This window comes from Nannobrachium achirus, assembly GCF_963921795.1.
Source record: "Nannobrachium achirus genome assembly, chromosome: 19".
Classification (NCBI taxonomy): Eukaryota; Metazoa; Chordata; class Actinopteri; order Myctophiformes; family Myctophidae; genus Nannobrachium; species Nannobrachium achirus.
In genome coordinates, this window is record NC_137826.1 from 44,831,543 (window position 1) to 44,893,302 (window position 61,760).

At 42.3% G+C, this 61,760-nt stretch overlaps 1 protein-coding gene across 1 annotated transcript; it reads left to right on the top strand.

The window, feature by feature from the left end:
* Positions 1-6,172: 6,172 nt before the first annotated feature.
* On the top strand, positions 6,173-50,933 carry LOC308305159 (calpain-5-like). The gene is made up of 13 exons (XM_080749864.1): positions 6,173-6,294; positions 9,743-9,931; positions 18,778-18,909; positions 22,758-22,966; positions 23,693-23,885; positions 26,775-26,965; positions 28,711-28,788; positions 29,495-29,690; positions 33,996-34,118; positions 41,193-41,395; positions 47,754-47,872; positions 49,472-49,608; positions 50,738-50,933. The coding sequence occupies exons 2-13, from the start codon at positions 9,767-9,769 to the stop codon at positions 50,918-50,920; spliced, it is 1,929 nt and encodes a 642-aa protein (XP_080605990.1). The 5' UTR covers positions 6,173-6,294; positions 9,743-9,766; the 3' UTR covers positions 50,921-50,933.
* The last annotated feature ends 10,827 nt before the right edge of the window (positions 50,934-61,760 follow it).

Below are 61,760 nucleotides of genomic sequence, written 5' to 3' on the forward strand. Positions count from 1 at the left end.
CTAGTGGAGTCAATGGGACAGTGAATATACAAATGGCCATAACTTTTTTTCGCGATGTTTCCAGCAGAGTAGGCCTCTCATTCTGTGGACCTTAATGACCAAACTAATAGATAAAACAGAAATAAAAAGTACGCTCCCATTTTGGTGACTGGGTCCCCGGCTATAATCATCTCGTACACATGAGCAACAAATGTATAAATGGTGTGTTGGGTAAAAGAGAACACAGGGCCTTGAAGGTTGGAGGCCACGTGGCTTAAGCGCCACTAAGTTCCATGGATAATCTGGCACTGGGGGTCCCTGGAACAAAATCTTTTCAGATGGGGGTCCACGGCCAAATACATATTAATTTGGGGGTCCTTGACAGTAAAATGTTTTAGGTGAGAACAACTGTGTTGTTAAACTAAAATACAGGAAATAAGAATGAAATCCAGGAAATGAGTGTCTGCCTGGTATGTCTATTAATGATGTCTCGTCTTAATGATGATGAACTTTAGCAGCTGCTGCTGAACGTCAGCCACACAACTGTTGTGAGTAGTTTATATGGTTCTCAAACTCTGTCATGCCAGGGCAAGGAATCCCAAATTGGGCCCTATTGGGTATATCTGAAAAGGTTTTGTGCCAGGGACTCCCACAGAAGAGAACATTCATGGGGTGCCTGCTGGCCTATAGCGGTCCAGGCGCACACCACATAGGCTCTGAGCTTGATCGCGACGACCTTTCCTGCGTGTCACTCACCCGTCTCTCTCTCTCCTTGTTTCCTGTCACTCTACACTGTGTAATTACTATCAATAAAGGCAGAAAAGTCCCCAAAAAATGAAGAGAACATTCATGTTAAATTCTGTCTAAATTATCCAACATTTTCTATTGTTTCCAAAATGTTCAATCATAGCAGATGTACAAGCTCGCAGCACGGCACAAAGTGACGCGCTGTGAGCTTGCAGATCTGCTCATTTGGAATAGCCAACATAAATGGATATTACAATGATGATGACGCTAGAGTATTATAACTACTTTTACTGGGGGACCCCTGGGGGTCCCTGGACCCCACTATGAGAACCACTGGCTTATATCAAAGGTGCGTTAATTGCTATAGGCCTATACGCGGTTGCAGAAAATATCTTACATTATCTCTCTCTCTCTCTCTCTCTCTCTCTCTCATACAAGAATACTCACTGGGCCTCGTAGCTATGAAAGGTTTTTGGACACATGACAAGTCAGTGAATAGTCTGACTGAGATATATATAGCATTGTGGGATATCTAGCTCTCTGCCAGAACACAACACAACACAACACAACACAACACAACACAACACAACACAACACAACACAAGGGCTGTGAGTGTGTGTGTGTGTGTGTGTGTGTGTGTGTGTGTGTGTGTGTGTGTGTGTGTGTGTGTGTGTGTGTGTGTGTGTGTGTGTGTGTGTGTGTGTGTGACTGTGTGTGTGTGTGTGTGTGTGTGTGTGTGTGTGTGTGTGCGTGTCTGCGTGCGTGCGTGCGTGCGTGCGTGCGTGCGTGCGTGCGTGCGTGCGTGCGTGCGTGCGCGCGTGCGTGCGTGGCTGTGTGCTACTGCCTTTTGAACAAGAAGATAGAACCACAGGGAACTGTATCCATTTTGTGGGCCCATGCTACCATAAGCCCAAAGATGAGAATACTGGTTTTGTATTCATAATGTAAGGCTAAAAAAGAATGTCTGTGTTTCATATTTGTATGATTATACAAATACTAATGTCCTAAATATTGCCTAAATATTGCTTGTAGATGAGCTATTTTCAGCACGCAACCAAGTGTAAAATCAGGCATTACGACAAAATACATTTTTGTCAACATGATATTTACTTGACTAAAACTAGACTAAAACAAAAGCTTTTCAGATGACTAAAATATGACTCAAACTAAATCTAATTAAATATTTAGAAAGAAGACTAAGACTAAATGAAAATTTCCTGTCAAAATAAACACTGATATATAGAGGATTCTGGCATGAATCAATGCAAGCAGTGGTGGAAAAAGTACTAATTCTTTTTACTTAAGTAAAAATATCAATACTGCACTGTAGAAATACTCAGTAAAAGTCCAGAATTCAAAATTAAGTAGAAGTACAAAGTTATTGGTATCAAAATATACTTAGAAAGTAGGCTACTCATTAGGCAGATTTTCACAACTTTTCAAACGTATAAAAATATTTTGAAAATAACAGCTCTACAAGCTCACAATCATCACAAAACATTGTGAGCTTGTAGATCGGCTATTTTCAAATGGTCGAAATGTATATAGGGCTGAAGTGATTCAGGTTTGTTTTGCAACCAGTAACTAAAGTTTTCAAATAATTAAGGGGAGTGAAAGTAGAATATTTGCCTCTGAGATGTAGTGGAGTAGAAGTAAAAGTACTGAAAATTGGAAATACTCCAGTAAAGTAAAAATACCTCAAACTTAGTACAGTACTGAGTAAATATATTTAATTACTTTACACCACTGAATTCAAGGACAGAGAAAGAACCATAGTGTACTGTCCAGGACCCTGGACCAAAAGGCTACAAACCATATCCAGAACACAAGGTTCCTTCCCCCCATCCAAGACACCATGTACCTGGACTATAAATGTATTGTGATCATAAATAAAATATGTTTTCAACAAGTTGTACTTGATGGTAAACTAGTGTGACCTGTGAACCGGATTATAGGAACATTTCCTTTGCCTTCCTGGAAAAACGAGTCAGGTCATTGTCTGACAGCAATTAAGTTTATCCAGATACCATCTGTATGTGATTAGTCACCAGCTATACGGAAAGTTACACATTCTGTTTGCACTTAATCTGCGCAGGAATAAGACAACTGTATCTAAAAATAAACCTAATAAAAAAAACAAAAAAGAGCACCATTTCTGGGGAACAGTAGGCCTCCGTGTGTAGTGATTGGAATGTGCTCTCTGTATAGAGTTTGAGATGAATGCAGATTAAATTAGAACAACACTGTATTTAAAATACTACCAGTAAGACGCCCTAAGGGCGAGAAGCGACCTCACCCAAAGGGCGCTGAAACATCAGAGCTTCTTAACACGGCACTGTTAAGAAGCAGGAGTTAAACTATTAATCTGACTGGTCGAGTCATCATTGTGATGTAAGAACGGGTCAGCTATATCCATATCTGGAGTCCGTGAGGTCAGATGTAGAGGTATTGGCCAGCTCCATATTATGAAGATGTCTTGGTCATGATCAGCAGGTTTTCATACTACATATTGTGTCGGTCTCATGTGGTCGATGAGTTCTGATGAGTTCTGAAAATAACTGGTTGGAATAACGTGTTCCTTCATGCAAATAGAAGGAAGCATGAGGTCAGTCTGTTGCTCTCCCCAGGTTGGCAGAGGGAGTGTAGTGCACAGGATTACATTAGATAATTGACACTGGGTGAAAAGAAAATGCATTACAAAAATTGTGGGGGAAAAAAAGTTCAATGTGCTTCACAGAAAAAAGGTTCAAGACATTACAAGAAGGCAAAACAAAAAAGCAAAGATGCATGTAAAATACATAGAAATGCATTTAAAATGTTGTAATATACTGTATATATACACACATACTGAGTTGTTTTGTCAGAGCTCGTGAGTGTTTGAATGAACTTTGTGGGTCGTGTATCTGAGTCTTGTTATTGTTGTATGTTCTCACCGTTAATCCACATGACCTGATTTCTTTTCAGGAAACCTCCTCAAGCCATTCCATCTTAGCGTGGATTTGTAACTTTATTTCCACTGGCTCTGTGTCTTTGAGCCTCTGAGACAGAGGCAGCCAGAGAGGATTTCTGTCTGTCCAGAGCAAGCAGACACGTTCAGCCTGTCATGTCACCAAAGTGGACGTACTGTAAGTGGAATATCGATATATCAGATATAAATAAAGGCAGATAAACATGACTTTCTGCCTAACTCATCTATTTTTTTTTGTCTCTCCTGAAAACCTTACAAATATGAGTTATGAGTTATGCTATGAGGCTAAAGATCTGGGAAAATCCCAGTTGGGCGGTGTCCCAGTTGGGCGAACAGACTGTAATCATTGTCCACGACATTGCAAGCGGCGTGAAGGCCAGCGGACCTTGGGGGGGCCGCGCGACCGGCGGAGCGCCGCGCGAGTTACGAAGCAGTGGTGAATGCAATCGTTATATTTATGCCCAGGCCGTAAGGCCTGGGCAAGGCTACATATCGGCTGCCTGGTTTCTAAGACTATCCTGTCAGTAATAATGACGCACATTTGCAGCTGCTCTGTTGAACGGCATGGGCACCGACGCACAACATTTTGTTGCTGTCGGAAAGAAACCTCTTATCTCCATATTTCGTACATTAACGCTAGGGCAGGGGCGGTATAGAGTTTTCGTTACCGCGGTAATAAGTCACTGTTTACAGACGGTATGGCGGTATCGCTGTATCTCCCCAAAAGGTTGTTTTGAATGATAAAAAAACAACCACACTGAGGTATGCATTACACACCTGCGGTATTGCGGTTATTCCACTTAGCCATAGACTGCACCAATGGAACTCCTTGCAAATAGGCTCAACAAAACAGTTTTAAGGCCATGTCACACCAATGCAACTCCTTGCAACAGTCATTGGGGATAATGGTTGCAAGTAATTGCATGCAACGGTTTTGTTGCAAGGAGTTGGGTTGCATTGGTGTGGACTGGCCTAAAAGGGAAGTTCACACCAAGCACTATAATGATAACTGTCGTCATAGTTCTGGTGTGAACTCTGTCATCACCTTAAGCTAGAACGTTTTGAAATAATATCTGTAGTTAACTAATCGCGGTTATGAATTCAACACCGTGGTGTGAATTGCGGTTATTGCACCCAGCCCTAATTAACGCCCCACTTGATCATACTACAGCGTCACACAAAAGTAGCAAAAGTAGTAGATCCACAAGCTCGAAATGTGGCGTAAAGCGATACGTTTTGAGCTTGTAGATCTGCTACTTTTGATGTTTTTGAGTAGGAGCAGGAGTTTTGGACATGTGATGTTTCCACCTGACAGAGTCGATATCTTGGAACAAGGTATATGCTGGCTTTTTATGCACGTTCATGATTCCCAGAGAAGAACCCCTTAATGATGTCCAAAACCCCCTGACCTTTCCTGTAATGCCACCCTTAGGGCAAACCTTCCACTACCACACAAGATGCTCCCTGGAACACTGGGGTGCCGATGGCCTAGTGGTTTAGGCCCATACCACAAATAAAGACTCAACCACTCAGTTGCCTTGTGGTTAGAGTGTCCACCCTGAGACTGGGAGGTCGGGATCGATCCCTGGCCACGACATACCTAAGACCAATGCCTCCCTGCTTGTCACTCAGCATCAAGGCTTGGATTGGGGTAAGGCCCTGCAACATACTAACTAGAGTCATGATGTCCAGGGGGTGTACTTACACTACATAAACATGAGATAGGCTCCTGCCCTATGGGCCTCATGGCTCAGCAAGGCTTACTTACAAATAATAGGCTCTAGTCTGATAGCCTTTGCTGCGTGTCAGTCCCTCTCTCTCTCTCTATCCCTGTTTCGCTCTTCACTGTACTATCCAAAGGCAGAAAAGCCCCAAAATATCTAACATGAACACTAATCATTTGAGTGACCCTATGACCTTTTCCTCTAGCACACAAGACATCTCCTAATCTAACAGGCAGAGTCCAGGATGAGCCCTAGTGATTCTGGTATACCCCCCATGGCTATAATGCCTCCCTTGGACCAATTTCCATCTGGTTGGGTGTATTAAGGACCTCCACCAGGACACCAGGGGCTGCTATAGCCTTGGGGCTTTTTAAAGACTCTTAGTCGTGTGTGAATGAAACAGCAGACAGCTCAAAGAACAGGCTCTTACTTGTCTGACCACTGGCTGGCTGGCTGGCTGGTTGGTATAGTGGGAGAACAGGAGTTCAGTTTCAGTTGGGTCAAACCTTCCCTCGCATGTCGGCCAAACACCTCCTCCTCCTCCTCCTCTTGCTGCTGCTGCGGCTGCAAAGAGTTGCTGGTCAGACCGGTTCTACAACAGAGTTTGTGAAGAGATGATTCGTGTGCCTACAGGCACCTCTGCTACCAGAACACCCGGCGTCTTGCCTTTTAGTTCACTTCTTATAGGAGAACACTGCAATAGCAGCAGCAGCAGCAGCACACGTTGTGGAACACACAGAGGTGAGGATATACAGTACAGTGAGTCTGATGGAAGTGGTTAAAGTGTGCTGACATTCCAGAGGAGTTTAACAACACAGTGAAGTGTGCTGTGGTCTCGCTGACGGACCGCCAGGACTCAACAGGCTTGCAAGCAGGTGAGTGTTGTTGCCTTGAAGACTGTATGGGTGGCCTATACCACAAGGGGGAGAAATGTACCTATGGACCGTTTGATTATATGAACAAATATAATTCAATGGTCATTACACAGCGCTTCACAATGCTTTACAAAACAGCCTTACTCTGGTGTATTGGTATAGGCATACCAAAACCTTTTGAATATACATTATGTCAACTTTCAATAGGATGTGGACGACGGTGTGCAATACATGGCAACCACCACATATCCAACAGTGTGCCTTTCCCATGAGTTGATGCACAGGTTATTACACTGTCATAAGGTTTATTTAGATACAGTGTATCTAAATAAACCTATAGCCCCCCCCCCCCCACCACCACCATAAAATACATAAACAGTATATTTATGATTACATATAAGTTTGTAATCTTCCTCAGTGTCACATCTCTGTATAACTAGACCCCAGGCAGGCAGGCAGGCAGGCAGGCAGGCAGGCAGGCAGGCAGGCAGGCAGACAGACAGACAGACAGACAGACAGACAGACAGACAGACAGACAGACAGACAGACAGACAGACAGACAGACAGACAGACAGACAGACAGACAGACAGACAGACATGTATTGATCCTGTGGGGTAAATCCAGGTGTCACAGCAGCACTGCAGCAGCAGGCATGAAACCCAGATACAGGTATAAGAGAAGAGAGATACTGTACAGCTAACATTCAAAAATTCACAATAATATTAAGCTTGTAGTAAGAAAAACTAAATAGAAGTCTTAAAGGTCTGGTCTGGCCACATGCAATTGGACTGATACTGATACATACAACTATAATAGGGATAAGTATCATGTACAATCTCTCACCAGTAATATGGGCTTTAGGTTGAGCTGTCTAGTGTCTAGCATAGACTACTATAAAATAAACCTGCATAGACAGGTATGTAGGATGGAATATAAAACAGCATGTGTGCAGAGGTAAGCAGGGCTGGAAAGCATACAGTATATCGTTGTTGTCGGGTGGAAACATTATATGTCCATAACTTTTTATATTTATCTTTTAAAAAAAATAGTGAAAATAGCCGATCTACAAGCACACAACGCCTCGCGGTGCGAGACGTTGTGTGCTTGTAGATCTTCTATTTTCACTAGTTTTGTGTGACACTTTTGGGTATAATGAACTAGAGATTTAATTTACCAAAAAACATACACATTTGAAACTTGGATATACAAGGTTTCTGCCCGACAGTGACGATATACTGTACAATGAAACTGACATGCATACAGAGGTATTCAGGGCTGGTATGTAGGGTATACTATACTAGTATAAAACAGACATGCATACATCATGCATGGCTATATTGTACGTACAGTAACAGCCCCGCAGACAGAGGTATGCACTATGCATGGCTGCAGCGTGCATGTATACCTATACTGCTGGGCGTGGCTATGAGCATGCTGAGACAAAAGTGGGTCGTGTGGGAGGGGCGACAAATCCAGGTAGACAGACATGGTATCACCTTCTCTTAGAGCAGGAAGGAGTGGATATCACAGACACACTACCGAGACGGGTGGAAGGTATTTGTTGTACTACCATAGTCTCTCTTTAGCTCTTTTATATGTTTGTTTATATATAATATGTATGATATGTGTATTTACAGCCTGATCTTTTTAAGTGTTTATTTGATGTTCTTTATCCTACCAGTGAAAATGACTATGCTCTGCTTTATGAATCCCCAACAGTAAAAGGAATTCAGAGGTTGGGCTAAAAATGGCTTGTGTGTGTGTTTTTTGGGGAAAAGATTCATTATCAAATTCCTCGCTGTCGATTTAGAGTTTGTTGCCCCCCCTGGACGAGCAGATAATCACATTCCTTTGGCAAGTTGCCCTCTGTTATTGCTGGCAAATTTATAATAACAGATTATAATTGGAATTGTTCTGACTCCATGTATTTCTTTCTTCTTTTATTTTGTCAGACAGGGCTCCGTAGGGGCAAGGTTGACAGTTTATGGTCGATAGTCAAAGGGTTAGGATATGATCACCTCCCTCCAGAGAATACGCCTTCACCACCAGTTGCCTCGTAAATACTTTTACTTTCATCTGTGGAAGAAAGAAATCACAGGGACTCTTTAGACAGCTTGGGTCAAGATCTTTACGTATTCCAAACGTAAGAGAATTTGTCACACTAACAGGAGCAGAATTAACAGACAAAGAGCAGACAAATAGGAGAGCCCAACTTATTGTTGACAGGAATGTACAAGACCCATTAAACCAATTCAACACTGCAGCTACATTAGGCTATACTGTGGTTTGTGGTATTTTAAAAGACAAAGCGGTCAATGTTTGTATTACTGTAAGTACTGTAATAAGTATGTTGTAAACCTGAACGTTCCAGCCTGTAGGCTATTGATGTTGCACATATTCACATAATGGTCATTACAGCAATGTAAATACACCGGATTTAACAAAGATGCTCATTTTCATCTGCAGTCCCCACACCAAAACATGAAACAAAACAGGCAAACAAGGGAGTACCTACATTAGGAAACAAAGCATAAAAACATACACACAAGGGGGAAAAAGTACAACCGTACAAGGGTGTGTATGAATTATTGAAAGAATTGATTGTCTAACGCTGAGTTGGTTTTGGGTTTGAACTTGCGTTTGAGAGAATAGGATGTGTATAGTAGATCTTTACTGTGTGTCTTACAGTATGTGTCCACATGCCCCAAGACCCACTTTGTCATTTGTGGCACGTTTATCAACTGTTTTTAATGACCAATATATAACCCACTGTTCTGAGCATATCACTTAAAATAAAATGCCAGTAGAAAAGAGATTTACTGTACAGATGAGCATGTGAAACATTAAAGTAATCCAGTCCTACATGACTATTATGCCATGGGATTTTGGGGGTGTCATACAGTAGGTCAGTTCAGCGTTGACCACGGGAATGTCTCCCCGGAGAGAGAGAGTTCCGCAGAAATGTCTCGGACGTATTTATTTCTGCTCGCTTTGTTCTCCTCGTCCCCATATTCATGAGTCAGAGGTCCTGAGTGACTTAGTGAGATCCTGTCCAGCAAGCCAGGCACGTGCACACATAGACATCAAAGGGGGCTCGAGCCCCTGCCCTTTTATCCGTCTGTAAAAAGTGCCCTCTCCAGACCATGAATGCATTTTTTACTATGGTGAAAGAAATGCAAACGTCCTCTTTCCATGCCATACCCGAAGGCAGCATTCAAGAGAATTGCCTTGTCCAAACTCTCCTGAACTTGAGTGCAGCATCTTATGTTGAAAGAATTGCCCTCTCTGTGTAGAAATCAAGCATCGAAAATAGCCGACCTCCTGCTATTTTCACCAAAAGGCCCTTTTAGAAATGTCAGGCCCTGCCTCTCTAAAATTCTCTGCACGTCCCTGCATCAAGCTATAAAACCAACTGATGGTTCCTCCTGTGACTCTGTTTTTGACCAGGGCTTCTCTTCCACATCAAAGACCATGTTCTCCTACGCCACGCCATACAAGAACCAGCGCTACGCCGAGCTGAAGAGAGACTGCGTCAGGGACAAGACTCTGTTCGAGGACCCAGAGTTCCCTGCCACCAACGCCTCTCTGTTCTTCAGGAAACCTCCCCCGGGCATCGTGGAGTGGAAGAGGCCGCAGGTGAGCTGCTGCTGTTATTGTGAATGACGTCATCGCTCTGGAGGGACGGGCGCTTGGGCTGTGTACAGGTGTGAGTGTGTGTGTGTGTGTGTGTGTGTGTGTGTGTGTGTGTGTGTGTGTGTGTGTGTGTGTGTGTGCGTGTGCGTGTGTGAGTGAGTGTGAGTGAGTGTGAGTGTGTGTGAGTGAGTGTGTGCCTGCCAGTGTTCATTTTGACAAGAAATTCAGATTTAGTCTTATAGTCATGGTGCTCTATTTTCGTCCATGCCTTACCCCTTATCCCTAAACCCTTTTGCCATTTTTTACTATTTTTAAATAACCTTTTTAAATAATTTCAAATGTTTTTTTGCTGTTTTTCAAAATAGCCATAAAATAAGGCAACAGAGTTTAGGGGTAAGGCATGGAGGAAAATATAGATAACACACGATTTAGTGACAGTCCTATTTACATGAAGTCATCTGAAATTGTTGTGTCTTTTTTCGAAAAAAGACACAACAATTCGACTAACTTTCAAAATATCTTTTGCCTTAGTCTTACAAAATTAAAAACATTTACACTGGTACAGTAGATCAGATCTGCTTCTTTTGATACTTTTGAATATGAATCCCGAAAAAGAACAGTTTTGGACATATCAGGTTATAAATGGAAGTAAATTTGGTTCAATTTGTTGAATGAACGCAGATCATTTTTACTGACTACTGCGTTTGATTTGGAAGTTATTCTATTTGTGTCATGTTTGAGGGAACACGATAAAGGATAACATCATTTTAGAACAAAAGGTGAAAAAGTGAAAGGTGAAGATGTGTGTGTGCGCGCTGTTGGAATGTGAGGATATATTCCCCCTCAAAAAAGCAGCCACACACTTCTGGGATACACTTTCAGCAAGAGTTGCCATATATATATCAATGGTTGTCAACCTTTTCAGATAGGGGTGTAAACGATACATTTTAACAACAACGATAGAATTGCTAAAATTGCTAAATCGATTTTTCGATTCAGTTACTATATCGTAACACCCCTATTTTCAGACTGTGACCCTCAAAATTATCATAATTATTTGGACCCCTCCTGACAAGCAATTGTGGAAGTTGAGGCATTCAATTTTGTTTGACTCCACAGTAAATATTTTTACAATAGGTTTTTAGGCAATTTGGCTGCCACTGGGGACCCAGATGACAATAAAGGGACCCCCCCCCCCAAAAAAAAGAAAAGACCCACAGGTTGAGAATCTCTGTATATACCGGTAAGTTGCCCTGTTGCCCTGTTACCAACGGTTACCATGTTACCATGGTGATGGTGGATTGGCAACAGAAGACACCAGTAAGACTCCCTAATCGGGAGATAAGCGACCGTAGATCGCTTATCTCCACAAATAGGGCAAAAAATTGTTTTTCCAAAATGTTCCTGATCCATGTTGATGACATGAGTGTAGACATACTGTGTAGTGATTTTCGTGATTTTAGGGCAAAATCTGTAGGAGCAGTGTCCAAAAACGTGTTTTTAAAAATCGGCCTGAAGGTGGCGCTATATGGGACAGATTGATGTTGATGGGATGAGTGTAGACATACTGTGTAGCGATTTGCGTGATTTTAGGGCAAAAGCTGTAGGAGCAGTGTCCAAAAATGTGTTTTAAAAATCGGCCTGAAGGTGGCGCTAGAAGAGGGCCATGTGAGAAATGAGGGGTGGGGTCTCCGCGTTGCCTTGGCGGACGAATAGGTACCGGCCCCGGCTCTCCCGGACGCTCCTAGCCCGAGTTACGGCATTTTATGTGAGCTGCATAAGAGATATGAGCCGGGCAAAAGTGTGACGTGTGACGTGTGACTGACTGACTGACTCAGGGACGGACAGCCGGTGGAGGTTTTGGTAGTAAATGCGACCTACGGTCGCAATCATCATCATCTCTTCCTTCCTGAAAATACAAAGGAAGATTGCTGATGGTAATTCCAGTAATTGCTGAATTTGTATGAAATGGGGAAAAAATCAGTTGGAAGGAGATTGAAAAAAGGCACGCAAACCTGACATTTTTGTCCCTCATAATGAATTACTTCCTTAATAGATACAACCAGTAAGACTCCCTAATTTGGTAGATAAGCGACCGTTGGTTGCTTATCTCCACAAATAGGCCAAAAGTTTGTTTTACCAACCAGTAAGACTCCCTAATCGGGAGATTAGGGAGTCACACTGCTGACATCAGTATGACATCACACCGTACACAAATGACCCTTATATAAGACCGGCATTATCTACCGACAGATTAGTAACAAGATGTCAAAATCGTTGAAGGTTGAATCTCCAGATATGGAGATAACCAACACATCCCTCCATATATGGAGATAACCGACGAATCTCACTAAGTCTGACCTCACAAGCCCCATATTTGGACACGAACAACATATAACTCCATATATAGAGACATAGCTGCTGACATCAGTATGACATCACACTGCTGACATCAGTATGACATCACACCGTACACAAATGACCCTTATATAAGACCGGCATTATCTACCGACAGATTAGATGCAAGCAGGATCTCGACTCTGACACAACTCATCGGCTCATAAGCTGGTTCTCCCTCCATATATGGAGATAACCGACGAATCTCACTAAGTCTGACCTCACAAGCCCCATATTTGGACACGAACAACATATAACTCCATATATAGAGACATAGCTGCTGACATCAGTATGACATCACACTGCTGACATCAGTATGACATCACACCGTACACAAATGACCCTGACGGCACACACCAAGCAGTGTGATGTCATACTGATGCGGAGATATGAGCAGGGCAAAGGTGTGACGTGTGACGTGTGACCGACGGACGGACGGACGGACGGACGGACGGACGGACGGACGGACGGCCGGTGGAGGTTTTGATACCAGTAAGACTCCCTAATCGGGAGATAAGCGACCGTTGGTCGCTTATCTCCACAAATAGGCCAAAAGTTTGTTTTACCAATTATCAAGACATACGGGCAGTTGACAGTTTGCCATGGTTACTCATTGAAGTTGAATCTCCATATATGGAGATAACCTACGCATCACACTAAGTCTGACCTCACCAGCCCATATTTGGGCATGAGCAACTTATGTCTCCATATATGGAGATATGATGACATCACACAGTCCTCAGCCGATGATGTGGCGTGATGTCATACAATACACAAACGAGCCCTACAGTATAAAGGGGCAATTCTTGCCAGGAAAGAAGCATTTCTTCGACTCAGACCTTATCGCCAGGGTTGGCTTATAGCAGCTGTCGGTAGATAATGCCGGTCTTATATAAGGGTCATTTGTGTACGGTGTGATGTCATACTGATGTCAGCAGTGTGATGTCATACTGATGCGGAGATATGAGCAGGGCAAAGGTGTGACGTGTGACGTGTGACGTGTGACCGACGGACGGCCGGTGGAGGTTTTGATACCAGTAAGACTCCCTAATTGGGAGATAAGCGACCGTTGGTCGCTTATCTCCACAATCTGTCGGTAGATAATGCCGGTCTTATATAAGGGTCATTTGTGTACGGTGTGATGTCATACTGATGTCAGCAGTGTGATGTCATACTGATGTCAGCAGCTATGTCTCTATATATGGAGTTATATGTTGTTCGTGTCCAAATATGGGGCTTGTGAGGTCAGACTTAGTGAGATTCGTCGGTTATCTCCATATATGGAGGGATGTAGGGTAAAAAACATGGTTGCTATGGTAAACAGTTGGTTGCTAAGGTAAAAACAAACATGGTTGCTATGGTAAACAGTTGGTTACTAGGGTAAAAAAATGGTTGCTATGGTAAACAGTTGGTTGCTAGGGTAAAAAAACATGGTTGCTATGGTAAACAGTTGGTTGCTAGGGTAAACAGTTGGTTGCTAGGGTAAAACCATGGTTGCTAAGGTGGTTGCTAACGTACACTAACAGACCAGCAACAACAGACTGTTGCCACAGCAACGTACACAAAGGTTTGTGTACACATGTGGTGTGATGTCATACTGATGCGGAGATATGAGCAGGGCAAAGGTGTGACGTGTGACGTGTGACCGACCGACGGACGGCCGGTGGAGGTTTTGATACTAAACTGCGACCTACGGTCGCAACTAAACTGCGACCTGACGGTCGCAACTAAACTGCGACCGTAAACTGCGACCTGACGGTCGCAATTATTACACTCTATGTGAACATTTACATCAACAAATCCCAAGTACTGGTTTTTAGGGGTGCTGAGTGTGGCGCAGCAGCGTGTCATGCATTTTCTGCAGGGCCTTGTCACACCTTTGCCCTGCTCATATCTCCGCATCAGTATGACATCACACTGCTGACATCAGTATGACATCACACCGTACACAAATGACCCTTATATAAGACCCGCATTATCTACCGACAGATTAGTAACAAGATGTCAAAATCGTTGAAGGTTGAATCTCCAGATATGGAGATAACCAACACATCCCTCCATATATGGAGATAACCGACGAATCTCACTAAGTCTGACCTCACAAGCCCCATATTTGGACACGAACAACATATAACTCCATATATAGAGACATAGCTGCTGACATCAGTATGACATCACACTGCTGACATCAGTATGACATCACACCGTACACAAATGACCCTTATATAAGACCCGCATTATCTACCGACAGATTAGTAACAAGATGTCAAAATCGTTGAAGGTTGAATCTCCAGATATGGAGATAACCAACACATCCCTCCATATATGGAGATAACCGACGAATCTCACTAAGTCTGACCTCACAAGCCCCATATTTGGACACAAACAACATATAACTCCATATATAGAGACATAGCTGCTGACATCAGTATGACATCACACTGCTGACATCAGTATGACATCACACCGTACACAAATGACCCTTATATAAGACCGGCATTATCTACCGACAGATTAGTAAAAAGATGTCAAAATCGTTGAAGGTTGAATCTCCAGATATGGAGATAACCAACACATCCCTCCATATATGGTGTGATGTCATACTGATGTCAGCAGTGTGATGTCATACTGATGCGGAGATATGAGCAGGGCAAAGGTGTGACGTGTGACCGACGGACGGACGGCCGGTGGAGGTTTTGATACTAAACTGCGACCTGACGGTCGCAATAATTCACTCATTCAACTAATACAGAATATTTATTAATATACTTAATTGTGTTGATAGACTATTAATTAAAGCTTAGGAACATGTACTGTATGTGTATATCCACCCATATCATAATTATTGTTGATTCACTTTTCAGTATTCAAATTCAAAAGCATCGAAAATAGCAGATGATCTACAAGCTTGCATGGTTTTGTGCGATGCTGCAGTATGATGAAGTAGGCCATCTTACTCCTCTACCGGTGCCTCCCCAAGGGTTTCATTCTTTTACTCTTCTACCTGTGCTGAGCCTGTGACACCTGAATTCCCTCCCCAGGGACCAATAGAGGTTTATCTGATCTTATCTGTTAACCACCAAGTAGCACCTCTCTAAAGACAGACAGACAGACAGACAGACAGACAGACAGACAGACAGACAGACAGACAGACAGACAGACAGGCAGACAGACAGACAGACAGACAGACAGACAGGCAGACAGGCAGGCAGGCAGGCAGGCAGGCAGGCAGGCAGGCAGACAGACAGACAGACAGACAGACAGACAGACAGACAGACAGACAGACATTCACAGCTGTAGAGTTGGGTTCATACAAGGACAACTGACAATGGCACACACAGTAAAAAAGAAAGTGTTCTTACATCCATTTGTAACTCTGTGAGTAGGCTATATAAATGGAATCAGATTTGGTTACGTTTGTACACACTTTCATTTCAATCTTTAATTAATTATCGGAAAACACGATTTATGAACACATTTTAAAACAGTTGCAATTTAGATTGACCAAAGTTGATACTGTATCAGACTAAAAGTGACCTATATATGAGAGCTGTACTTAAGTAAACCCTGTAGGATGTTTCAGGTTACTGTATGTTAATAAAGCCTGTACTGTAGGTGTACGTGTCCGTACACGAGTCTACAGTTAGGCACAAAACTTGAAAGCAGAATTTCCAAACTCAGTGGGAGACATGCAGAATCTCGAGTATCAAACAGTCCTGAGAGCACTGTGATAAGGCACCATAGTTTTCCACTGCAAAAGAGAATTTAAAGCGGGTGAACTGAACTCCCAATTAAAACTTTAGATAGATAAAAAACAACGCTGATCTCTCCTAGTCGCAAGGGCCAATGCAAGCAACCTCATAATACAGTATGCAGTGATGGAGATGATTTTACTGAGTTGGATTTTGAACTTATTCTATTTGCTCATAGTTGAGGCAACAGAGTAAAATATAAGATTGTTTTAGCACAAAAGGTGAAACAGGGAAAGGTGAATATGTATCGCTGGTCCCCCCTCTGTATGTATTTCTATTATGCCTTTTGTCACTGATGTTTTGTGACTGCAGCAGGGGTGAAGCCCAAGACAAATTTCCCTTGTGGACAATAAGGTTTACCTTGACCTTGACGTTTGTCAAGAACACAAGGGTCAGAGAGTCATTTTTTGTGAATCATACGTTGGAACTCAGCCTGAAAAGTGTGTGAACATTTCTACAAAGTAAACACTGTTTCAGAAAGCTGTTAGGACGGTGTTATTGCCAACACAATCATGTCAGCTCTCTCTGGCCAGAACCAAATCGATACTACATGGCAAGATTCATAATCGCAAATCCTGTTTTCCACACAGGGATTTTATGAAAGTGTTTATAAGGAAATGCTATCAAACTGAGTGTTAGGCAATGGGTTGTAGGCCTACTGTCATACAATAGTATCATGTTATTGCGACCGAAGGTCACAGTATACCATGAGAAATGTCGCAGCTTGTCTCCGTCTGTCAGTCCTTCCTTCAGTCAGTCAGTACACATTTTTTACTGTCAATTGGTTCCCTTGTCACTGTGACATCACTCTGACATCATGCTCTGATGTCACTGTGATGTATAGGGGAACCACTCTTAACAGAATTGGTTTGCTGCTCTGACATCACACTCTGGCTTCATGTCCTTTTATGCCCATATATTTTATGCCCATATATAGACGACGATGTGATGTCAGAACATGCACTTGCATTAATTTGCAAGTGTGATCTGGGAATGCCCATATATATTCCCAGATCACACTTGCAAATTAATTACATCCTTTTCCGTTTTATGCCCATATATGGAGATCCCTGTCCCGATTGCCCATATTTGGTAATGCCCATATATGGGCATGTTCTGCCAATCTCAACAGGCACTGTCTGGGTAAAGTTTCTCAACAGGCACTGTTGAGATTGGGTAACTGGTCCGATATACATCACTGGCCACATAGCCAAGAATTGGCTTGACCAAGGTCTTACTAATATAATCACTTTAGCAAAGACTAAAATATAGACAATATTATCCCCAGAACAACAATTATTGTAGCGTTGGCCAGTTCTCTGACCTCATCCCATGTTTGAAACCATGAGAAAATCGATACCAGCCGGCTACACAGTCGTCTAAATTCTGAAATGAACAAGTTAGACAACTGCAGAATTGTTAGTGTTATCTTAACCGGTTCACCTCCCGCTCTCCCGCCCCCACACTCAACCCTCTCTCCTGGCTCTGCAGCGGTACGCTAGCCGTGTAAATCCCAGCTATGGGATTTGGAAATGATTTAAATGAGCCTGTGTATAAATCATCGCTATTGTTGCTCAAGAGGTCATTTCCTTTTTGGGTAATTTGTTTTCTCCCATCCAAGTTCACTTCTTTCTCGAGGAAAGAAGATGTAGCCAAGGACATTTCAATACAGACATTTTGCTAGAAATAAAAATGAAATGAACTGTAAAGTTGTTTTGTTTACTGTAATGCTGTGGGTTTTAAACGTTTTCGTGCCAAGGGGGACCGACCCCTTAACTGTTCTGCTGCCCTTGACGATCCTCACCGTCATTAAAACCGGTTACTACACGACGCCATTGACAGCGCTCACCGTCAATCTTACTGTATTTACAGTAAATGTATTAATACTTACAGTATGTAGCTCCGGTCGCGGCCGCATCGGTAATGTCCGCGATTTGTTTAAAACGCACGTCGGGCGTGCACGCGAAGTGAAGCTCCTCCATGTTAAGTCAATGGAGAGGCCCATAAAGAGACTTCATTTACTCCAAATAAGACTTTATATCCCATAGCACAGCTCCAAACAACAACAACAAGACAAGCCTTGCGGCCGCCATGACACACTGTCACATGACACATGTCATGTGACTAGATGACGTAATCGTTGATGTCATTCAGCAGTCCGTGTGTGTACACCTTATTATAGCTCTATGGTGTACACACATTCCAGACATGCCTTACACAATAACAGCGTGTGCTAATGGGCGTCAACGAAAAGTTAACCCTTCATACCCTGCAGCACTAATTGTGTTAATTGAAGTGTATTTGGCCAAGGACCACCATTTGAAAAGATTTGTCTCCATATATGGGCATACAAAGGACAAGAACAGAATGTGATGTAACAATGTGATGTCACACAACAATGTGATGGCATAGGTCAGCTACAGTATAGGGTGTGCCAATATGTAGTTCTAGAGCGGCCATTTCTTGGGTCAACACAGCCTTACACAGGTGTTCTGTTTGGAGTAAAGCATTAGTTCTATGCCAATCAAACAATTGAAACACCTGTGTTTGACCCAAAATACGCTCTTGGACTACAATTGCGTCACCGTTGGCACACACTATAGATAGACATATATGGAGATCAGGGACCTACGGTCGCTAATAAAAGCCAAAAAGCCTCCCAACATATCTTAAAAGGACAATGTTTGTTTTGTGTTGCAGGAGATCAGCGATGAGCCTCATCTGTTCGTGGAGGGCATCAGCTCTCATGACCTGAACCAAGGAGTGGTGGGGAACTGCTGGTTTGTGGCTGCCTGCTCCTGTCTGGCACTGAAACCACATCTCTGGAAGAAGGTGAGTCAGGATCTGAATTATTGTCAGGGCTTTGCAAGGGAAGACTATGAATTGAATTGATGAAATGTTCATTAGGGGCGTGCGTGTTGCCACGTAGTCGGAGTAATGAGACGTCGGACTGGCGTGTGCCCCCCGTTTATTAGTATGCACTGTCCCGGAAATACTTAAACAAAGTATAGTTTATTTCTACCACTTTTTGTGGTCACATGTTCAAATACTGGATTCTGATTGGCTTAAAACAGTGGTAAATCAGTCAACAACCTTGAGTTGGCTCATGGACCCCGCCCACAGAAACAATTAATGATTGTAACTAAAGATCCTTGCAAGTTACAACTGTGTTTTCTTTCATTTATATGGTAAAAGTGGTAGAAAAGTAATTTACCATTCGAGGTCGTGGGTTGTTGGCTGATTTACCACTGTTTCAGGGTTGTGAACCAACCCTGAAACTGTGGTAAATCAGCCAACAACCCACTCCCCTCATCGTAAATAGCTTACGTCTCCAGGATATACTGTACAGGCAGAACAAACAGGGACAGTCAAACCAACATACCAGGAAACAGACAGGTATAAATAGGGAAACTAGACCCAGGTCAGGTGAACTGAAGAACAATCAGGGGATTGGCGGCAAAACGGTGCCATGTCATAGATGACACAAAGATTTTGTGTTCACAGATTTTGATTTTGTTTAGTTGCGACGCATTGTGAGCTTGTAGATCTGCTATTTCTAGATGTAGATCTGCTAGAGCTTGTAGATCTGCTGTTTTCAGAGCACAACACACAAGCACAATCAAACATAAAATGACATGTCTTTTAGTTCTACTGGATCTCTTCTCTACAAGTCTCAGAACATTTTTCATCGTAGTTTTAGTCAACGAAATTAACACTGACCACAGGTGAAACAAATTAACAATAAGACAGATGAGACAAGATAGGCAACTGGGAAACACTGGACCATAAATGTAAAAAATAAATCAATTTCGGTTACCCATTTTAAATCTTTGTAAACGAAGACAGATATAGAACGAAAACACATGGATGTACCTGGGACGTATCCTCAGTGATGTAGCCCAAGGTCAAAGGGGGTTTCGGGTCTCGCAACATCATACCCCTCGTACCCCTCGCTCAGGTGACCCAGCCAGGGTGATCAAGTCCCAACTTTGCATCCCAGTAGCTACCCACGATCAGTCCCATTAGGGAAAGACAGGGTGACACTCCGGAACTACTCTGCCGAGACTGGGAGGGGCAATCTAGCGCGTGGAAGGACCAGGCTCTGTGGGTTGCCTCCTGGCCGGGCCCCTCCTACGTCTCACCAGGTCCACTCCTGCTCGCACCAGGTCCCGGACCTGTGCGTAGCACCAGACTCCAAGTTCCAAACATTTAATTCAGGAGCAGTGGGTTTGACTGGCCCTCCTAAAAGGCCTCACTGTGGGTTTGTTGGGCTTCTTCCTCACAGATGACACAGGCTGGGGCACCAACCCATACTGCTCCTGGGTGCCGTCTACATTACGGCTGTCACCCGTCTCTCCAGTGGTCACCAGACTATTCCTGGTTGTCACATAGTCTATTCCTATATGAGTCACTATAGAATAACTAGAACAAAACATAACATCAATATGGCAATTAACTTAAATGGCTGTCTGTGTGACACAAAGATAAGCCTGACGATGACCAAAACCAATGTTCTAACGATTCATACGAAATAATTGCATAATCTCAAATAAAGCTTTTGCCACTACAGAATGTCTGATGATTGATTTATCCTTGTACGGCTGTCACATGCCAGAGTAACCGGATTCCACCGACATACCGGATTCCACCGACATATATACACTAAGTTCAAAATCAGGTAGGTTTTAGGAAGCAATATGGTCACAGCAGACCTATGATGACTGTGTTGCTTCCTAAAAAGGACCTGCTTTTCAACTCAGCCATGTTGTAAAACCACATATTTGTTTTATGACGGTCATACAACAAATAAATGTGGCTTTACAACAACAAATAGCTGAGGCCTGACTGAGCTCCAAGTTGAACAACAAAGTAATTCACCTTAAGGGCCATTCAGGCCATACAGTCATCCCTGTCATTTCTGGGGCAAATAGTCTTGTTTTAGAAATAGAGAATATATAAAATGTAGATGCACAAAATAATTGATAACCTTACACAATTGAAAAGAAAAGAGGTTGCACAGCTCGTAGCTACGATGCAATAAACCTTTTTTAATTTTAAAATTACCAGCATTTCGACATACTGTGGATCTTCTTCAGGGTTAAGACCTTATAGCTACAACTAATTTTGAAATGCATTATGCATCTCATCACTTACACCATGCTTTTAAAACTATATTTTTTGTATAAATATATGCTCAAAATTGAGTCTTAGACATGACCATTCTTTTTGTTTGTTCTAGCTCTACTATAATGAGGCTCTCCAGCTGCAATACCGAAACGGCCTCTGTTTGCTCAGGGGCGCATCTAGTGGGGTTTTTCCACCCCTCCCCCCTCCCCTCCTCTTCACTCCTCCCCGGACCCCACATTGACAACAAATAATGTTAATATTGGGCCAATACAAAAATAGGATAATGTTGCAGCTCTGATTATAGCCTAATGTAGGCCTATGTTGTATGTTATAGGCCTACTGTCAAATGACACAGGGCGACCGTTGCTAGACCAGACATTACAGAAAGTAATGTTTTGAAAAAAAATGTTTGAGAAAAAAAAGAAGTTTTTTGAAAAAAAAGAAAAGTTTTTTAAAAAATAAGAAGTTTTTTGAAAAAAAAAAGTTTTTTGAAAAAAAAAGTCTTTGAAAAAAAAAGTTTTTTGAAAAAAGTTTTTTGAAAAAAAAAAGTTTTTGAAAAAAAAGTTTTTTGAAAAAAAAAAGTTTTTGAAAAAAAAAAAGTTTTTTGAAAAAAAAAAAAAAAAATTCATGGTGTAGGTCCTTTAAGAGTTCCATAGTTTTCAACTCATGGAAATGTGTGATTACTTCAAAAGTCCGGGTTGTCTGCCACGATTTTCGGATCGTGCACCACACGTGTGCAAAGCTGTGCACGGTTCAGGAACACAAAAGACCGCATCTTAATCCGAACCGTTGCAGAGTTAGTTGCAGCTTTGTTTACACAGTAAGCAAACAGAAAAAGGATCAGGAAACAGAAAACTCGCTTTTGCCGGCCACAAAATGCAGATCCGGTGCTGGTTTCTGGCCCAGACAGGAAGCACTACCTCCTAGTACTTAGGAACCGCGGAGCGATCAAATTCAATTCTCTGGATTCTGTGGCAGCCTGGACCAATGGCTATTTCTCTTGATTCTTGGGTTGGGGCAGTAAACAAGCTATTATGTATATTTGTTTGGGAAACATGCAGTGCTTTAACCCAGTGGTTCTCAACCTTTTCAGGCCGCGACCCCCAAAATAACCATATTTTAAATGGGGACCCCCCCACCCACGCACCCTGACCAGCACTAAGAGTTGAGGCATTACATTTTTTATAACACGGTTCTATTGTGAAAATAGCAGATCAGATATACAGGCTCACATGTAGCATGTAGATCGTCTATCTTCACAAAATCTGCCTCTAATATTTGACAATTTAGTCACTGCTGGTGGAATTTGTAATTTTAGAGGTATTAAAAGGTCCTTAAATTTTCATTTTAGAAATGTGCAGATACCCTCTAAACACTTAAACTTTATGTTGATTTGTTTACTGTCGAGTGAACAATTTTGCACATTAAATTAATCATCTGGGGACCCCCCAAAATCATTTACGAAAACCACGGCTTGAGAACCACGGCTTTAACCCACACTCTATTTTTTAAGTGATAGTAGGCTGATCATTGATCATTGTGTTAATGCCCAGGTGATCCCGGACTGGGAGGAGCAGGAGTGGGACTCCAAGCACCCAGAGAGCTACGCAGGCATCTTCCACTTCCAGTTCTGGGTGTTTGGGGAGTGGGTGGACGTGGTGGTGGACGACCGCCTGCCCACCATCCACGGAGAGCTCATCTACTGCCACTCCAAGCTCAACAACGAGTTCTGGAGCGCTCTGCTGGAGAAGGCCTACGCCAAGTCAGTGAGCTGCTGTGTAGGCCTAATGCACCCATTAACCTGTATAGCATTCATATTGTGGGGAAAGCTTTCAACAAGCTAACTAAAACTTTTCCAGAAAATGTTAGGGAGGCTAGATTAAATTGTTAGGGAGGCTTTAGTGAAGGAGAGATCCAGTAGAAGTCATTTTATGTTTGGTTGCACTCGGGTGTTCTGTGCTGAAAAAAATCTACAAGCTCTATAAGCTCACAACGTGTCCCACACAACCAAATGTAAAATCAGGCATTGGAACGCCATCAAGGCTCACTAAAATATATTTTTTTGTTGTCAAATTCAACTGTAGATTTAGTATTTGACCCCACATTGAGAACCATACCCCTGCCATTGTGTATTTTGATGGGGGGAATTGGGGGGAATTCCATTTCCCCTATTTTGGGCATTTTTTTTCAAATACTGTAAGGCTAAAGTGATTTACAAATCAAACACTGGCTTAATTTATAAATCTGACATTACATTTTCACTGCTGCCATTTACTCAATTTATTCCCCCCAAATGCTTCAGTTACAAGGAGCATTATTATGGACAGCTTCCAACATGGCAGCAAATTACCCTGGCTGTCGTTCTGTTCAAATGACTCCTGTGATTTAGTTTTTCATTCAGCGTCTCATCATTTACAATGTGATTTGCAGGTTACCGGTAATTTAGACTTGTTTTCTCTCCTGTCTGTCTGTCTGTGTCTGTGTGCAGGCTGTCTGGATGCTATGAGTCCCTAGAGGGCGGTAACACGGGAGACGCGGTGGTGGACTTCAGTGGAGCGGTGACCGAGCCCGTCAACCTGGAGGCTGAGGCCTTCTACAAAGACCAGAAGAAGCAAGACGAGTTCTTTGAGAACCTGCTGAAGGTCTGGGACCGCGGAGGAATCATCAGCTCATCCATCGCTGTACGGTCACTCTTTTCGTTCAATGTTTCTAATTATCTTGTATTACAGATAAGATACCTTTAATATTTATCCAGCGGGGAACATTCAGATACCCAGAGGCGGCACAGCAGTTAAATGGATAGTTCACCCAAAAAAAAACAAAGATTACTCTGATGACCAGCAGTGGTTCCCTATGGAGACACATTCCCTATGGAGTCTCCTCAAATTATTGGCTTAGGAATGCGACAAAACAAAACAACTTAGCCTCATAGGATAATTGCAGTCATTTTTGGAATGTACAAAGCATTCTGATTGGCTTAGGACATAGGCAATAAAGCACAATGAAGCAGTAGTGTTATCAGCGTAGAGTTTTGCACAAAACATTACAATATGACCAGTAAGTGATTTAGGCAAGTATGCAACTGTATGGGACTAACGATAAGCGTGCCTAATGATAACCCCTATACCGTAATGTCAAAACATGTCCTTGTTCATAAAGAAAAGTACAACGGCCACATTCTCCATGATAAGGATGCTCTTGTTGCCAGGGCTAAATCTATCTATTATGCATATTTAATTAGGTCAGGCCCAGGGGAACACAGGAGCCTGTAAACAATATTTTGTGGCCACCGGACACTCTTGCACCTCGCAGGGGTACAATTGCACCACGGAATGAACTTAATGACCTCTTTTGATGCCAAAAACTGTGAAAATATTCACAAAACAAAATGCTCTCTTCGAACAATACCGCATAAACTCATCGTTGACCTTATACATGATGTACTGTATGTGTGACGATTGCTGAAATATCAGGTTTCATTCATGAATCCAAATCAAGCTACCTGCCGGCTAGACTCAACCTTTTCAGGCCGCAACCTCCCAAAATAATCATCAACTTGGGACCTCCTGCCCTGACAATAAGTACTTGGAAATATAGGAGTTGAGGCATTAGATTTTGTTCCACAGAAAAATATAGTGAAAATAGCAGATCCACAAGCTCACAGCTTGTGGATCCCCCTGGGGGCCCCGACCCACAGGTTGAGAACCACTGGGCAAGACCTCCTCCCTACTCATTTACTGTAATACTATTAAGTCTACCTTCTCTGTCTTCTTTAATAACTGACATTATAATATACAGTATGATTTCCTTCCTGACCTCTGGTCTTGTTCACTCTCCTCTAAAATTCTGCTGCAATAACTCAGAAACCTGATGCTTGCTTGCTGACCCCTGTAAGAACTTGAACAAACATAATAATCTTCTATTGGTCCATTATTCAGCTGCTCCAACCTCATGACCAGAGTTCTTTCCATGGCTCATATTATTATCCCTCCTTTTATTGGCTCCCTTTCAAACACACAGGCTTCTCATCTTCATAACCTTGCACCTTCAAATATTTCTGAACTCCTTCATTGTCTTTCGCCTCTGCCATCCATCTCATTGTCTGCCCACTTGACCATCATGGGGCCCAGAGACTCCAGACTAGAGCATTCAGCCATTCTGCCCCCCTCCCTCTGGACCTCTCTCTCCCACAAGACATTCCCAACAATATCGATTCTCTCTTCACTTTGAAATCCTGTCTCAAAATGTACCTTTTCAAACTGTTACTGTATATTTGGTTTCATCCTTTTTCTTTTGATTGAATGTTATTTCAAACACAAAAAATATTTATGATTTGATTAAAAACTAAAACAATGCAAATTAATAATAATCATAATCAATAAAATATGAGTAATGTTCATAAAGGAGTCTGAATGAAGCCTGTGCTTATCTGGTCCTGACCCTATTCTTACCATTTCATACACCCATATTGAGCTTTGCACTGCTTTGTTTGATTTTATACAGGTCTTGAAATAGGCTATTACTTGCTTGTTTCTATAACTGTGTATTGTGAGTGCTTTGGGTATTATTATTATTAGCATTATCCCTTCCACTAACTGAAGTGGAAAAAAGCATCTCTCCAAAATGAAGGATGCAAGACTGACTCAGATAAACATTCTTATTCATTGAGAACACTTGATGCGTTATCACCCCATTATCACTTCTTAAATCTGTTCTGAGGAAGGCTGAGGCTGAGAGTGTAAAAAAGAATGTTTATCTGAGCCAGTCTTGCATGCTTCATGTTGGAGTGCCGCTTAAATTCCACTTCGGTGGTATTTGAACCTAGTTGAAATTATAGCTGAGCACCCACTGCACTGCCTAAACAATAAGGCATCCGGAGAAAATGTATACCGTACCTGCTTTTTGTCTTACCCTCACCTTAAAGGGATAGGCCTATTTCACTTTAAAAAAAAACTTTGGTAATTTTATCGTCTAATCAGGCTTTTATGAACACCCTGAACAGTTTTTAATTTGCTTCATTCAATATTTAGATATTTGATGTAAATGTTATCAGGCCCTCCAGGCCCAGGGCCTCTACCCACACACACCCATTGTAACTTCAAACTTCATTTTAACCATGATAGATTCATTAAAAACACCCATTATTTTTTTCTGGTGACTCATACTACCCTCCTAATACGTCAGCAGGCTGTGTTTTTTCGATAACCTTTTTCATTTATTTTTAATAATTATTTTTTGTATTTCATTTTTTCCATTTTCCCAAATAATTATTAAAAATAAATGAAAAAAGGTATCGAAAAATAAAAAATAAAACGGCCTGCTCACGTATTAGGAGGGTATTATGAGTCAACAATAATGGGTGTTTTTAATGAATCTATCATGGTTAAAATGAAGTTTGAAGTTACAATGGGTGTGTACTGTATGTGGAGAAAAGCCCATAAGGTGTTTCCCTGTTGAAAGTGGAATATCCCTTTAACTGTCTGTAACCCTAACAAATAAATACCTAAACCTAACCCTTAACCTAACCTTAACACTAACATAATATCCATGCTTGCTTGTCTCCACTCTAGGCATCACCCACAGAGATAGAGCTGAAGCTGGCCAATGGCCTGGTGAAAGGCCACGCCTACTCGGTGACGGCGGTGAAGAAGGTGCGCCTGGGCCACGGGCTGCTGGCGTACTTCAAGAATGAGACCATCCCTATGATCCGCATGAGGAACCCCTGGGGCAAGACGGAGTGGATCGGAGCCTGGAGCGACAGGTGAGGAGGAACGAAGGAACGGCTGGCTTGCACTGACTGACTGGCCGTACTGGTTTCACTGTAACCTTATATCTCACCTCCACAACCCTTCAACCTACTGTAGGCCTACATACCTGGGGTGGACGTTAGCTTAGCCACTTAAACCCTGTTGTATTTAATCAAACAGAGTTGTACTGAGTTGGCGCTGTACGGTGTCTGACCTCTGTGAAGTTGGCACCCCATATGTTGAAAACATATATAAAAATGGTGTCATTATTTAGTGCTGGATTTGTGCTGAATTGTGCCGTAAATTTTATAATTTGTGCTGCTATCATTATTGAGATATTGATATTCTAAAGTTATAATTTTGCTGAGGCTTGCACCCCCCACTTTTTTGGCTCCAAATCGGGAAAAAATGGGCTCAATCTTTAGTGCTGGATGTGCTCTAATTTGTGCCATTGAAATCATCAATTGTGCTTTTATATATATTTATATATTTACATATTTATATGGTTGAATTAGCAGATTTAGCAGCAGTATACTGATGGACCTACAGAGGGCGGTGTAGAGCAGCAGTGTTTCATGGTAGAAGATAGGAGCAGAACAGTGGTGTTTTGTAGAATATCTCAATAATGATAGCAGCACAAATTATAAAATTTACGGCACAAATTAGAGCACATCCAGCACAAAAGATTGAGCCCATTTTTTCCCGATTTGGAGCCAAAAAAGTGGGGGTGCAAGCCTCAGCAAAATTATAACTTTAGAATATCAATATCTCAATAATGATAGCAGCACAAATTATAAAATGTACGGCACAATTCAGCACGAATCCAGCACTAAATAATGACACCATTTTTATATATGTTTTCAACATATGGGGTGCCAACTTCACGGAGGTCTTAGACCTCTCTTGTTCACTTTTACACCAAATCTAGTAGATCCGCTATTTTTCTGGTGAATATTCCTCCACAGATTAAGAGGGCGCTAAATAGTGTTCAAGTGGGTACTTGGTAGAGAGACTGTCTGGTAATTAGTAGAAGGACACCGGATTGCCTCCCGGGCCTGGTCGAAGTGTCAAATTCTTTTCCTGAGCGATCCCGCCTTCACCTTCCAGCGACCTCATTTGGGAGTGGTTATAGTAGGCCAATAGTATAGTATAGTATAGTATAGTATAGTATAGTATAGTATAGTATATCGTCGTTGTCGGGTGGAAACCTTGTAACTCCAAGTTTCAAATGTGTACGTTTTTTCGCAAAATAAAGCCCTGCTTCATCATACAAGGCCGTCGCACAAAAGTAGTGAAAACAGCAGATCTACAAGATCTACTTGTAGATCGTCTGTTTTCACTAGTTTAAATCATTTTTAAAATGATAAATGCAAAACGAACGGTTTTGGACATACAGTACAAGGTTTTCACCCGACAACGACGATATTGTAGTAGCCTATAGCATATGTCACCAAATGAATCCTGCAATCTGCATTCTCACCAAGCTCAAGAGATGATGAGAGAATTCCATTTACAATTTAGGCATTTAGCAGACGCTCTTAATCCAGAGCGACTTAATAATAAGACCTTCTTTGCAAGTGCAGGTAAGGTCACAGGGGTGGCCACAAGAATCTGCAGTCTTCGTTCGCTGCAGAGCAGGGGCAGATTTTATAGATAATGTACTGAGGAATGTTTGGAACAAAAGGGCTGGCCGGGCGGACGGAAAATTCCTTTCATCTCAATTTCTGCTGCCTTTTCACTGTCTGTTCCTCCACTCCAGCTCTGAGGAGTGGTCCAAGGTGGGCGAGGCAGAGAGAGCAAACCTTGGCATCACAGTGGAGGACGACGGAGAGTTCTGGTGAGACACTTTAATTGTACTTACAGTATTTATTTACAGTGTAATGTTACATGTAGTACAATTCATACAGGACACAGTATATCCTTTTCACACTCTTAGAGAACTGTTGGTGTCATGCACACATGTAGGGAAATGCCAACATTGACTAACACGTTTTAACCACTTAAAACCTACAGTAGGCTACATTCCGTACCTACGTGTCACATTGCATTGCGTTGTGAGCTTGTATATCTTTTTTTCCCCCAATGCTTGTTGTAAAATGTCCACACATTATCTTAAATTGCAATTAAAACTAAAATAACAGGAAGAGGAAGACATAAGACATTGCAGATCTCCATTATGTAAAGAGATATCACCCCAAAAAGTACTTATTTCTATCAATTACACTCTTCAAGAAGCCTTGATTTCTTTTTTGTCACATTTCATGACTCAATGAGTCAAAAAATTATTGGCATTGTAATTCGACAAAAACAAATAAATCTTCATGAATTCAAAGGATTCATGGGGTGTGTAATTGATAGAAAATAAGCAATTATTTGTGTGAACTACCCCTTTAAACACATTACAATACTTTCTATATTAACAAAAAGAACATACATTTCTCTTGCAAATAAGTCAAATCTCTCAGATGGACAATGTCCTCTCTCCGTCATAGTGTTGTTATATGACAGATGTTTGCATCCCTCTGTGTGTCCCCCTCCTCCAGGATGTCGTTTACAGACTGGTGCAAGAACTTCACGGACACGGACATTTGCCGCCTCATCAACACGGCTCTCATCAGCATCCACAAGACGTGGAACGAGGTGGTGCACTTTGGCAGTTGGACCAAGCACGCCGAGCCGCTGCTGAACCGCTGTGGGGGCTGTGCCAACCACAAGCAGACCTTCCTGCAGAACCCACAGGTATTGATTGATTGAATACTTTACCAGTAAGACTCCCTAAATCGGGAGATAAGCGACCGTCAGGTTGCATATACGGTATACACAAACTTTAGAAGGCAATGGTAGCCAATCAGGAGGGAATATGGGAAATGGGACAGATCCATGTTGATGACATGACTTTAGAGATACTGTGTACCGCTTTGCGTGATTTTAGAGCAAAATCTGTAGGAGCAGTGTGCAAAAATGTGTTTTGAAAGAATCGGCCTCATGGTGGCGCTAGAAGAGGGCCATGTGAGAAATGAGGGGTGGAGGTTGTAGTTTGGCAGCCAAGGAGTGTGTGTGCAAAGTTTGGCATGGATAGGGGCAACGGTGGCAGAGATGTGTACGGCAAAAGTGGGACGTGTGACTGACAGACAGCCGGTGGAGGTTTTGATAGTAACTGTGACCTGACGGTCGCAATTAGACAGAAATGTATTCCGGGGGAGCCTGGGATCAAACTGGGAACCTTCCGGGTTCCAAACAGCCACTCTACCTCCTGAGCCATTGCTGCCCATAATAACACATGTCAGCAACAAATACAAAACACTATTAGGCCTACGTATATGTACAAAGGAGAAAAAGGGAAATGGCAGCAGTGAGTGATGGGAATTGGCTTAAATACCTCCCCTTGTGGTCTGCAGATTTTTCAATCCAGCTTTAAACGAAACCAGTGATTTACATCTTTTTTCGGGGCATTCCAAGGTTTGGTGGCAGAGCAGTAGAATGGTAATGTTCCCATGTGTTTGTTATAAATTTAGGCCACAGACCCCGCATTTGATTCAGTTTTGTTTGTCTCTGGTATGGGGTACCATCTACACTGCAAAATCCTTAGTTTAGTCAGGGACACTCACGTCAAAGTAGATTACATTTATCGCTTAAGCGGAATACAGTTAAACTTGGCGTTAAAGGGCTCTGTGTTCGGAGATTTTTATTCAGGCAGCTTACTATGCAAAATCAGGGGACTTTATATATAGCAGTACAATAGCAATACATTGACATAATGACATATACTGTAAGCTTGAATCAGACGTACATTCTTGTGCCCTGCATAAACTAATTCTAAAGCTTCACTACCATGCTGGTTCCATTTTTACACTCAGAGTTACACACCCGTAAAGGGTCCATTCCGATCCCTGGTGATCCCCGCACGGATCCGTCAAATTAGCCTTCGTGATTTTGGGGGGTAAACAATTATCTCAAGAACAGATATACAGTCAGTGTATTATCACTTGAATGCCGATATCTCATTTGGCTCAGTTATGCACTTTGACTTTGTAGGGCAGTATAAGCAACGTAAAAGAGAGGGTGGATTATTTCCCTTTCTGGCACTGGGTGATTATGCCAGCCTTAGAAAACGGCTACTGTAACTGATCATGTACCCCAAAAGGCCTGTGCCATCGGTGACCTGAGATGGTCACCCTGTTCGCCTTGTAATTCTAGCCAATTAAGTGGCTAGTGACACCGTCTAGACAGCTAGGACTGAGAGTCAGGAAGCATGCACTGATTCTAGCAGAGGTGTATTTAATTTTACAAGCGATAGTAGTAGTGTATCAAGCCATGTTGTTACCCGTACTGGACAGAGGACCGGATGTTAGACATGTCATCTGATAGCGGTGTCGGTGTGTTATGACTATGAGACTGCTTGCTACACCAAGACACACAGTACAGTGACTCATATTCTGAATCTGGTCATCGCTGTCAGTTCTTTTACAGCAAAGACATTAAAATTAATTGCAGCATCTCAAGTGTAGAACCAACCAGCTAAGCTGATGCTACAGTACACTGTTACCCATTTGAAACGTGTGAAAGGGAAACGCACGTCACTGAGAGCACTGAACCGTGCAATTAGACTTTTTTCCTGGCAGCCGCGCTGACATGAAATAAATAGCAGGGTAAACACAAGTGTTACCAATCAAGCTACTAATGAAGGTTCATTCCATTCAGGTCAGAGTCAGGGTTGCTGCTATTGTAGGCTACATGTTGGCTCCCTGTTAAGACTCCTGGCTCTGCTACACTAAAATGGAATCTTCATGAACACCCGAGCATTTCATGTCAATATGGTTGCTGTGAAAAAGGTCATTCCTGATATATTGAGAAGAGCACTGCTGTGTAGAGTGTCAAAAGGGTGTCGAGTAGGAACCAAAAGCAGGACAACTGGCGCAGATAAATAACAAGTAAGTCGCCTTAAGGGCGAGAAGCGACCGCAGGGTGCGGGGAAACAACAGTCTTAAAAAAATAGTGTAAATCTGGCAATGTACACTACACACACACATACACAGAGACTAGCTGCATGCCTTGTCAATCAGTGATACAGTGCACGGCTGCAGTGAGACCAGGGCACATGAAAGGCAAAGGCACACACTATTAAGGAGTTTTAAATAATCAATGGTCGGGTCTCTCTGAATCATGGAAATAAACTGCAGAAATGTTCGCAGCTGAGTGCAATCAGTGTAGAGCAGGGCAAATGAGACAAATTGTGTGTGTGTGTGGGTGTGTGTGTGTGTGTTTGTAGGGGTCGCAGCTGAGTGCAATCAGTGTGGAGCAGCGCAAAAGAGACAGATTGTGTGTGTGTGTGTGTGTGTGTGGTGTTACAGGCAAGCATTACAGGCAAGAGTAACGTGTGACACAATTGTTGCAGGTTTTCACAGTAACTGTTCCCTGTGGTTGCTATAAACATAAGTATATCCCTCACAGGACATGAAACATGTTTCTTTGAAGACGTGAGGCCGACACTAACTCACTCTGACATGGTTTATAAGTAGACAGAGAGCTTACCAAACACAGGTGAAAGGAAAATACAATCAACAACACAGGTTGAATCGGAGTCCAAAAAACTGAAGAAATACATTTCTTCAGTTTTAAGGGCTGAGTATCGGGCTGTGAAATATAGCAGTGGTTCTAAATTCATTTGTTTGTTTGTTTTGTCTCAGGTCACCCCTGTAAATAACTTTTTCATCCACGACATCCCTGAATTATATTGTTACTTTATATCACCTTACATTTATGTCATATTACGCTACATAAATATGTAAATCTTTCCCCCTAAGATACAGTATGTCACGAATCACGATCGAGGTGAACTTGAGAGATTAGGACAGATTGTTTAACCACTTGAACCCCAGCATCTCTATTCTGGGTGGAACATTCACCAAACATAGCAGATCTATAAGTAGTCGGGGGCGTTAGGGATATGTCGCGCTAATCAGTCTAAAAGTGCAAGATTTTCCACAGATGTAGCCCAGGGCATGCATGCTCTAATGATTTAGCTAGGGCGCCCGAGTTGACTTTCTATACAGAAGGAAAATACCAAGAAAAACTTTAAGTAGGATCTGAGGGGTCTAACTAGGGGTTTGTCATGGTGCTAAATCCATTGCAAGCATTTGTTTTGCACAAAAAACCTTCCTTGGGCTAGAAATGGCCTCAGAAACCGATGCATGTATGGGTGAGCATTCATGTTAGTCGGAGGCCAATAGGGTTTTTTTTTCTCGTGCTAATCAGTCTAAAAGTGCAACATTTTGCACAGATGTAGCTCAGGGCATGCTCTAATGATTTAGCTAGGGTGCCTGAGTCGGCGACCTTCGGGGTCACCACAGCTCCTGAAAACACCCACAAAACTCTGAAAAGTGATGTCTCATCACTTTTCATCACTAAACCATCGTTTTCTTGAGCCATTTGTAGCCCAAGGAAGGTTTTTTGTGCAAAACAAATGCTTGCAATGGATTCAGCATCATGACAAACCCCTAGTTAGACCCCTCACATCCTACTTAAATACCCAGAAAAAAAGTGTTTTTCTGGGTATTTTCCTCCTGTATAGAAAGTCAATGGGAGCCCAAGTTGATTTGGCCGCTTGTGGCGACCCCGAAGGTCGCCGACTCGGGCGCCCTAGCTAAATCATTAGAGCATACCCTGGGCTACATCTGTGCAAAAGTCTGCGCTTTTAGACTAATTAGCACAAAATTACCATGTCATCTCCCTAACGCCCCCGACTAAAGCTGGTTGGGACAATTAAGTTCTGAGCTTGTATCTGCAATTTTTGGTGAAGAGATTTGATTTAGATCAAACAAGAATGCACAAAGTCAGGTCAGTTTTTTCCGTTTTGCTAAGTATACTGAAGTTATAAATTCTAAATATTATGAAAGTATTCTGCGGCACCCCTGGACTTCACCCCTAGGGTGCCACGGAACCCACTTTGAGAAACCCTGACACAGAGGACATCCACAGATGTAATGGTGTACTGAATCCACTTCTGCTCTAAAGACATTTTGTTGGTCCCTCCTTGTGTTCCAGTACCTGTTTGACGTGACGAAGGACGTGGACGAGGTCCTCATCTCCTTACAGCAGAGAGACATGAAGATCCACAGACAGATCGGCCAGGGAGAAAACCTCACCGTTGGCTTCTCTGTTCTGAAGGTAATGAACTATGACACTTTTAACACGATAGGCTCTGAGCCACACTGCTACATAATCTACCAGATAACAAATCTGTCCGTTTCATGGGGAGTTTTGGAGGCAGAAATTGCTCAGCAATATTGTTCATTGGCTTTGGAATGAGCTCAGACTGCAGCACCCAATGTTGTTTGATAGCAGCAATAATGTAGGGCTCGCTAACTCTGTTTCACACGGTATGTCCGAGAGGCACACAAAGATTCATGAGCCGTTTCTGTGTCTCAATACCAAGGACATAAAGAACGGCCCTCCTTGTGTCCCTGTGAAGAGTGTCCTCTTTAAACTTCAAACTAACTCGGAGAGAATTAACGTTCTCTCAAGTTTGCTAGAGCTTTTTGTAGCTGGTTTGTGGAAAATGCATTTTTGGTATATTTGGCTGTCCAAAGTCACACCAAGTCACATCTCACCGTAGCCTTGGATGACAAGACGGTATGAAGGTAGATATGTGACTTATTTGTGAGAACACGGTTCTGAGGTTGTGCACTTGTAGATTGATTTTGCAGTTGTATTTTGCTATTTTAGCAGTTGTACTCTAAGATCCGAGCAGTTGTAGCTCGGTCGTGTATGATTTTCAAAATAGTTTGCACTTTCTCCCTTTTTGGTCTGTAGGCCTGCATCTACTGTAGACTGGTCGGATTAAAATGCTTTTTATTGAACAATATGGAATATATTGGTACTTCTGAATGGCCAATTGGCCATATTCGTGGCCATTGGGTAAGCACTTTACATTTGAAATCAAAAGGTTTATGTAGATGTACGGACCAAAAAGGGAGAAAGTTCAAACCCTATTTTGTATCAGGGCTACTCTCACTGTATCTTCAGCCAAGTGTTCTTGGCTACATGCAAAGCGTTGACTTGGGACAGTACATGTACAGTACATGGGTGGCGAGTGGAGACTGATGACATTTCACAAGTCCATGGGAACACAAGGCATGTACAGACAAGAACAACAGTTATTGAGAAACGGCCATTGTCTTATACGTGAATCATGAGTTACTTATTATGCGAGTTTCATGATGTTACACATCTTTTCATGAGAAACCATGTCCACCACCAGACCAGACCCCGCCTCCTTTCCCAATCAGTGTGAACATGGAATCAGTTATTCCACCAGACATTCCAAGACGTTTCAATTCACATCCAAAAGTTGTGGAGATATCCTGCTAACAGACAAACACCATTAGAGGCCACTATTAGACACCTCTTCAGTTACAAAACCAGCAACACAGAGAGACGTTATGAAACCTGGAATGAAGGGGGATTGATGATGAGGGTCAGAGGACAGGAATGGCCGTTCCTCTGAGCTATGAGGCGTCAGTCCAAGGTTCCCTTATTTTTTGGGGGGTTTAGAGCTGTCTTTCTTTTTCACGCTTCATGTTTTGCTCCTCGATCGTCTTAAAATAATTTGGCCCACGTTTCACGTTTCTGCTCATTTCTTGAGCAAACAACGTTTGTTTGACCAGTCAGTCGTTGGGTTGTTTATAACGATCACGCAGACATTACATAATAACAGGATCATAATCGGGGAACAAAAAAGGGCTGTTTCAACACCACGTTTAATCATGATTAAAGACACATACTGCACTGTAACTTCAGCCAACGGCGCTCTGAGGTCAAACACAAAGCCTGACTTTCTTTGAGTGGAAATTGCTCACTCAACTCATGCCTGTAATTTCATATTTCACTTTCCGTATTTCATTTTCATGGCGATGCTGCTGTATATAAAATTATATATATCCCTTTAAATAACTTGTATGTGACACAAAAGCCAGACCTCGGCATTTCAAGTGGTCTGGATTTACTATGTGATGGGAGACCTGGCTAAATTCACACAACACGCCCCAGACAGACGCTCTTATCAGGGCTGTCTGCACTCGCTGACAGAGGTGACGGTGCTGTCTGTACGGACGGAGCTGACAGAGGCACGGCCAAGTCACGTAAGACGAGATGACCATGGGGACTGCGGGGCCATGTGTCAATGCGTGTGGGGGGAAAAAGCACAGGCCTATTGTTGTTGTTGTCGTCGTGCAGAAACCTCTTATTACAATTTAGGCATTTAGCAGACGCTCTTAATCTACAACGACTTACAATAAGCCAGGACAACACAAATAGTAATACATCAAATGCATAGAAATAGTAATCTATAGGATCATAGGTAAACCAAGAACAGTAGAATAATAAAAAACAAAGGGGGGAATAGATCGGGTATGCACGTGACATCATCATCATACCCGGAAGTTATGCGGGAACGCCTACTGAGTGGCGAAAAACTACTTTCTGGCCTTGACAGCCCATATCCAAACAGAAAAGTCCTAAACAATGTTAAACTCACTATAGCCACTCGATTTGCCACTCGATTTGCCATTCACTTTATGCATTCGCATATTAATGCCTTACTTTAAAAGTAGCAAAAATAGTAGATCTACAACATGCTCAAAATGCATGCATGTGTGCGGAAAAGGCATTGTTGCTGTCGAGCAGAAACCTCCTATCTCCATAATATCTATATTTTCTGTTAGTTACTTTTTCCCGTAAATTAACAAAAGTAGCAAAACATTGAGATTGTCTTTTGAGCTTGTAGATCTGCTATTTTAGCTACATTTGGAATTTGAATCCTGAAAAGTAACACTTTTGGGGTTCTACCCGACAGAGACGATATTGAAATAACCAAAGAGGGTTTTGTCTCCTATTAAATCTAACATTTCCTTACATAGAACTTTCCCGTTCAGAACCACTGCTCTCTCTAGAACTCTGCTATAATTTCCTCTTTTAGAAGACACCAGTGCACTCTATGTTCCTCATTAAAATAAGCTCATCCTCACAGTGAGTCACAGCATGAAACTGTGTCGCAACAATTACTCATTGTGTTATCTCTCTGCACTGAGCAAAACACGCCCTTATTTATACTGTCCAACTGCTGTAGACACCAGAGGTGTCAGGTGAGGCCGTGTGTGGAATATGTTGATTCAACACCAAAAGTATTGGTGGTGGTTGACATTAAAGGAATACAATACATACATAGACAGTAGATATAGTACATAGACTTACATTAGTTTTCTCCCCAATTCAGTCGTTATTCCAATTGATTCCTCCCCACACACATTTCTGTGTTGTCACTGCTGTTGTATCCTATACTGAATCACCAGTGAGGAGCCCCCACCGGGAGGACGTAGAAACTAATTCGTCATACTCCTCCTGCCCAACACTCCCTGCTGACAGGCACCCCTGTCAGCCCGTAGGAGCATGTACAGTGACCAATATCACCCTTCCCTCCCCAAACACAGGCCAATTGTGTTCGTATAGATGCCCAACATGCTCCACGGTGGATGGATTCAAACCCACGACCTCCGTGGTGGTGGGCAGTGACTTTACCGCTGTGCCACCCGAGTGCCTGCCTTTATTCATTTTGAACAGCTCTTCAGTGATGCTGAGATTACATTAGATATAACATACACAGCTCAAAAATAATTTTAATCGGTTACATATTGAGGCAGAGAATTTTGTGGCTGTGGTTTTATATTGTCCCATAGGTTAGTAGATTGTTTTAGCGTGGGTTATAAAGGTCGTTCCAAGAAGGTTGGGCACTAAATTAAATAGAATGTCTTTTCCAAATTCAGAGCGTTCTTGGGGGAACCATAAACATGAAAGGCAGTCATTCCATGATGGAGTCCAAAGTTCACATCCAGCATGATCGCGATGTTAGTTGGAAGAGTTCCAACAATGTCATTAAAACAGACCGATATACCAATGTTTATTACACAGAGGCAGCTTATCATGCAGGAATCTACAATGGTGAATACAATTATCGTTTCTTTGGCTGCAGGGCATCCCTCTAAACAACATTTTTCCACCCACAACATCTGAATTACATTGTTTTGGTAATCGTCTTACAATTTACAATTTAGGCATTTAGCATACGCTCTTAATCCAGAGCGACTTACAATAAGTAAGGTAAATACATCAAAACAATAAGCAAGCTAATACATCAAATACATAGAAATATCAATCTAGAAAAAATAACGTAGGTAGACAGAGCACCAAATCAATAAAAAGCTTTATATAAAAACCTAAAAATAAAAAAGTTATCAAGCTTTCATGTATGGTCATTGGGGGAAGGTGAGTGCTACGGTAAGTGCTATGGGCCTATAGGTGAAGTCTGAATAGGTTAGTCTTCAGGCCACGGCGGAAGCTAGGGAGTGAGTCTGTTGTTCTACTGTAAGTGCGACAGGGAGTTTATTCTACAGTTTGGGGGCCAGGAGGGTGAAGTGTCTGGGTCCCAGGACGAGTAGATTTTTACCTCATCTTACCTCATATTACGGCAATGAGTCTACATGTAGTTTATTCCCCCTAAGATAGTACAATGTTTCACAAGCGAGAACTAGAAGAGTATAGGCCATTTGTTTAGACAGGTTGAAAATATTTATATACTGTAATGACATTTAACAACTTGAACCCCAGCATCCCTATTCAAGGTTCAAGGTTCAAGGTTGTACTTTATTGTTATGTCTTTTGTACAGGTACATAAGTGTAAAATGTATTTTTGTTTGGCTTTCTTTCAGATAATGCAGTGGTATATATAAAATAACAGCAGAACAACAAAAAACAACACATCTCGGGTTAGCAATTATTTTTGCCCTGGACCGTTCTCGTCTTTGACAGTTTGTTCATGTGCCTGATTGTTTGTGGAAAGAAGCTTTTTTGCAGTCTGTTGCTAGTAGCTTTGAGACTGCGTAGTCCTTTTCCATGCGGCAACATCTTGAACAGAGTGTGGTTGGGTTGGGATGATGTAGATCTTTGATGATTCCCTGGTCTTTTTTGACACAGCATTCGTTGTACAGGGCTTGGATTGGGGGGAGATTGCATCCGCTGATGCTATATATTCTGGGCCAAAAAATAGCTATGATCTACAACCAATTTTTTGGGGGTACAATATTTGGTGTGGTTGAAAAAAGAACGCACCAAGTACAGTGCAACTTAGGTCAGCTTTTTAAGTATAGCGGGTCTGACATGGCACCCACTTTAAGAAACCCTGGTGTAGGGGATTAAGAGTAGAAGCAGCAGCATGAACTACGCTGAACTACTTCAACAAATCTTGTTCCTGGAGGAAAGGGGATTTTTTTTCCGTCTAGGGAAGCTGTTTCCATTTCTGTAGAGAAATGTCTTTCCACCACAGTTTGCTGGCAAAGATTGTTTATATGGTATTTAAATGATTAGTTACTTTCCACAACAAAGCCCGATTCCAATTCCATATTCAGTAACTCTCTCAACAACGGTAAAATCCTCAGTGTTAATTGAACTATTGAGTGTCATAAAGACTCTCTTTACTGTGGGTGTGCACTATTTGTCTGCAACTAAAGGTCCACACTGTGAACTTTTGTCTCCTGAGGGAATGCATTGCACGCCATACAATTGTTGTACCAATATCCACCACAGGGTGGCAGAAGAATTCATCTGTGTCTGCACCAAACAGAACAGTGAGTCAGTAGTATTTCACTGCTGTTGTTGACACAACCAGAAATCACATCTAAAAGACATCGGTGTACAAATGCAACCATTTGTGGGGCAGACATTAAATTAGTTAAAGGAGTAGTTCACCCCTAAAATGACTTTTTTTCTATTGATTAGTCACGTCATGGAGACTAGAGTTCAATAATATTTTTAGTTTTTTGTCGCATTCCTAAGACAAAAATGTGATAACAATAAATGTACCCCCATTCGTTCCGGATCCGGAATCAATAGGGGTAAATTTACTCGAATCAAATTTTTGTCTTAGGAATGTGACAAAAAGCAAATAATATTATTGAAATCTACTCTCCATGGCATGAGTAATCAACAGAAAAAAAAGTCATTTTGGGGGTGAGCTACTCCTTTAAAGGTCAAGTTTACTATAAGTATAGAGGGTTTAAGTGGTTACATTTCTGAAATACTCATTAACATGAATCCAACATATTAATAGAAGATGTATTAATAGAACAAAATACAATAATTTACACTAACCACTGATGATAGAGGCTGTCAAACAAGTATGAAGCCATCCATGAAATTGATGAAAAGTTTTAAAGAGGTGGTGCCATTGTTTTGTATTTTTCTATCTGTCTATGGAGTTAACGTTACACTAATAGACCCCCAGGTGTGGTTATAATATGCAAATATGTATTATGTATTTTTGGTTACTTCCTGAAGGCTGAAAGCCTCTGAGGGCCAGTTGAAATCACAGATATAAAAAGCTAGATACCTCGTCCACCGCTGCAGTTGATTGGAGCAACCCGTCCAACTTGATAGGCAGAAAAGCGGAAAAGTCGAGGGCAGGCTGCCACTCAAAAAAAACGACAGGCCAATCACAACGCGTCCCAGCTGTTGCGCGACGCAGCTGTTTTTAAGAGCTGCGTACGAAAAGACCCGCCCCCACCTGCGTCTGATTTGCCTACCGACCTTCCGTGTCTGCTACGCACACCGGCATGCGGAAGAATTCCAAGCCTGTCAATCAAAAATGCCTATCAATGCGAGACGGGTACCAGAGAGCCGGAAGAGGTGTCTACCTTTTTATGTCTGTGGTTGAAATACACTGATATAATGACATCATAATATAATCCCCTCCCCCTTTACCACACAACAGCACTGTTGTGTGAAGAAGTAAGCCATTTACCATGAGAGGGGGTGAGTTGTTGGCTGATTTACCACTGTTTCAGGGTTGAAACCTGAAACAGTGGTAAATCAGCCAACAACCCACAACCTTGAATGGTAAATTGCTTTTCTACCACCTTTTCCATATAAATGAAAGAAAACACAGTTGTATCTTGCAAGGATCTTTAGTTACACTTACAATCATTAATTGTTTCAGTTGGCGGGGTCCATGAGCCAACTCAAGGTTGTTGGCCTATTTACCACTGTTTTAAACCAATCAGAATCCAGTATTTGAACATGTGACTAGAAAAAGTGGTAGAATAATAAATAATACCTGATGATTATGTTGTAGAGGGGAAATAAATCACGGCCCAATGTCTTTAACTGATTTCCTTGTTCTCGTGGGTTTTCCAGGTGGAGCTGAACAGGAAGTACCGCATGCACGACATCCTGACGCAGCAGACGGTGGAGACGTCTATGTACATCAACGCTCGCACCGTCTTCAAGAGGTGCAATCTGCCCAAGGGCCGCTACGTCATCATCCCCAGCACCTTCCAACCACAGACCCTGGGGGAATTCATGCTGCGCGTCTTCACTGACGTCGACTCTGGCTGCAGGTACTGGGGTCTTTTCAATAAACAACAACAATATTAATAAAATACTGTTCCTACGAAACAGTGTGGGCTCGCTCGTGACTATATTCTGCAGCGTGCTAACTGTCATGTGAAGCTCACCCAATACTCCAGCTAACATCACTCCCAGATCTTCCGCACCTCATTGGTTAAGGGCCCTGCCTTTGTACTGTCTGCGACGGAACTCGCTATATACATAATGAAGATAACATACTTGTCTCGCCTTTCAGGCGAGGCCACAACTAGAAATACTGTTCCTACGAAACAGTGTAGGCTCGCATGTAACACCATGTATAGGCATAAAGATCTACCCATTAGCTGCACTTCATTGGATAAGGGCCCTGCCTTTGTATGTCGAGGAGAACTTGACTGATAGATCTACCCTTTGGCTGAACCTCATTGGCTAAGAGCCCTGCCTTTGTACTGTCGAGGAGAACTTGATGTAATAGGCTACGTCATTTTTGAAGAGAACTTGATAGATAAACTAGACCAGGTCAACCTGGTTGTGCCAGACCCCGGTTCTGCCAACCCCCTGTCTGTCATCATCATTTATGACATCATGCCTTTTGTAGGCATGTCATCATCATGTCATCATCATATATACCCTTTATATAGAAAACCCGGACAGACCGACATTTGCTTATGTAGGCCTACCCATTTCATGGGTCTGGCAATAATGAAGATAACATAGTGTTCTCGCTTTCAGCGAGCTCACAATAATAAATAGAACTGCACTCTGTCTAGGTGCCAACTTGCGACTCAAGCAGGCCACACATGGCCTACTTGTGCGCAAGCAGAGCACGCCACGACTCACAAGGTGTGCGCTGCTGGCCTCATGTCCCTAATGTCTTCGCCCGTTAATGAAGACATTACCAAGAGCGCTCTTATATACCAAACTCTACTGACATCATCACCAGGAATGCTGGTCCCTCATTGCCTGCAGGGGGACACCTACGTACATACATACACATTCCAAGAATCCCAGCCGTTTCAGGGCTACGGTCTTCAAATTCCCCAGTCACCTGTACAGTATGTACATACCCAGCCGATTACAGTACTTGCGCGCTCTGCTTGCGCAAGTAATAATAATAATGCATTTAATTTCTAACACACTATGTTTAAAACAAATCTAAAAAAAAGGAAATACAAATTTTACAAAATGAGATTCCCCCTCCCCCAACTATACAGTAATTAAAAAAATCAAACCTCGGTTCGAAGTGAAGCGGTGAATCTTAGTATAGAATTGTCTGGAGAGACGGTATGACAGCCGGTATAATAGGTTTTTAAAAAATATATAAAAAGTCCTGCTTGCTGGTCTCTTAGTTGTTTGTCAACTGCATCCCTCTATAATTATTTCAGTTTCTGTTATCTTTGTGGCCTACTACATTTTTCAACTTCTGCTAGATTTTCAATGTATTTACTCTTGTCTGCCTTAATGCAGACAAGAAGGCCAAATTATCATGTGAAGCTTGACCAATCCTCAAAGTATCCATTCATCTGACCGGGAGGGACACCGCACACATATTCTGGACGTACAGGACAGATAAAGCCTATTCATTCTGAACTGAAATGACCATATATGGACATGGGACACACATTTTGCTTTTTGAAAAAGCCTATTCATTCTGGACTGATATTTTGCACGTACGGGACAGGACAAACCTGTTCATTCTGGCCTGGAGTGACCATATATGGACATGAGGTGACATACATTGTGTTTTTGAAAAACCCTGTTCATTCTGGACTGAGATCACCATATATGGTAATTAAACGGACATTCTGTTTTTGAAAAAGCCTGTTCATTCTGGACTAAAATGACCATATATGGGCGTGATACACACAAAGCCACTCACTGGTCGGAAGCGGTTTTCACCGCTTCAAAAATATTTAAAAAATCACACCCAATGTGAAGTGGTCGTGCTTGCATAACGTCTTCAGACTAGGATTTAAGTCTAGGATGTACAGGCTATGCTACACACACACGTTTTACTATGGCAAAACGCTGAGGAAAAAGGCTACAGACACACGCACAGCCACTCTATGGAGCGGTTTACCACCGCTCAAAAAAAGACAGTTTAACACACTGAGGCATCGGACCAGTGCAAGGTTTTTAGGCCCCTTTTATAAATGTGTCAAGGGACTGAGATGGTCAGGGAGGGAGGGTGTTCCACAGCCGAGGAGCAGCTTGAACAGAAGGCCCTGTCGGTCCCCCATGGTGCAGAGCATGGTCTGTGTAGTAGTGTGGGCAGGTGGAGGTCTGTGTGGTGAGAGGAGTTCCTGGAGGTTCCTTGCTGTGCATGCACTGATGACGGGTGAGGAGGGAGACCTTGTAATCTAAATCCACCCTAGAGTATAGAGTGAATGGAAGATGGGTGTAAAAGTATGCTCGTATTTCCGGGAGCGTGTCGCTGTTACTACATCTCGTCTTTTCGACACCCGACTCTAACCCTCACCCTAACCTTAACCTCCGTGGAGTGAGTCGCTAACCCTCCGGTCGAAATGATGCGCGTTCGCAAAAGCGAGATTTCCCCGTATTTCCATCCTAGCAGCCCTGAACCTCTGAATGTATTGGAGTTTCTGGATGCTATTTCTCCCGATGAGAAGTGCGTTGGCAGTAGTCTAGCAGTAGTTCTGAGGTGGAAGAATGAGGTTTTGCACTGGTGTTTAATGTGGGAATCAAAGTTCTGGTGAGGGCCCACTTTAACACCCAGGTTGGTGACTGGTGAGGGTGAGATTCTGTCCGGAAAAAAGATGACTGGACCTGGTGTGGGGTGCCGATGATGAGAATGCCCTCTGTTTTGGGGCTGTTAAGTGTGCAGGAAGTCGTGTTTACTGTAAAACACCCCTTTGTATCCTCAAGGCAAGCGGTCAGTGTGGATGAGGATGATGCCCGCAGTATTCGGTCACTCTTCAGGTAAAGCTAACCTAATGCAGTATGTGTAGGGCAGGACCTCCGCCAGAAGCTGTCTTTTTCGACCCATCACAACACTGTTTTTATGCCTGTGGAAAGTAAACAGATCTGCATTCTGCACAGCATCAACTTAACTTCCTTGGGCATTATTTACTACTGCTTGGGCCTATCAAAACTAGCTTGGTTCTCTAACCTCGAAGAATGTGTGGAGCACAAATAGATTAGCCTCTCAAACCAGATCATCTCTTCTACAATCTCAGAATGCTAGTCAGCGCCGGCGCCCCCTATAGGCAGACTACGCACTCTGCGTAGGGCCCCCGCCGTGAAAAGGCCCCCCACGATGCTGACAAGAATGTACCAACCTTGATCAGAAACAGCGCAAAGCGCACTGAGTGTAGCGCAGGCAGTCTACTGCCATCTTTCCTGATTCAGACATCTCTGATCAGAGAGTCTTCTGATTGGCTGTCACTGTGTCACAACACTGTGCTTGTCTTGTACACTCTTTGGGAACCCGCCCCTCCTTCTGAGTGCAGTGCAGCAGGCAGCGTCTCACAGCTGTGACGTGACAGTTTGTTTGTTTTAGGTTTTAGCGTTTAACTTTTACACTTGAATAATGAAGCGTGTGTATCCATCTGGACACGATAAGAAAAAGAAGAAAAAGCGTCAAACAGAACTGCGGCAGCAGCAATCAGGTAAATAAAGGTTCAACTTGCACTGTGTGTTGTTTCTCATCCACGTTGTTGCATGCTGGCGTTTGTTGTGTAATCTGACCTTTCTCATCATCACTTGCTGCCTGTCTCGTCTGACTCGCTGCAGTTAGCGACTACAGTTGTGATTTTGTTTGGTTGTATTTTTAGGTCCAGTTTGTTTGTTGTTGGTGCTGCAGCTGCTGCTGCTGCTGGTTCTTAATTGTGAATGTGAGATTGTGAGGTGTGTGTGTATGCACAGACAGTGCACTGCAGACAGTGGTATAAAGTAACTAAGTACTTAAGTACAATTTTAGGTATTTGTAGCTACTTTACTTGTGTATTTTTCGTACTTCTACTTCTACTCCACTACATCTCTTGGATCCAAATATTGTACTTTTACTCCACCACTACACAATAATTTGAAAACTAGTTACTTTGTTTGCAGACATTAATTGTAATATTATATTAATATATTATATTATATTTAGCCCTATGTTTTACTTTGGGATTTGAGAATAGTTGATCTACAAGCTCGTAGATCTGCTATTTTCAAACATTTTGTACTTTTACTGTTGGTTTGGTACTTTTTGAAGTAAATGTTGATGACAACACTTTCATACTTTTACTCAAGAATTGGCTTACATGCAGTGATCCAATATTAGTCAGTAGGATTTTGCATTTTTAAGAAAGAAGCTGTTTTGTTTAGATAACAACTCTTAAACTTACACTACACCCCTGTAACTGTCATAACTACCCTACGCCACTGGACATTACAACAGTCTAATCCTAATGTTAATATTCCTCTAATTCTACCTTCAAACAGCCCAAATTTTTCGCCGCCGCCCTATCGGGCGGCGGCACATACCACGCACCAAGGCCCCCAAAAAATAATCGTGCTTAGGGCCCCCATGGGGCCAGAAACGGCTCTGATGCTAGTAGAGAGTCTCTAATTCTACCCTCTAAATGTTGAGAACAGGAAGGTCATCTGATCTTGTAACATTTATTTTAAAATACCTTTAAACTACAGTATATTTTTGAATTCCCAGTTCTGCTATGCAGCTACCTAGCATTGTTTTCCTGTAGGACATGCAGTATTTATTTGACTGCAAAGGAGAAACATAAGTGGTTGCCACCCGTACCGTATAATACGGAATCGTTCCGTATTGGACAATTAAAAGATGCGTTCCGTATTGAACCAATACGGAACGCGGTTTGTTCCGTATTTAACCAAATGCCCCATAAAGGCCTGTCACACAAACCTCAACACAGCATTTAACAATAATGAATGAAATAAAACACAGGAAAAGACAGCAAAAGGAGAGAGAGGCTCGCAGTCGCTGCGCTCTGCGCTCTGCCTCGTCCTCTCCTCTCCTCTCTGCCCGGGCTGCCCGGCCCCTGTCTGCATAATGCGCTGCATGTCGCTGTCAATCACCGTTACCTAGTTACAGTCAGTGATCACTGAACTTCCTCCTTCCACCAGGCAGATGCACACCGCACGCTTTAAAAGCAGAAAAGAATTAGTGCTCCATGGTTAATCGTTTTCAAACCGAAATCGCGATGTGAAATCCCGCGATTAGCGAATCGCAAAGGCCACGGTTTCTCTGCGAAGTAGTCTTCCCAAGCAACATGGAGACGTTTTAATTTTTAAAATCCCTTCATAATTGACTAAAGCAATGATCAAATCAAACTGTGATGACTTTCTTTGCTTCCACGCATCTCCACAGCACACTGCTGAAAGACAAAGTGAATGTGATTTTTTGGCACAGTGGTCACTGTGCAGGAGCATGGGAACAGCATGGGAACTAGGGATGGTGCAGGTGTTACAGCACCCCTATGGGGAAGTTCTCATTTTTTATTTAAATAAGAAAAGAACAAATCAAACATAGCAAAAATACAATATAGGTTATATCATGTTGTGTGTTATAGTTATAACTATTCTATGCATTTCATGGGTTTGGGACTGCATTTCTTCGCCGGCCGGCGGCTGTGCCACGCGCACGGAACGCACAGAACGCACGCACCGCGTGCCCGGAAGAGGTGTTCCTTATTTCAATTTCTGAAAGGTGGCAACCCTAGTTGGGAGGCGGGGGTGCGGGACATCCGATTTCTTTTCAGAGCTTCTGAACTGTTAAAACGTTTGAAAACTGTAGCAGCTAAACTGTCTTAAGTTAGCTAAAAAGGCAACATTATGTTGTCTCAATCCAAGTAAACAAGGCGAAAACTATTATTGTTCGTAACAGCCTTCAACAAAGACAACATGTCTTCTGTGGTGCAGATTAGCTGAGAGTTGTTACAGTTTTTGGATGACTTTAGTTTGGAGTCTATATTATAAACCACGTAGTTCATTATCTGATCCAGAAATGTTTCCATCCATTATGTCCATGTTTCTGAGCCTCCTGATAGCTGACAATACATATTCCTCCGTTCTCACAGGGAGCTAACAGTCATATTCCTCTGTTCTCGCTATACTGCCTCCCCCTGGCCAGCCGGTGGCGCCTGATGGAGGGGAAAGGAACTGTTTGGAATGAGTGTTCCTTCCACCCGCTACGTCCAACCGGGGAAGCTCCCCCCCCCCCCCCATGCACCGAAGGAAGCATGAGCTCAGTTTGGGGCTCTCCCCGGGTTAGCAGAGGGAGAGCAGAGCGCCAAGGATTACAGCTTAGGCAATTGGCACTGGGTGAAAAATGGGTTACAAAATCGTGCAATAAAAATGTTAAATAAAAATATTCCTCTGTTCAAACAGGGAGCTAACAGATGATAAACCCAGGATAAAGTGCTGGAGTGCCTTCCTTGGTTACCCTCAGATGGTCACTCATATCTACATCCATGCAGCCGAGGGACTGGAGAAGCAAGACAACGCAGGTAAACCACTCTGAAATCTATATTATGCAGTATAGATACTGTATATGATCCATTGAACCATTTCATTTGTTCAACTAGCCCTTACCCGTTCAAAGATATGAGCTCCGAACTGATGTGCAGTGTGTGGGTTATGGGGTGTGCACTGTGCACACAGTATATGAGGGATGGAAAGTAACTTTAACTGGTGCTTGCATGATAATATGTAGGAGCATCAATGTAAATACCCGTTTCGTTTAATGGCTACAGAGATACTGTGTAACGATCTGCATGATTTTTGGACAACATCTGTAACAGGGCCAGATATTGGATCCTCTATGTCAGAGATTCTCAACCTTTTTAACCACTTAAACCCTATGTACCTAGTTGACCGGAGTCTAGGGATGGGAAGATAATCGTTATCGTTATAAAAAAAAAAAAGAAACGCTCACAATAATCGTATCGCAGAGATTTGAATTTACAGTGAAATTGTCCTCCGTCATATTAGCTTTTGTAGATCTGCAAATTCAGCACCACTTAAACCCTTTGTACGTGATAAAACTCACCAGTAAAGAGAGCATTTGGTATGCTCTTAATTCACCCTGCACAAATCGATTCACCAAAAATAGCAGATCTACAAGCTCACAAGTTACAAGTTGTAACTTGTCTTGCTCTCTGAAAATAGCAGATCACGTGCAACGCATTGTGAGTTTGTAGATCGGCTATTTTCAGCATGCAATCATGGGTAAAATCAGGCATTAGGAAGCCATCAAGGCCTGCCAAATTTTGTATTATTTTTTGTCTGCAAAATCAACTGTTAATTTAGTCGACTAAAATCTTAACTCTTTCTGTGCGAAAACCGAATAATATCGGTTCTTTTTTCCATTCCAATACTAATTTTTTAATCTATTTCGCTTACCCTGAGCTGCTAGTAGCGACGTGGGTGGTCCTGGCTCCTCCACCGCTTCCCAACGAGCCATTCTACTTGTCCCGATGATTTATTCCATTGAAAATGGTTTAGAAAAAAGTTTAGAGCCCCCCCCAAAAAAACGCTGTTTCAGCAAGACGTATTAAGGATTACAAGAACCGACATTTTTCGGTTCATTTAGTAAAATGAATTAAATAATCGGAGGCATCAACGAAGCCCCGGTCTAATTTAGCATCCTATAGCACAAGGCCGCGATTCTGTTTACACGGCCCGTAATGGGAAGAAAAGGCCGCGCCACGCCGCCCACTCCAATAGAAAAACACATCTTTACAGCGGATTTTCTCCGGATTGTGTTCCGAGGCCAGCAGACAAGTTATTTTGTCGGCTGAATAACTTTAGATCGCTCTTCTAAAAAATTATATAGTCGATTGCTAACTGATAGCTAACTTCCTCCGGCTCGCTAGCATAGCACTCATTCGAGTGAAAAGCCAAGCCAGTTCAGGCTGGCGACCCGGATGTGATAGTGAATGCCTACGGGAGAATGGCTGGCACTCTAGCGGCACCTAGCGGCGCCCGGCAGTTATTGAGTTAAGATATTTAGTCAATTAAAGACTAAAACTAAAACTTTTCATGTGACTAAAATTAAATGACATTTTATTCAAAAGACTAAAGCTAGATCAAAATGTGCTGTGCAGGTGCGGACCCCTACGTTATCATCTACTGCGAGGGGAAGTCGGTGCGCTCCACCATCCACCCCGACACCCTGGAGCCAGAGTTTGCAACCAGAGCCATCTTCTACAGGAAGAAACCCCGCAAGCCTATCACCGTAGAGGTAAGATCACTGTCCACACACCAGTGGAGGAAAACGTACTCATGTTTTACTTAAAGGTATAGTAAGTGATTTCATTTAATTCAAATAATAACAAAATGGGTCTATGTTCTGATAGTAGGCCTACTAGTTACTAGTATAGAGTGTTTGGTCCATATTTGGACTTCAGCCTTATCTCCTGTGAGGAGAGAAAAGCAGTTTCAAAAACTGTTGGGTGACAACAAGTTTTCCTCCAATCAGGATAAAGTGGGGCCTTCCTCCAATCATGGTCGAGTGGGGACGGGCCTTACGTGCACCAAGACCTGCCCCCACTTGATCATGATTGGAGGAAGGCCCCCGCCTGTCACCTACATGAAAACTGAAACTGAAACTTAAGTGAAATCACAAAACTATCAGTACTGATAAATAGAAATACTCTGTTACAAGTAGAGTCCGGAATTCAACATTGACTTGAGTAAGAGTACAAAAGTATTGGCATCACATTCTGGGCTTGTAGATTGTCTATTTTCAAATGGCCAAAAATGTTTATAGGGCTGAATTTGGTAATGTATTGTTTTGTAATAATAATCTAAATCTACAAAGTACAGTAACTAACCTACGTTTTCAAATAAATGTAGTGTAGTAAAAGTACAATATTTGTATCAGTCTGGGATGTAGTGGAGTAGAGGTAAAAGTACTGAAATAAAAAACAAATAGCTGATTTACCACTTGTAGATCGGCTATTTTCAGTGATTAGTTATTTTAAGAGTATTTGAAGCGGTCAGACTAGCGATAGAACAAAAACCATAATGCTCTTTGATTTTTCATAAATGCAACCTGAGAGCCTGCAATTTCTTTCTATTCAACTGGTCAGCTGTACATAAAATAACAAGAGCAATTTTAATACGATAATACCTAAACATCGCAACTCTACATCATTGTGTTGTTTAGGTTAGCTTACATCCATTTTCAGAAATATTTATCTGTGGAACCGAGTCAAACTAAATGTAATGCCTCAACTCCTACATTCCAAGTGCTTGTCAGGGTTCATATAGTATTATTTTAAGGGGGTCACGGCCTGAAAAGTTTGAGAACCACCGTTTCCTCTCCGCTAACTCTCCCTGTTTCCCGGGCCGTTCCTCCTCCCATAAAGGTGTGGAACAGCAACGCTGTGAAGGACCAGTTCATGGGCCAGGTGACGCTGGCGGGGTCAGTGAAGGACACCACGGACCCCCAGAAGCTGAAGCTGAGGAAGAGAGGCCAGAGGATGGCCGAGGAGATGCCCGGGACCATCAGCCTGAGGATCGTCACCTCCACGCAGCTCACCGCCATCTGATCTGTCTGAGGCAGGGGTCTTCAACAGGGGGGGGGGGGGGGGGGGTCCTCAGAGTTACTACAGGGGGAGGGGGGCTGCCAAATCTTTGTGTGATAGGATTATTATTAGTTTTTACATTAACCACTTCCCTAGCATCCCTATTCTGAGGGTAACATTAGTGGAAAACAGCTGATCTACAGCGGGGCGCTGTGAGCTTATACAATGGGTCCTCAAACAATCTACTGTTAGTACGGTATACATGCTCTGAAAAGGCACCTGGTCCAAATTGCTGCATTTTATAATTGTATAAGTTATATCGTATTAACATGCTCGATACATGTTGGACAACATTACATTTTATTAATTAAAACAGTTACCATAATTGCCGGACTATAAGCCGCGGCATTTTTCCCATGTTTTGAACCCTGCGGCTTATACAACGGTGTGGCTTATATCGAGATTTTTACAGCTAACGGCCACCAGGGGCGCACTAGCAGGAAGCAGGAAGGACACCTGCGGCTTATAGTCAGGCGCGGCTTATGTAAACATTTGTTTTTTGTTCTAAATTTAGCTGGTGCGGCTTATATTCAGGTGCGGCTTATAGTCCAGCAACTACGGTATATAGTGTCGCTTTATACAGTATTCTTCATTGTATAACAAATAGCAAAGACCCATACAGTATCTATCTATATTGACCCCAAATAGAGATGCTATAGGTTGATGGTGGTTAATTATTCCACTACAGCAACAAGTTTGATGCGTCTATTTATAAACCACCTGGCCTCACAAACGATGGGAGGAATTTTGGAGAGGCACAGGGAAAAAGTGCATTCCTTACATCCATGAGATATGACAAAGAGAAAATGTATTAATAATGTTTTGTGCTAAATGTACTGAATATGTTGTACTGTGACTGCAGCGGTATGGCAGAGGGGATATATGTATGATATATTATGACCAAAAGTGGAGTTACAGAATGTTATAGAATAACTATCTGACACTGGGATTGTATTTGACATACTGTGGCACTGTGCTGTGCAACATCCTTGACATCGTATACGACTGTATCGGTACTGAATAGGATAATTCCGTATAAGCTTTATGCAATATCTTGTACTACAACACTAAGGTGACATTCGGTGACACCACCATTACAAAGAAAGTGCCTGTATCGCTCCCGACAAGAGCTGAGGAATGAATGAATTAATTGTGTTTTCATGTTTTGTTGTAACTCTTTAGTTGCAGTTATGTTTCCAACTATTATGTAAAGTAGGGGTCTTCAACAGGGGGGGCGCCAAATCTTTGTGTGATTGGATAATTATTTTAGATTAACAACTTGAACCCTCACATCCCTATTCTGAGGAGAACTTTGTCAAGTTTACAAAGTATCGACAATTTAAGTGATTAAATGTCTGAAAAAACACACAAATCCAACATATACTGACAACAGTGCTGTCAAACAAGTCTATGAATCTACCTATGAAATCGATGAAAATCTGCAATAGTTTTATACAACATGTAGACGGGGTCCCTGCTTCATCTCCCTCTCAGCTAAGGGGTCTACCCCTGATGTAAAGGTCATGACACAACTTCTACAGTACATCTATTCTACAGTATAGAGTGAATACGAGAACGCTCACCCCCAAAGCATGTTTGCTCGACCTCGTAGCGGTCACCACCAGGTATTCCTAAACGTAACCTCAGTAAAACTATGTCTAAACCTAACTTTATTCCAAAACGTAACCTCAGTAAAAACTATGCCTAAACCTAGCCTTATTCCAAAACTTAACCTCAGTAAGACAATGCCTAAACCTAAACGTATTCCTATCCTTAAAACAAATACAAGAACCGTTAGGGAGCGAGCGGTCCGTGAAAAAATACACTAAAAAATGGGAGTGAGTGTGTTTTGGGGCGAGCGCTCCGTTCCGGTTACCTACAGAGTTACAAACCATGGTTTTATCGCAGCTCGTCACCAATGAACAACTGTCCGAGCAACTCTTCAGATTAAGAGCAGCAGTGTATCGGCGGCAATTTTTTACAGTCAGTTCCTGTTACTTTTAATCAATATTTTGTATTAAGTTACTGTATAAACCAACATTCCATATACAGCGTCTTGTGAAGATATAATGTTGTTGTATCATTATTCATTAATATGCACAAGCACATTTCCACACGACTGCTGTTGGGGTGATGTTGTGTTTCCATTCCAGTATTATCATGACAATTACACAATGTTGTGTTTGCTTAATGTAATTTCTGTTATGAATTTTAAAAAGAATATCACAGACACGAATTTACATTCTTGTGTGATTTCTTTGTGATGTTTTGTGGTCCCCAGATAATCTATAGGCTATAGCTTAATGAGCAACAATGTTTTCTCAACTGTAAATAAACCAACATGTACAGTATGTATAAGTGTATATGAGTGCACATTTTCTAAAGTTACAATGTAAGGACTTAAGACCTTTTTAATACCAAATTGTCAAATATTGCGTATAAGAAAGGAGCAAACGTGAAAATAGAGGAACTACAATCAACAAGCTCTTTTAGTTACAGTAGGCTATTTTCACAATATTTTATCCCTGGAGCAAAGTCAAACTTGTAATGCCTGCAATTCCAAGTGCTGTTGTCTGGGTGTGTGTGTGTGTGTGTGTGTGTGTGTGTGTGTGTGTGTGGGTTTTTGAAAAATCTTTGTTCAAGTCTTTGAATATTTTGACCCAATTCATGGGTTGCATTTGTAGTCCTAAACGGCCATGTTGAGGACCAACACAGGTGTTTCAATTTGTCTGATTGGCATAGAACTAATGTTCTACGCCAATCAGAACACCTGTGTTGGTCCTCAACATGGCTGGTGTAGGACTACAAAGGCAACCCATGAATTCTATAAATGTCTTTTAAATCATTCTAAATCAGTGGTTCTCAGTGGTGAAATTAGACCTTATTCCCCATGGGTTTTCGGATCAAGGGGGCCCTGATCAAAGGGTCTGTTGTCTTTGCGCGATTTAAGCGCAAACTACAATGATTACCCCTAATATATTGGAAATTACTAAATACATATAATATCCTAGTATGAATTTATGTAGATATGGGCGCATTGGGCGTATATTTCTATTTAGGCCTATTAAAAACAAAATTTATTTTCGCCACTAGGGGGGGGGGGGGCCTTGGGTTTTTAAAACCCAAAAACCCTATCGAATTACGCTTGTGGTGGTTCTCAAACTTTTTCATGTCAAGAATAGGGATGGAGCTCATACATTTTTATTGATAATGAGCACCTTATCAATCCTGCTTATTGAGCCGGGCTTTTATCGAGCCCACTATTGAGCGTTTTCTAATATTTTGTGGAAATGTATGAGACGACAAATTCAGAACAAAAGATAATAATCTTTTTTTATTGGCCAGTTGTTGCGACTTTGAGTTTGTTGCTGACCACCATCTATGAAGATGGTAATTGACAAAAGTGACAAATATCATTAAATATTGTAAAAACAATCATTCATTAATGTGCAATAAGTGTTAAATGGCTTTATATTATGAACTGTAATCATTTCTTGATTGCCTCTTGTCTTGATAACATGACATCATGGGCCGCTATGCTCAATAAAAAGCTTGATAAACCCAAAGCTTATTGATACTGGGTAATCAATCTGTTATCGGGTTATCGAGCTACCCTTGTTTAGGGCTCCATCCCTAGTCAATAACCTTCAAAATTACATGTATTTGGCCGCAGACCCACCATCCAGGGACGTGCTGGCCATTGGGAAAAGCGGGACAACTCCCGAACGGCCGGTTCATTCTCGGGCCGGTCCAGGCCGGGCCATTAGGAAAAAATTAAACTGTTTGCACAAAAGTAAAAATTAAACTATTTGCACAAAAGTAGTGAAAACAACAGATCTACAAGCACACAACGCCTCGCACCGCGAGGCGTTGTGTGCTTGTAGATCGGCTGTTTTCACTAGTTTAAATCTTTTAAATGATAAATACAAAACAAACGTTTTTGGACATACAAGGTTTCCACCCGACAACAGCGAAATAAAGGCCTATAATTCATGTAATTGTCCCACTGGCTTGTCACTTGTCATGATCTGAAATGGCAAATCTTTGAGTAGCAGCAGCGCTATAGAGAGAGATCTCTCTCTATAGCGCGTAATGAGGGCCTCTCCAACTCTTTTTCCCGGGCTGAATCAGGTGCCCAGCACGTCCCTGCCACCATCTCAAAATATGTTGTTCCACAGGGACCCCCCTGAAGCAAATATTTGAGTAACAAATATATATATTCAAAGATTTGCACACATTTTCATGATTTTTCAAAAATAGCAGATATACAAGCTCAGAGCGCGGCACTTGGTGCTATTGGTGCAGCTTGTATATCAGCCATTTCATTATTATAAAATAATGGCTAATAATGGTTAATATTGGCTAATAACGGTTAATAATGCGTTCCAGGTCTTAATGGGTAGTCATGGCAACATGAGGATGATGAGGATGCTGAAGCCACCAAAGTCTGACAGTTTCTTTATCTTTGTTTTTTGTTTTTTTATTATTTCAGTCCAGTTCCCAAACTGCAATATCTTTTTTTTGTTTTGTTTTGTTTTTACACTCAAGACACAGCCATGCACAATTCAAAGATTCAAAAAGTCTATTGCTTCAACCACAATTAAAAATAGTTTTATCCAAAACCTCGATAGTTCCCCGTCGCTCGTCTTGTCCTTTTTCCAAAGATGGGGGGAAGGCGGTGGGGGGGGGGGGGGTCTGCTGAGGTATGCCAGATGGATCAGCAGGGGTTTCTTTTTACAAACCTAGACAATAAGAATAAGAGTAATAATAATAATAATAATAGTTGATCATAATAATTTAAAAAGAACGATTTTTTTGTCTTTGTTCCATTCTCTTGATACACATTATTATTAATCAATTAATAGAGGAATTCTTTTTTTCTTGTCACGCCACATGTACAGCTTTTACACATTCAGAAGATAAGGAGGAATGTACAGGAAGAATAAGATGAGCCTCCGCCACATCGGTCTGTCCGTCTCTCTGTCCCACAATCCATCTTTGTGCTCATATAGTTCAAGACCTGTACATGAGAGGGGGGCGGAGCCTGGTGGGGCGGGGCAGGGGCATGTGGGTGGGGCCGCAGGGCTCTGAAGGGGGGGCAGCGAAGACAAGTGTCCATCGATCGCAGGTCAGGCCACCTTCATTTATTTAAGCCCGAGTCATGCTTTGTCGGACGAAGGTTGCGCGCTAGAAATGGCCAATTTATGAGCTTCACAAGGTGTCAACGTGTAGTCTCTCGCTAGCTCTGGTCCATAGCATTAGAAGGAGTTCTCCTTAACGCATGGGACTTCTCGGCCATTGCCCGCATACCGCTGGCTGTATTCTTTTTTTGTTACTTCACCGTAGGGATGGGACGATATATTAAGCGATATTATCGTTTGTCGTGATAAAATACACTCACAATAATCGTATCGCGGAGATTTAATTTATTGTGTTATCGTCCTCCATCAATTCACCTTTTATTTGCTGAGCTGCATATCCGGTTCCACTTAAACCCTCTTTAATTGGTAAAAAGGTTTTTCACTCTCTATCAAACGTCTTTGCCAAAGAATAGCCGATCTACAAGCTCACAACGCGACGTGTTGTGAGCTTGCAGATCTGCCATTTTTTGGCGAATGTTCCGGCCCAGGATAATGGATTTTGATTATCACGATAATGTCGTAAATCGCGATTGTTTTCTATTAACAAGATCTGTAGTGGGCGCGGCGGAGTAACACATTTTTTTTCCTGGGCAATGGCCAAAAGCGTTAAGGAGAACTCCTCCTATACAGTAAATCAAAGTTAGACAAAGCATGTCTAGGGCTTGCTGCTGCTTAGCAGAAATGGAAATTCAAAAATATATTTTAAGATATATTTTCGGGAACAGAAACGACAAACAGATGACAGCTTCCGCTCAGGAGGCATATAGTTACAGATTCTGCAGCGCTGGAATACTTTTGTCTACATGCCATGGCTCCATGAGAGACTTCACGTCCGGGACGCAATAGTGAGCTATCGGCTATTTCCCGGCACGTGAGCGGCATCGTATGACAGATCACAAATTAGGCATTACTCACATACGTGCACGCACACACACACACACACACACACACACACACACACACACACACACACACACACACACACACACACACACACACACACACACACACACACACACACACACACACACACACACACACACACACACACACACACACACACACACACACACACACACACACACACAGTCAGGACAGACTGTGTGGGCCTGCACACAGAGAGAGCATTGCTGCCGGATGAAAACAGCTCTTCTCCACTGAAACAGAGGATGTGTCTGCAGTACCGTTCAACTCCCAGCAGAGAGAGGCTTTCATCTGGGTGGGTTTGGGGGGGGGGGGGGGGTCCAGAGTGTCCAGAGTGCTTGGGTCCTTTTTCTTCAGGGGGGGGGGGGTTTGTATGGGTGGCGCTGGGTGGGTGGCAGGGGTAAATCCTCCCCTTGCACCCTGGGGTGCAGTGGCATCAGATCAGCCAAAGCTAAGGTACGGCAACATGACTGGTGTCTTGCACGCGCGCCTTTGCGCGCCTTCAAGACACCAGTCATGTTGCCGTACCTTAGCAACAGGCATGATGAATCTATTTTAAGAAGTACATTTTTTTCCCCCTGTAGCATGGCAGCTGCCATACCTTGCCCATACCCAATCGATGCCTCTGCCAGGGTGCAAAACATTTATAGATACATACAATATAGCGACCTGAATAATTGCAATTTTATAAGTTATACATAATCGTTTTAAAAAAAGAAAGGGGGAAAAAAGAACAGAACAAAAAAAAGGTCATATTTACATAACATACATACATACATACATACATTATTCTAACAATCTTAAACTATTGGAGGATGAAATACAATGTTTGTTTTTTCCATGCACAAGCATCCTGCAGTGTAGAAGTCACTCCTGAACAGTTTGAACAACAAGATGTTTTTTTTTTTTAAAGCAGCTACCCTGCACCTCAGGCCACAAGGGGGCGCCGTAAAAAGTCCGGCAGTTCAGTGCAGATTGAGGTAGCCCCTCCTCCCCGTCCCCCAACACTCCTAAACACACGCGCGTGTGCGCGCATACACCGGCTGGTTCCAAAACCTTAACATGGATCAGGGGCCACAGTAATCAAAAGGAAAAAGGTCATTTTGGGGGTGAACTACTCCTTTAAGAGGTCAGATGTGTGGGCCAGGTGCAGGGGTCATTCACCATGCTGGCTTGTGGTGGACATCTTTATCCGAATTAAATTTTTGCCACAGACACAATTAGTAGACAATAATATTTACAGACACACATAAAGTGATAGCCCTGAATGACCATAAAAGGTCTGTAACTCTGAGAGTGTACAAATGGAACCAAATGGCCCTCACATAGAGTCGTAGTAAATCAGTGTCATTACTGACATTCAGTAATTGGGTCTTATGATCCAAATAAAAACATTATAATCGTGCGTAAAAAAGACAATGTACATTTTTCCATGGACAAGGCCAATTAAGTCTTTGCCATGGACACATTTGTCCGTGTACGGATGTGTTGATGAGCCCTGTCCGCGTGCATTCTCAGAGAATGTTTAGTTTAACCATTGAATGTTTCAATCTTGGATAAATAGAATACTAACAAACGTATTACTTCCTAAAGTATACAGAATAGTTTCTATTCATTGGTATCACGATGAAAACTAATCATCTTAAGGTTTTCATCGAGAAATCATTTTGTTTATTGGCCGATTAATGTTTTATTATAAATGAAATCTTAGGGTTATGCCAGTTACGGCAATATCCTGCATGACCACTAGTGGGCACCCAGCTCAACAGGTTAGGAATTGCTGGTGTACACGCGCCACAGACACACACGCAGGCAGGCACGCACGCGCACACACACACACACACACACAAAGACCCAGGCACACGCACGCAAGGAGGCCACATGGAAAATACATTACTAAGCTATCAAACACAGAGAAGTTTACAGCTTACGTATGTACAGAGAGAGAGCGATAGAGAGAAAGAGAGAGAGGTGCTGTTTTCTATGAGATGGCAGACAAACCCACGCAACCGTCAAACAGAATTCTGACCTCAAAAAGCTCTTCGAAGGCGGCGTACAATCGTGAAATGGCACAAAAACAACATGTCAAAATTCACCACTTGTAGCGGTGGTGAGATGATATAGAGTGTGTGTGGGGGGGGTGGAGGGCTGAAGTATAGCATTCTCTCGCAGATCTGCACACAAATCAATCGACTGACTCGCAACGCACGACTAACACACATTTAAAACACGTACAAACAAGAAGATCACAGGTCGACATACCGTACCGAATAAGACTGGAATTAGTAACAGAGAGACACGGAAGTGCAACTAAACATCAGCATTATTACAGTTAAATTGTTGTTTGGGGGGAGGGAGGGGGGGGGGGGGGCATTAATAATAATAATGATATGTACATACTCGTCCTTGTGGACATGCAGGCCAAATGTCTGTTTTGCCATAGATACCAATATAATCATATAAATTCATCATTTTACTTCTAGGATTATAAGAACATTGTCAAGGCAATAATAATAATAATATGACTCCTGAGTGTTGCACACTTGTATCATGGGCTGCTGCTTGTTGGTTCTGTGAGCTGATGCTTAAAAGCAGTGGATTTCAACCTTTTCAGGCCGTCAACTGGGGACCCCCACCCTGACAAGCACTTGGACTTGAGGCATTACATTTATTTTGACTTGGTTAATACGTTGCGAGGCGTTGTGAGCTTGTAGACCAGCTATTTTAATTTCATTTTGCCACTTTCTTATATTATTTGACAAATGGCCAATGTCTGACCAGTTTTTATAGTATAGTTTGTTGATTACTTTTGATGCAGCGATGGTCTTTTGCGTTCTTTGTTTCTTTGTCGTGGTACAAAAGGTCCAGACCCAAAGGTTGAGAACCACTGGCTTAAAGGGCCACTTTCACCCATGTTCAACCTTATCATGTTATAATCTGTGATTATTATCATTTTTTACATTTCCTGTGGAAGTGGAAAACCTTATCAGTGTGTTTACAAAGAGCAAGAGTTATCCATAAGGTAACAGCATTACATTTTAACATTCTTTAACATTCCTTACAGTTATTACAATGTTAAGGTTCTTTGTTGAATCTTTTTTTTCTTCACAGTATATACTGTATTTCCCCCAGTGTTAAATGGCAAACATAAAACAATATTGTGCTGCATGAGCTTTAGAGACAGACAGGCAACTCATTTAAACTTTTGTCATAAGCAGGGGTCATCACCATGGCTGGCTTGTGGTGGATATCTTTTGTCAAGATTATATTTTTTGCCATGGACATATAAAATGAGTGGAGAATAATATTACCAGAAACACATTAAGAGCTAGCCCTAAAGGACCATAACAGGCCTGTAACTCTGAGTGTTCAAAAGGAACCAAATGGACCCTTCAGAGTTATTGGGGGTCCTTGCAAATAAAACATTTGAGAACCACTAGTACTAGTGGAATGACACTAGTAAAGTGTCATACATAGTCTGAGGAAATCCTGGAGACTTTGACATTCAGTAATTGGGTATTATGACCAAAAATAAGAACATTAAAATGGTGTAGGCCTAAAAAATGTAATCTCAAATTTGCCACGGACACATTTGTCCATGTACGGACATGTTGATGACCCCTGGTCATGTGACGAAAACTCCAAATCAGACATTTTAAGAGGCCACTTTCAGGAACACTGCAGTTTTGGGACATCCAGCTGTTTGAAGGTGACCAACAGCAGCGACTCCACATCTGTAACACGTTCACAGTATAACATGCGGCCCATTTGCACCTCAAAAGCGTTTGTATTTCCATCATTTCAAAACATTTTGTTGGCCTGCGTGCAATATTCCAGGCCCATAATCACCATGTAGCTTAAGGAGAAAAGTTGAAATGTTGTCTATTTGATGACGAAACTGCTCTCAGAAAAAAGGGGGCATTTTGATCAGATAAATCACAAGGGTTCAGAGTCGTTTTGGAAAATTGTAATTACAGTCAATTTAGGTGTCAGCAATAAATAAATAGATTATCCTAACACTACATATGTCACGACACATTTTAAGGTATCCCCCGTCCCCTCCATTAAAACGCCATGTACACACACACACACACACACACACACACACACACACACACACACACACACACACACACACACACACACACACACACACACACACACACACACACACACACACACACACACACACACACACAGCCAAATCCTCGGGTTAATTTATCCATTTTGCAACTCCAAGAGCGTTACAAATGTAACCAAAAAGGGTCCATTTGGTCAACCCTTAAACCCTTAAATTAACAGGATTTATCAAAGGTCGCTAAATAAGTTCATGCAGGTCAGGGGTTGCAGCCAGAGTCTCTCTCTCTCTCTCTCTCTCTCTCTCTTTTATCAAATGTTAACCGCAGATGCAGGTGTAGCTTGATGGGTGCACGGTAGAAGGTTTGGTAGTTGATGAGTGCATGGTAGAAGGTTTTGGTCGATCTTTACACCGTAGAAGGAAACCGAGGATGTACCGTGTAGGCTGGGATGACAAAGGTAAGGTTTAAATGAATCAACCAGTTCAACGTGTCCATGTAACTCCTTCGTCCTCATCAGGTCCTGTCCTTCCATCCTCAGAAAAGGAGCGCGCATCCTTCTTCTTCTCATTGAGATTCAGTTCTCAACTCTTTTTAGTTTTTTTAAGGGGTGTGGGGGGGAGGAGGTGGGTGCGGGCGGGCTGAGAGGGGGTGAGATTTCGG

Bases quoted from the DNA above. Each gene is read 5' to 3' on its own strand.
- LOC308305159 (XM_080749864.1), top strand. From the start codon at position 9,767: ATGTTCTCCTACGCCACGCCATACAAGAACCAGCGCTACGCCGAGCTG. The intron at 29,691-33,995 runs GTATTGATTGAT...CTTGTGTTCCAG, and splicing joins CCTTCCTGCAGAACCCACAG to TACCTGTTTGACGTGACGAA. The intron at 34,119-41,192 runs GTAATGAACTAT...TGGGTTTTCCAG, and splicing joins TTGGCTTCTCTGTTCTGAAG to GTGGAGCTGAACAGGAAGTA.